Source organism: Osmerus eperlanus, chromosome 1 (genome assembly GCF_963692335.1).
Source record: "Osmerus eperlanus chromosome 1, fOsmEpe2.1, whole genome shotgun sequence".
Taxonomy (NCBI): domain Eukaryota; kingdom Metazoa; phylum Chordata; class Actinopteri; order Osmeriformes; family Osmeridae; genus Osmerus; species Osmerus eperlanus.
Window position 1 is genome coordinate 20,672,018 of NC_085018.1, and position 70,728 is coordinate 20,742,745.

Genomic DNA, 70,728 nt, shown 5'->3' on the forward strand with positions numbered 1-70,728 from the left:
AACGATGCAGTACCAACATTGCTTTGCTTAAGATTGTTTATGTTCCTATAGCCTGTTTTCAGTTGTATGTGTGTCAGTAGCACCTATGTAATGCTCTGGAGGCTTTCCCTTTGTTTTGGAATTGAATCCTCTGGAAAGCACCTCTAAAGATAGCCCACACCTGCCCTTCTGGCACTGCCCGTTGTATTACTTTGATAAAGTGCTGTATGTGCATTTGACCTTTTTGAATTGTTTTGTACAAATCTTTTTTAATGATTGGTGGGGCAGCATAACAGTCTGTCAGTTGTATTGTTTCATTTGGATAGAAAAAGGTTTTAGTAGTAAATGTCTCTCCAGATGTTTCACAGTACAAACATGTTTTGGTCTGAGGACACAGGTTTCCTGGATTATGAGTGTGCTGTCTGCTGTGTCACTCCATCTGGAACACAACATCACTGCAGGAGAGAGAAGTAGTGGAGACACCAGGAAAAACATGTCAGAGGAGCAGAGAACAAACCGATCCAAACCCCCGCCACCCCTCTGGCTCCCCCACCGCCCCAAACAGGAAGCTGATTAGGGAAAAGGGTCAGCAACTTGTTCCCAGACCCCAGACATTTATGGATGTTTCGTAACACCTGCTCTGCCCAAGAGTGGACATAGATATGTTGAATGTTTTTGTCACCAGAAAGCTATGAGATGTTGTAATGCAATCAGTTACTGTAATCCCTTGTTTTGCTTGAAATTCCACTAATGTTCTGCATTAAAGTGCATTGGTTGGACACGTCTTGGTCAGCTTTTCTTTGAAATAGCAGGTGGATTGGTGCGTGTGTGATATCTGAAGAAATCATGTAGAAATTCTAAGTTGGGGGGTTTGACCAGGACACCATTGTAATTATTGGATGGTAAAGTGTTAGACTGCACTCAAGCACTGAACGATTTGACTATTGATCTTTGATTGATCACAAAGCAGAATTCAAAACAAAGCCTTTAGAGACCTGCTTATTTGACATAAGCTTCACAGTCTGACTCTATGTAGAAAACAAATACTACTCATTAAACAAAGAATTGTATAGTTGGTCAGGAAAGGTAGGAGATAGGGTAGGTGTGTGATTTCAGCCAGGTTAAGGTTTGACCCTCGTTGGACCTGTGTGGTGTTTTTTGCATGAGACTCGACTAAAACAATCAGAGACACAAAACAGGCGTGTGAAACTCAGGTACCTTTCTCTCTGTGTCAGAGTAGAAGCCTGGTGTCAGCAGGTTATGCTATCCTTTACCAACAATATGAAGACAGGCATATTCCCTGTGTTTTCCCCAGTACCACAGCCTAGAGCAGAGTACTGCAGTAAAAGTGGACCTGGGAAGTCAGCACTTCATCAAAAAAATAGCAAATAAAGACTCAATTCCCTGCAGGCCCGAGGACCTCTACAGCCAATCAATACAGCCGACCATTATTCCCCCCCCTCCCCCCTCTCCAACAAGACTGTTTTGTGTACTACTAAGGTGTTTACCATCCTCATGTTTCTTTGTAGTCATCCTCTTACTGTGGACTTTCTATTATCATATATAGTTTATTCAAGACTCCCTTTTACTTTTTTGGTTACTAATGCAAAAAGAGGTTGATGTATTAGTGTCTGACTGCATGTTGTATTATTTTGTAATCTACAGTATATAATTCTGTTTACAAGATATGAAACAGTATAAACTAACATAAAGATTAAGTGCCTGCTGGTTTTTCCTTAGCTAGGATACAGATGTAATTTATTTCAGCACAATACATGTTCCATCCTTGGTAATTAGCTGAACGCCCAGAGCCTCCTAGGTCAGTTTCTGATAACACAGACTTTGTTATTCTCTTTTCTCTATTCATAGAAAGACAATCCTCGAAGCTGAACTGTAAAAACAGCGATTTATAGGATCAAAATAAAACATTCAAGGAGCATCGTAAAGGAGGTTGTGCATGGCCTTTAAAATAAAGCACAATGGCGCAGTCAAAACATTAACCGCTGGCCTTTAGCTCAATAGATTTATGGACACTGTAAAGGTCTATCCTTCTGAGAGAGTGTTTGGTTTGTGCAGTCTTTCTCCTTCAGTCTTACAGCATTATTATTATTATTATTATTTATCTTCATTCTTGGCTGCATGTTTTTGTTTGTATTGAGCAATCATGTCCCTTTTCTGTCTCCAATATAAAACCGATTCCGCCGCTGAGGGTAAATGTGTGTTTTTGACATAATGTGTGTATTTGGTATGTGTGTGTGTTGTGTACCCCCACCATATAGAGTGTGTATGGGACCAGGGGCCGGCTCTCATTCTGTACAGTTCCATAACAACAGGATGATGAAAAAACCCAGTATTTACTCTTCCTGTCACTGTTTTCACATCTTTCAGCTTCTAGAGACTGGAAGGATGCAGATATCGCTGCAAGTGAATACATATCATTGACAATACTTTATTTTGGCATTATTCCCAACTACTATGAAATGCTCATGTAACTTCCTTGTTCCTGGTTTGTAAATGCATGCCAAGAAAACACAAACATGAGTATGGCAGTGCTACTCAAAGTTCTTTGTAACAACATGTGCTTCCGGCCTGTGTACTGTAGAGTGGAGCACATCACAATCATATCTTTACTCCCAAACAAAACATGTCTTGCATGTGCGTGTAGAATGAGCCAGTGAAACACTACCGCAGAGCCCTCTCACTGCTCTCATGTCGAACACATGGCGCAAACAATAACTCATGAATCTGAATGAAACAAAAGTCCAATATTTCAACAAACACCAAGACTAATAGAGCACTGGAGAAACAAGAACAGACATCCACATACAGTATGCTGCAAGAAAGAAAACATATTTGGGGGGTTTCCACATTGCATTGACAATGCATCTTTCATCATGCTGCCTGCCTGCTGATATGACTGAGAGCAGTGACGTCTGCTCAGACTCCCAGAGTGGCCTGCATGAGCCAGCCCACCGGTGAGGAAAACACAAAACACAGATGGTTGTTGTTTTTGGTTCTTCCGTCAGACCTGCGTGACCTTTACACAAAGATAACAGGGCGAGCTGTTATCCCCAGCCCCCCTCCCAAAACAAGGCGTCTTGGCAGCTCAGACAGAGCACTTCCTCTGTGCTCAGGGCTGTCTGATAGGACAATATCAATGGCTGACGGCACCTTTATTTTTTTGGCCCAAGGAAAAAAAGCTTTTGTTTTTTAATTAATTACAATTTTATTTTTATCAAAGCAAGGCACTGACTTACAGGAAATTTGAGATCTAGGTCAGAATAACTTTGAAGACTTTTTGTGCACAATATAATACAAGACCCTTTGCTCACAAGCCCCGCACTTTGAGTATGTACAGTAGCATCCAGTCCATGTCATTTTAACTCAACACGTTTGTGTGTCCTACATCAAAGCATGCTTAGTTCTCTGCATGTCTCCATCTCCTCGTGAAGACACAACATCCCACTCCTCACAGTCCCCTAAGGACGCAAGGTGACCCTCGTGCCACAGGGGTCCTCTGAGACTCTTAGGCATTCCTGTCTAAATGACATAGCGTGTTTCATGTCAACATGCTAACACACAGACACTCACACGTACACACACAGAGACACACACACGTTTACTCAGTGGGGAATAGTGAAAGCAGTTGTCCTGCCTCTGGTCAGGGTTTTGCTGAGGTTGTTTGAGCTGAAGCTCTCTGGTCTTCACGTGCTCCAGAGCCCCAGGGAGGAAGGGGGATGCTCGGTGCTCATGCTCTGAGCGTGTTCTCACCAGATCAGCACAAATGGTACACTCAATTTTCCTTTATGGTGATAGCGAAATCATCATGCATCGTATGCTCATATGTGTTATGTGTTTATGTGTGTGTGTGTGTCTAGGTTGTGACATGGACTACTGAACATCAGCAGGGTATGAGGCTGGAGGAAAAACGTTTAAACATCCCTCCTGGTCATTTTATTCACAGATCACACTATTTTAACAAAAGGCTCACACCATTATGGTAGGTAATACAATGCTCCAATGGCACAAACATTGCAAAGGTCTAAGAATGAAGCAGATATATTAAAATGTCCTAAGATTAACAGATGAAATTTGTTCTGTAGGCACAGATTAGCATTTCACATAAATGTGAAGCTTGTCTTTTTAAGTGACAGTACCGTATGTCTGTTTCTCTTTTTCTTCTGCGAGTTGCCACAAAATTGACATGTTATGTTAATACTGTTAAGGTCAGTTTGTCATTGCATTGTAGTTTTATTAAGACTGACTGCCATTTCACGAGACTGAGGCATCTGTGATGATACTTATGTTTCCTGACAGAGTACTTTATTCTTCAGCTCAGACAGAGATGTAATTTAAATACATTTCATATCTAACCAACCATATTTGATTAACTCTGTGTGAACTGGTCTCCCTTTTATCACCACATCTATTACTCAATAACAGTCAGGCTAATCTCAATAGAGCTCAGTGATCTGAGTGAAACAGGCATTGCTGGACGAGTGACGAATGTGAGATGAATGCAGGATGTGAGGCCAGAGGAGCCAGCCTGAAAGCACAGGGATGAAACAGTGGTGTCTGCTGCTGCGGCTCAGAACCCCCCTGGGCCTCACCTTCATGTGCCACTTAACCTCATTACCGAAGGCAATGAAGAGGCACTGAAAATCTTACTCATGCACACACACACATGCACAGACACACACAGACACACATGCACATACACAGTAGCTGCACAAACTGCACTATACAAACACAAGGTATGCACATTTCATCTTTTCTGAGACCCGTTCAATAGATTTCTCCTTTATTGCCTACTTATGGGGATATTCCTTGGTTAGTAGGGGTTTAAATCTCTCCGTTATTGCACTGCCATGGCGCCACAATGGTGGCTACATGAACTGTGAAATGACACAGCGTTGCCCTGGTCCTGCTGAAGAGGCTCTGTGTGGGCTGTAGCCACAGGACCACAGGGTCAAAGAGGGGTGACGGGAGAGTGGACAACCCACGGGTCAAGGGGGAGGAGGGGGTTTCGTTATTTCAAACAATAAAGATTCCAATTACAAAAGCCTCTACCACCTCAAGATTGTGATAATCAGTAGGCCGATTGAATTTTGACCCCTGGGTTTCCATGGCAACAACATCTGTTCCAAGGCTGGTGACCTGTGTGATGGACAGATGCTGGTGGGGATGTTCAGAGGACACACATCACCTTCAGAGACACAGATTATATGCCATTGATGAACTCAGGGTTGCACTTTGCCGAGCCTGTTCCTCCTCTCTTCTGTTTCTTACAGTAAATGAGTATTCAGTTGATAAGTCCTTCTCCAGATGAATAAAAAAATATGTCATTTCTGAAACCAAAAACGGTGGTAAACAGCACATGGAAAACGTCTGGCATTGTTTGAGAGGGAGTGTTCTCAGCAGGAGGGATGCTGTCCATTCATCAGAGGTTTTTATGGAGTTCCATTATCAGTTTGTGCTAAGCAAAGATGCAAACAGGCCATAACATCCAGAACACCACCCTCAGGATAAACCTGCTATTGAATTCCTATTCTCATGTTGCTTATTCTGCTGTATAAACCTCTGGTCTACCTGTTAACATCCCATTCAAAATGTCCTCTTTTTTCTGCCGGAATGGGGAATGGTATTTGCCCATGCATAACTGCACTTTTCATTACTCTGTTCAGGTGAGGAGGTGAGGAACGACTGAGGCAGCTAAACAGGGCTCCTCAGCTCTCATGTACATCTCATGTAAAATAGGAGGTTATGTCTGGAGTGGCTTCTTATCAAACTGTGTCTTCCCAGAAGACTGTCAGCGATGACAGACGGGGAAATGAGGCCTTGGTGGGCACTGAGATGGAACAAAAGATGTCTCAGTCAGATAGTAGCAGGCTAATGAAGTTCTCTGTGTGCTACGCTGCTGTGCGCACAGCAGTGTCTGTCACCACAAAGCTCTGAAATGTCTTTCAGCATAAAAAAACAAAGATCTCTCACGACATCAAGAAGACATGATGAGGCCGATACAAAACATGTTCAATGACAGTGATCAAATATGAATAAGAAAAAGCTGTAAAGTTTTGTCATTGCTCCCCTGGTTCTTTTCGGGTGACGATTTGTCCGATGATGTCCTCCCTCATTGCTGGCTCTGCCTCATCTCTTATGTGCATCCATTAAGCCAGGAATGATGAGAGGAAGCCATCACAAGGGCAGCCACAGCAGGGTCTAAAGCTGATTAGAATACTGCCAGCCAGCACACAGACCATACCCCTTAAGCACACTCATATATTCAATAGAAAATACACCCCAGGCAACTAATCAATATATATGAACAGATATAATATCATACCATTCATCTTGATGGAGAGAATGTCTATTAATTAGCATTTGCATCAAAGATATTCAATCACTCTTCTTGTTCGTTGTATATTTTGCAGATGGGTAATTTGGCAAAGTTTCACACAGACTATAGATCTACACCCTACTTATTCTCTCTCACTGGTTTCCCTGAAATCAAATGAGCTTGTCCAGCATTTAAACATGAGAGCCACTTGTAGAGGATACTTCCCTACATCAGTCTTAATGACTGGCCAAGCAAGTGCCTGGTGGTAGTTTAATTTTATTGTACAGCCATTCAAAGTGGCCCTAGGGAGTATGGAAGACTGCATGGAAAGTAATACTGTGATTAAAATACCTCACTGTGAACACAAATACCAGATAACAAAGGATTATTTCTTATCTCTCAAGTAGGGTGGTTGAATCATGGTTGTTTATGATAAGAGGTTAAAATGCTGAGTTTCTTGTAGGCCCCTATCTACAACCTTCTCTTAAAAGAGGATACTCAGGCAAAATGAAACTCAAAATGTTACATCTTACTAGACAGTGTCTATAACAAAAACTCAAAATGAGTTCAATGATTTCCTGTGCCATGCTGATTGGGTTTCCACTTCCAGTGTGAGCTGTTGATGAGAAGTGATGAGATAAAACAGCCTTGAGTGAGACAAGTAGTTCAACAACAAAAAGGCGGGTTAAAATTGTATTGAGTGCCATTAAATGTGATTGTACCCTCTAATGTTGAGGACAGTGCCAGGCACATCCGGCATGAATACCAATGCCTTCTCTGAGTCATCAGGTTTTCACAGGAACAGCCCGTCTCAGCACGAACGCCTAAGTGATCTAATGTGTGTGTGATCAGCAGAGCATGTGTTCAAATGTGTGTATTCAGTGATAGCACTTCCCTGGGGACTGCGTGTATCCCCTGGTGGAACAGCGCGCAGAATGGGCTTGATTTATGTTCTGCCCCGATTAGACTGTTCCCTCTTTAGTTTATCTCTCTCCCTCTCTTTTACTCTGGGAACCGCTCCCTCTCTCCACCCCCAACACCTCCTACCTCTGTTTCTTTCTTTCAGCCTCTCTTGCTCTGCATGGTGGTGAACCGGGCGAGGGGAGTGACAGAGGAGACTAAAACTGTCTGGTTCTGAAGAAGAAGCCCCAAGCAGGTGAGTCGACTGGAACTGACCTCAGGAGAGCAGGGTTCCATCCACCACCAGAGTCTCTGGAGTGAAGCCCGAGGAGAGCCCGAGTCTGTTCCATAACAGCTACCACATCCCCACTGTTCCTGAGGGACTCGTATGTGCGTTCCACCATGGACTCTCACAACCTGAACATTTCAAAGACGTAATAACAAATGTTGCTTTGTACCACCATTTATGATTTTATTGCTTTCCCATGACAAGTGCCATAGTATTTTACCTTGAGCATCACCAAGGGAGGCACCGAGCTAAGTAAAATATGTTGTTGTTAACAAACAATACCTTATGGGCAGTGGAATTTCAAAACATGAGTCTGCACACACTGTTGTAACCAAATATAAAATGTCCCCTTGGAACTTAAACAAGAATGATAGCATTAATCATCTTTCTACCATGAGTTAGAGTTGAGAGTGTTTAAAAGTGTCAAATTGTGTAAGAGGTTAAACAGTCAACTGCAGACAAACCTGAACACAGTACCAGCCAGTGGAATGACGCCAGAAGGAAGGATCATGAGCAGTATATCCATTGCAGATGTATTTTGTTAACAGTCCCTGTAATCCACACGATGAATGTTGGTTTCCATAACATCTTTATCATCTACTGTTTCACCTTTTACTGAAAAGAATCTTGGAATTTGATTAAGTACATAGACTCTTTTCACTGCTGTTAAACCTCTTGGACTGTAAAACAACATTGGTATTTGAGTTGTATATCATGATCATAAAATACTGACAATGGGTTGTTGCTTGTGTGGATGAGAAGATCAATAAGGAGCTCATGTCACATTGATTAAACTCAGACTAACAGAATCCCATCTATGTGACTTGAATGTTAACTCCTTTTAGATCTCCTGTCACCTGGAGGTCCAGAGCATCTCTGTCTATAACTGGTTTTGGAAAGTCTGAAGTGATCAGAATCACTTTCTGATCTAAGGCATCGGGCCAGGATGAACAGAAATGCTTTGGAAAAGCAATGCCATTTGTGGGATCAAAGTGACCAGTTTTGGAGTTGTTTAACTGTGTTCTGCATTTCTTTCTCCCCTGCCCATCCTCTCAAAGTGTTCATCCCTCATCAGTTTTTACTCATGTAAGATGTACAACAATTATGCTGCTATTAACATAAAAATGAGCATTTCAGTTGGCTTTGTGGCAGTAATTACCAGTTTGAAAACCCGTAATCTACTCCGGGGAATTAGTATACTAAATAATTGAGCATACTGTCATTCAGGTTTCCCCTGTCCAGCATGAATCTATTCATTAACAATTCTCATTGCTAGAGAAAAATCTACTCACAAGTGATGAGTGTGTAATGCTAAACCCTATGACAAGAGAGCTTACAGCTTGTTCATCCCTTTCAATTGGTATGACCCCAATCAACACATTGACACCATGGTCATCAGGATTATGATTATGGTAAATTCCAAACATGAAGGAGAAGATTACCGATGTTCTCTAAAATGGCACCACTGCTCTTAAAAAGGTTTTGAAGTCAATGGTGTTTCATGCATTTTACGAGAGACACTAAGTCTGTACTCTCGATTGTACAGTAAGTAAAAACTCCCATACCCTCTGCTTCCCGGAATATGATGGTCCAGAAGTCCATCTGCTGCTATGTTTTGGAAGAGTGTGTCCTGGAACCTGTAAACACCATGCAGACATGTAACACTCCAAGCAGGTGCATCAATTATTCAGTGCTGGAATGGATTCCTTTCTGCTTCCAGTAGAGTTCTGATAATACCTTGAACACTCCGGGCCCTTTCACCCCCTCACCCATGACTCGGTACAACAGATTGGAAGTACGGAACAGGGAGGAGCAAAGGTATTGCAGACCAAAGAGGTAGAGTTTCCTTTCTGTTAGTGTTAGTGGCTTTTGCCAACTGAATAAACAATCCTCTAATGCATCTTGAGAAAGAATGGGACACATCCTCTGTGTTACGCGATGTGTTGGATTCCAAAATGGCTGCCTGGCTGGCACTGGTGAAAAGAGTCAATACTGTCCCAGTCTCCATGGTGATTTGTGGCAGTATGAATGGGCAAATCGTACGTTTTCTAAAAACATCCACAGCTTTGGCAGCCCACAAACACAAACCAGGAATAGGAAGAGATCAAAGCCTGTTTTAGAGCAACTAGAAGAAGCCCACATGTCGTTTTCACGTGCCTAACATTTTTACAATAGCTATAGCCTATTATTATTGAAGTAGTAGCCAAACAAATCTTTATTGATCAATAAAAGTACAGCATGACCTCTACAGCTGTGCAGCTGTACCTTTCCAGGTCAATCCCCTGTGGAAGCTGGTCACCTCTAATGACCACAGACTGGGCTCTGATCCCCTTTGTAATGTGGTGATGTCTGCCACTGCTGTAGACACAGGTCCAGGATTTACTCTCTTTATTACCTCAGTAGAGAGTTTAATTTCCTGCCCATTTGGGTGTGTTAGTGCTACAAGCAGGCATGTGTCAAGACTGGCAATCACTCAGAGTCATACTGTGAGACAATGACACACAGCAGGATCATTACCCCAGGCAGGGAGACCGCACCTCCAAGGAGAAGCAGACTGGACTGGCTAGGAGAGAGAAAGGTAGAGAGATAGATGGTGGAGAGTTCCAAAAATGTGGAGAGGAAGAAAGGGAGAAGGAGAAAGAGAGTGTGATAGAGGAAGAGAGGGACAGGGAGGGACAGATACAGAAAGAGAGAGAGAGAGAGAGAGAGAGAGAGAGAGAGAGAGAGAGGGAGGGGGAGATGGAGAGAGTCTGTGTATTTTAATGAGTTTACAGTACACTAAGGACGTAATGTGACACTCATTACTCCATTGATTGGTCCAAGGAAGCTCATAAACATCATTTGGGTTCTGTCTTGATGAATAAGTTACCACAAACATTTTTAATCAACATGCTATCTTGGTAGGGTTATACTGAATTCATTATGATGGGCTAGGGAATATACTGAGAATGTTCTGTTTTATTTTACAGTACAGTTTGCATTCTTTAGTGAATTTCTAATAGATACCCAGTGAGGGTATGTGGTGGTACTGTTAATGTAAATGGTTATCTTGTCAGTAGCTTTTTAGAGAATACTATCTAAAAAACACAAGTGAATAATCAAATTAATCACTTATGAGCAATACTTACTGGCTTCCTGTACGCACAGTGAACTACAACAGTTGTAACAGTTATTACAATGAAACACTGATGTGTATCAACTTGAGTTATTTGGTCATAAAATACTTCCAAACTACTTTTATTATTGTGCATGTTGAGGTTTTACCATGATATGCACAAAATAAGTTCATCTATCTCTGCAACCTCACTGCCAACAGGGCATTATAAGGATATTAACACTTTTAAATGTCCACAACCACATACATTACTATTGCATTAAGAGAGCACTAGAGTACTTTATGGTTAGATAGGGCTTTAGATAGGGTTCTAAGACCTTTATCAAGTCTGTTGTAATGACAAAACAACCTAAACGGTGCCCCTTGGTCTGATGGAAGAGGGGTAGAGTTGACAGTGTATTAATATTAACACAACGGATGCAGGAATTGTGAATATTTGACTCTATTTGATGCAAGAAATGTAAAACTAAAGTTAAATACATGTATTTAATAACAGTGCTAATCAATTAAATCAATTAAAAGGCAAACGTGTTACAAAATTAAGGTTCTAAATCTTACCTACTCTAGCATGACACAAAATTGTACATCGGAGAGGGAAAGAGACAGAAGTCAGACCTGATGGCCAGATGAGGGACAGAGAAAGAACCAAGTAAGAGAAGAAGCGAGAGAACAATTGTCCACATTCCTTTTCATACCCAACCATCACCTGTCACAAACATCCAATCAGACCACATCTTGAACCTTCCTTCTCAGCATATAACTGTCACACAAAGAGGTGTGAGAAACATCAAGAAAAACTTATTCAAGTAACTCAAGTCTTAAGTATGTGTGAGCAGGTGTCTACCAGCCTACACTACCACAGGTATTGTATTCTAGACTGTGTGTAGTCGGTGAGTTTCATCTTCACCAGCAACAGTGGGCCCCAAACTCTCCTCTCCCAGTCGGAGTCCCCTCCCCTCTCCTCAGCCACGTCCTGAGCAGTGAGGAAGGATATTCCTCACTTCCTAGAGCTCCACCCTGCCCTACGTACCAGAGAGGAAAGAGGAGAGAATAAAAAAGCAGAAATATTCCTAAGGGGATAAACCTGAGAGTGGGAACAGACAAAACATTGTAGATCCACCAGGCCAAAGTAACTCCACAGCAAACACGCTTTCACATTTTTGGAGAAAAATAATTTGATTATATGGGCGAGAGGCTTCTGCATGAATTGATAATTTATCCTGAAGTCGTCTGACATTGTGTTGACATATCTGACACACAGTCAGAACTGTCTATCGGCATCTTCCATCTTCGAAAGGGCTTTGTTGATCATTAGCAGACATTCTTTAGTTGCTGCAAAATGGATGGTGTCTTATCATTGTAATCTCATTCAACATGGGGAACCTAACTCTATTGGTAGAACAGAATGAATGGTAAGACAGGAAACACACTGAGGAGGACAGGAAACGGAACGCACATGCAGGAATAAACAGGGTTGAAATAGCCAGAAAGGAAATTTCCGTTTCTCTGTACTCTCTTGTAGCCAGGAATATTCATTTAGTGTCCTTGAAGAACCTAACACAAGCCTATCCCACAGATCAAGGAGGTAAAATGACAATAATATTACTATAAAGATAGAGATTGGAGGGGTTGAAAGAGAATGATGAGAATAAGGTACACCTCTCCTTGTTTTATGTTGGGATTTCTTGAAGTCCCACTGACATAAACATTGTTCACCTCAAAGACATGTCTGGACATTGGATGTGATTGTTTTGAGAAACATGCTTCATGTGAAATTATCTTTATGTTTGTTTGAAAGGGGATTTAATGTATGAAGAAGATTATGTTCAGACTTTTCTTTGTGGTACAATGACATTCCTTCGTGGATGCCCCCTGACTTTCTTCTGATCCTGCCAAACACTGAAGTGGATGATGGGACCTCCTTTCAATCTTAGAAAAGCTCTTGGGGACTAAACAGCGGGAAAAAACATGTGAGGCAAGGTCAGTGTGAGCCCTCCGCCCCTCCAGCCAGGAAGTGCCTAGCACAAACTGCATGTAGGGCCCTGCCCATCAGAAACAGGAAGTACAAAGTGCAAACCAGCAATGACGCCCCACCCCTCACACCAGGATTATGTATTATATTGTCCACTCTCCGGTTCTGGTCTTAAAGACTGATTTAGAATAAGCTCTCCCTTTATCTCTTCCTGGAGACTCCACCATAAACTTTGTGAACTGAGGGTTATCACTTAAACAATGAGATGCCTTTCAGGGATAGAAGCAACAAGTTTCAAGTGGAACACATGAGTGTTCATGGCCATCAAATGACCACTTTTAAGACTGAATTTATGTTTATACTTGCAACTTATTCATGTCTGACCCCTTTTGGGTTTGGCTACTTTACACTACGTCAAACTGTTGGCATGGAGACAAACAGGAGCTAACGGACTTGAACCATCAAAAACAAAATGTCTTTTCACAGCACATGAGAAATATTTGCTGGACTTTAGAGTTACAATGAACACACCAGGCAATTTTATCTTATGAAGTAAACACATCAATCATATTCAATAATTTAATAAGTGTCTAATGTGCAACAGGGGACGTTTCCTGCTTTAATAAAATAAATTGGGGTAGTATGTTCCCTTGTTAATTTATTCAGACATACTTCACGAGAGTCAGGTTTTAAATCTTTCACAATACAATGCACATTTTTTATGTACACCATACATTCAGTCAAACACACACACACACACTCACACACACACACACACACACACACACATTAGCGACAGGACAACACAGTTTTATGGGGATAGTGTAATGATGTTGTGAGCAGTATAGATAAATCACATGGGCCTTAATCAGCCCACTGAGGCAGAGGAGTGATCCATCACTCTGGTGACTGTGAAGCACTCTGGGTGTGCTGAGCCCTTCTCCTTCCACTGACAGCATCGCTCAGTAACCTCCATAGGAGACAAGAATGACACCTCATCATTATCACTATCAACACTACTGGAGAGTACACGTAGGCACTTCTCAATTAACTGTAGTCTATGACACAATGGTTCAAGTAGAGAGAGTCTCCTGGATGACATTCCATACGTTTCTTGGACTAGTTTGGTTGTTCAATATGGATCCATAAATTGCAGGTGTATCAGGCGTAGTCCTGCTACTCTTCAGAGTCACTTACACCTGAGCTTTACCCACACTGGGCTTCGAACTCTGAACCTCCAGCTTGCAAGCATGACCACTAACCAGCTACATGCCCGAAAAACTAGCTTTTCCCTGACACGGGTGGACTGTACTTATACTGAGGAGAAGAGAGTTTACCAATTCATCTCAGCTACACAGGCCCTATCATAATATTTTTCCAAGAAAGATATCAGAGAAGCAGTAAAACTAACACAAGGTCACCTGCCTCTCCACCAAGGTTCTTCATCTAAGACCGTTTCATCCAACTGACTAGCCCTTGGTGATGGAGTGGTGATCTAGATTCACTGTGCACACAGTCCTCCATGCATACAACTACGCTCACAGTGATGGACGAGAGACGATGCGGCCACCTCAAAGGCATTGTGACATTCAGAAGCTGCCTTTTTAAAGGCAGGAGAACTGATAAATGATGTGGAGGAATCTGTTTATAAGGCCATAGGTGGAAACTGGAATGGGTTTTGCTTGACAGTTTGAAAAGTATGTTACAGATTTGAAGCGCTGAACTATTACTTCTGTTTTATACATATATCAATGTGTTCTCTGCCATTTTGTTCTTAACTTGGAAACCAGGTTCCCAGTAACAGGTTTTGCTATGTTTTACAAGTAGAACTTTTAATGCATTTTAGAAAGATTTGTTGTCATATTGCTGAAATATCTGCCATATTTGGATAGGTCTGTATAATCGAAAATAGAAGAGAGACCAAATCACAAGAGAGGCTGAAATGGTATCCAGTCAGCTATGAAGGTCAACTCTGAGTTACCATGCTTATTAGTCATCAGTTTCCAGAGGCTGTCACTTGGAACAAAAATCTCATTAATATAAAAAAAATCACAATCTTTGTCCGAATTGCATGAAGATTCATTCTTGTAAAATTATACACAGATGCATGTGCTTCTGTACACACAGACACACGCACGCACACACACACACACACACACACACACACACACACACACACACACACACACACACACACACACACACACACACACACACACACACACACACACACACACACACATACAGTGTACATATATGTAAGTTTCAACACAGTGGAGTCTGACTTTGGTCTCAGCAGGAGGTAACAAGAGATACATTATCATAATGTAGTTGTGGGTGGACAATTAATGAGTTAATTAATTAATTATATGAATGGGCTAGTATGTGTCTAAACATGCAGTGAGGCACATCCAAGTTTTATTAATCATTCTGGCATCAGATGAACACCCAACATTCATGAGAACAATCTATCTAGTTAATCAGATGATACTAGTAGGCAGTTGGGTAGACTGGTAAATAAATTATAATTAGGAACCTTGAAAGCTATTATCATTTTGAACTCCTACAATCTCTCACCAGCTATGTATTTGCACATTATACACTAATACTTGCTTGACTTTGCTATGAGAGCAATCTTCATTTTTAGAGAAAGGTGTTTCTAAAAATAACCACAAAAAGACGAGTAATATATACTAGTCACCCCTGAATAATTGATCATGCTGAAGATTGCATTTAGGCCAATAAAGTCAACTAAGATTAATTGTCCCCTCTAAAGAGTCATCTGAGATTTACTCCGGATTTTCTCCTCCCCTGTAAAATTGTAAACTGGTTTTATAGGTTATTGCTAATCTTATTGGCCTAAACTCTACAGAACAGTGTAATAATCATCAGTGTCATTATAAAAAAAAAACAATAACGAATAGACTACTTAAGTTTAAAGTATCTAACACGCTATACATTAGCTTGCACAGGTTGATGAAACTATTCAAAACGGGATCTTTCGAGGATTGTTTTTATGAAAACAAATCAATGACATAATGTTTTGAATTTTAAAAGGCATTGAATACGTAATATTGAAATTAAAACAGCACCGAATTTGTTGGTTTTGAATTCACCTCTTTAAATTGAAATATGAATTTATTTCAATAAAAATAAAAAAATAAAAAATTCATCCGGGATGGGATACCTACTTGGACCGGACCTCTCTCCTCAGACCACAGTCGGTGCTTGTATGACTGATCTGACTGCATGTATGACTAGCCTACACCTGGATGAGAAGGGCCTGAGGAGAGAGGTTTGAAGTTGGGCCCCAATTTTTCCGGACCCAAACTTTTCGGCTGACATTTTGTTTGTTCGAAAATAATTTATCTAAATTTCACCATTCGATTTTGAGCAGGCTGCATTTTGTTCTATTTGCATTTTTGAGCCTTGAATGTATTTTTTATTTTGGGGGGATCTGAATTTTAGTGTTTGAATTTGAGGAACCAGAATTTCCGAACCTTGAGTTTTTGGATCTGAATTTTTTTCGTTGGTGTTTAAATTTCAATATTAAGTATTCAATGCATTTTATAATTCAAAACATTATGTTACTGATTTGCTTCCATAGTTTTTATTGTGTAGAAGAAACCACGAATTACAAATACTGTATATTACACGGGACGTACAGTAAGAAGCTTGCGTGTATCTGGAAGCAAATACTGCCTTCCACTGGCGTTCCAGTGTGTGACGCTTTCTAATTTCCCCAGTGACTGATTTTTCGATGTCCTCAGATTGGTCTACCACAGATCCTGCAGTGCATTGTGGTTGGATTTGAGTAACAAAAATATGGCGGATTCGGACGAGCCGTAAGTAGCTAGTTGCCGAAGAAACAAGCAAGAAATAGCAAATAACTGCCCGAACGATGCTTTCAAATCTCATTAACCGATGAAAGCAACGCATGAATCAACCTTCTTTTATTCTCTCTTTTTAGGGAGAAGAAAAGAAGGAGAGTAGTGGAGCTGACTGAGAAGTTAGTAATGATTTGCTAGAACTGGCAGTAGGTTTGAGGTTAGCATACTAGCTAGCGTGCAGTGCACACTGCTGCACAGTCAAGGGCTAGACTGTCAGCTAGTTATAAACGTGATTCCATCTAAGGATTTGTTTATGGGGTTAAGGAGTCACGTAGGGTTGTAGTCTGCTTGACTACACAGCTGAGCTAAACTAGTTTGGATACGTCAATTACTAGCTAGTTAGCTACTGTACCTAACTAACTTGGCAGATGAGCTGTATGGTCACAGCCAACTGTCTAGTTTAACAAGCCTACAGTGATTTTTTTTATAATGAAACAATTATACATTGTCCTGTCCTCACCAAAAAATGGCAGTGACGTTTTTTTTGTCTACGATCATTTGGACACCATCCATTCCTGTAGGCAGGTTAGCTAGCGAAGTTAATTGAGCTTATTTTGCTGACACCACTACTCGAGCTTCTCAAGCTTACGCAGTCGCCTTTACTTTAGCATCACGACTATTCTGTTCACCATCATTTTGTCTGAAAACCATGGGTTAGCTAGCTAGTCCCTGCCCCCCCCCCCCTATATTGAAACAACACAATGTCAAGTTCACACTTAAGTTCAAATCAGCTCAAAAGCAAGTATTTGCATATATGTATTGTGCTGCACATTAACCTTCAGATATGCCTTACGTCATTTGCATGCTTTGTTGTGCAATTAACTTTATGACTTTATGACAATTTTTAAGGAGATTGACTCAACCTTAATCTCTACGTATCCAATTGAGCTGAACTTTTGTGGTATTTAAAGGATGGTGGTGGATGGTGGCAGTGGAGACCGGGGCGAATGGGAGGGCCGATGGAATCACATCAAGAAGTTTCTGGAGAGATCGGGACCTTTCACCCATCCAGATTTTGAAGCTAGCACAGAGGTAAAGTGGTCATCCTAGGTATAGTACAGGTTCTACACCTCTACTACAGGTGTTCGAATTGAACATGGTTGCATGCTGATACTGGCAATTGTTTATTTCCCATGTGTTCTTTCGCTGATTATTGCACATCCCTCACAGACTCTTCAGTTTATATTGGATACCTGCAAAATTCTTGTGATCGGTGCAGGTGGCCTTGGATGTGAGCTCCTTAAGGATCTGGTATGACTCTAATGTCCATTTCATTAGACTAGATTTTACCTCTAAAATGATATGGCCTATGTAGTTTGTAGTCTTATTTGAGGTGTAATTCAACAAACGTTCTTTCAAATACTCTTGTCTTTGTCTTTTCCTTTGGACCAGGCCCTGTCTGCATTTCGTAACATACACGTTATAGACATGGATACCATTGACGTGTCAAACCTCAACAGACAGTTTCTCTTCAGGTCCAAACGTCCTTAAGACTGAGTTTTTCAGTTTATATATATATGTTATATAAGTCAATGTGGCTGTTTGTTGACTTTTTATTTTTGTTTATTCCCGTAGACCTAAAGACGTTGGACAGCCTAAAGCTGATGTTGCAGCTGATTTCATCAACAATCGTATTCCAGGATGCAATGTAGTCCCGTATCCTATATACAAGAATTATATGCTGTGGGATTTATTGTTAAATCATTTTTGGGGCATTTTTTATTATTATTATCCAGCAACCACTCAATGTAAGAATCCTTGATCCTTGTTTAGACATTTCAAGAAAATTCAAGACTTTGATGAGACATTTTACAGACGTAAGCCTCAAGGTTCTTTTTGTTTTTGATCTTCACCAAATACTGAACATTTTAAAATTAATTTGGTCCCTTCCCTATCCTTTCCTCAGAATTCCACATTATTGTTTGTGGACTGGACTCCATCATTGCCAGAAGGTGGATGAATGGCATGCTGGTACATATCCCTCAATCCATTCTGTATTTAAACAGTTAAGAAGAACTTGACTGCTTGAATTTTAATGATTGTATGTCTGGTTGACTTAAGCTTTTCATCATTTCCTAGCTTTCTATGCTGGTCTATGACGATGGAGTTCTAGACCCCAGCTCCATCATCCCTCTGATTGATGGAGGAACTGAAGGATTCAAGGGCAATGCTCGGGTGATCCTGCCTGGCATGACCGCCTGCATCGACTGCACCCTGGAGCTCTACCCTCCACAGGTCTGCAGGCACTGTCTTCCCAACAAAGTATCATGAAGCAGGAAAGCAGATGATCTATTCAACCAGCTGAAGTATGCCCCGCTTATGCTGAAGCCTTTTGATTTCTCTTGTCAGATCAACTTCCCCATGTGTACGATAGCCTCCATGCCTCGGTTACCAGAACATTGTGTTGAGTATGTCCGCATGCTGCTCTGGCCTAAAGAGAAGCCTTTTGGAGGTGAGCATAATACTGTGTGGCCATAAAATGTTCACACTTCTAGAAACATCCCAGTGAGTGTGGTGATTGTGTGTATGGTGTGTGTTTGTACACACAGACGGTGTGGGGCTGGATGGAGATGACCCAGAGCACATCCAGTGGGTGTACCAGAGGTCTCTGGAAAGGGCAGCAGAGTTCAGCATCACAGGAGTGACCTACAGACTCACCCAGGGTGAGGACACCCTCCGTCTCTGTCGTAAACCACACTATCCCTGTTCTTAAGTCTCCAAAAGGATCTGACCTAGAACAAGAGATGGAATGAGCAAAGTTTTAATAATAATGGTATCCTTTGTTTCCAATTGAATCAGTTTATACTTTGGACAGATAGTTGCAAATTCATAAATTGTCTATGTATCTATGTAGGGTTCTTACAATTTACATGCTCTGTTAGACCCTTGTGTTATATGTTAACCATTGACGTATGCATGTTAATATTAAACTTTATATCTCATAATGCAGGTGTTGTAAAGAGGATAATTCCGGCTGTGGCATCCACAAACGCGGTCATTGCTGGTAAATCATAAAATTTTCAACCCTGCGCCTGTCTGAAATTTAACAGGCTGTTGTATGTGGTTAACTATGGTACAGCACTGTAAGTGTGTCAATAATCTTTACTGTTGGTACATTTATACTGTGTTCCTTTAACTTTTCGTTTTTCCTTTAATTTTAGCGGCCTGCGCCACAGAGGTTTTTAAAATAGCATCAAGGTGAGCTCCTGGTCCCTGGCTGACGGTCATCCAAAGCAGTCATACATGAATATGTCTAAAGTAAAAGTTATGTTGATTGAGGAACTCCGGTTTTTCTACATTATTTGCAGTGCCTACATTCCTTTGAACAACTATATGGTTTTCAATGATGTTGACGGTCTATACACCTATACATTTGAGGCAGAGAGAAAGGTGGGTTCTTGTGCTGCATTCAGATTGTGAATGTGATGTAGCTACAGTACCAGCTACTCAGTTATAGACCAGCTGTTCTGTGTTTGTGATTTCCACCTCAGGATAACTGTTCAGCCTGCAGCCAGGTGCCCCAAAAGCTGCACTTCTCCCCCACAGCGAAGCTTCAGGAGCTGCTGGACTACCTGACAGAGAACGCCTCGCTGTAGGTTCAGCTGTCACAATACCACAGGGCTTTAGAGGCCACATATTTTGAGCTCTTTACACCAGCTCTGTAATTAAATTAAGGTGTATCTTGTATTTTGTTGTAATGTGTAAAATCATGACCTTTTTCAGACAAATGAAATCGCCTGCTATCACAGCAACAGTGGAAGGAAAAAACAAAACGTTGTACTTACAGGTGATTACTTCCAAATGGATGTTTCCACCTTGAAATGTTTTCGGAAGCGCTCTAGCCCAAGACATCAGTCCTAGTTGGCAGTCCTTTTTATCTGATAGCCTTATGAAAATTTATTTTTCTTTTACAGAGCATTGCTTCAATTGAACAGAGGACACGTCCAAATCTGTCTAAAACGCTGAAAGGTGAGATTATTGAACTATATTTATTCAAACTAAACATGCATGCTGTATCGTACTGTGGGATACTTTTGGCATTGAAGTATTGTTCAACACTACATCAAGGTTACATAAACTACAAACGTAAGTACATAGCAATACCTATAGTACCAACATTGTCATTACATAGTACTTCATTATAGTTTAGCTGTAGTAAGTTATTACACAAGTGAGACTTGGTATGGGGAAAGTTGGGCTTTCCAGGGGTAAGTGGATATTATTATTGATCTTGTTTAATGCACAATGTTCAACTCCACCTTTACCAACGCCTTCCATATTGTGGCTTCTTACACTTTTGTAATAACCTATACCACTAACACTATTAAATAGCAATGACTATTTTCCTACAATATTTTACCTACAGGCCTTGCTATGTATTACTGTACTGTAAAGTACTATTGCCTTCGCTTTCATTCTGGGAATAAGTGGCCATCCTTCTAAACTGGTTTCGCCCTTGTTTATTTTAGCTAGTTAATGTAAAGAGTTGTGAACCCTTCTGCTCTCTCATTTATCCAATGATTTTATTAATGTATACTTTTGTTTTTTAGAACTTGGTCTTACAGATGGACAGGAGCTGGCTGTTGCTGATGTCACCACTCCCCAGACCTTAATTTTCAAAATCAGTTTCACTTCATAGGACATATTCTTTATAACGGTTATAAAGGTGTATTTAAGTACAATTATGTAAATAGGAATGTGTCCATTTCTCTTATTGATTTGTGCACCCATATCTGATTGCAATGTTTCCAATTACATGTTTTGGTGATGCTCTTTTACTGTTAAGGATATTTACAGTATGTGTTTCATGCACTGTAACCTCACAACCTCCTTTACTTGGTGAAAAATAGGTTGGTCATTTGAAATGGTGATACTCTACTTTTAAAAAAACCTGCTTTTATTTATTTTGTTAGTGTTTTTATTTTACCTGCAATTACTCTGGTACTCCAGAAGCTAAAGAGGTGCAATGTAATCAGGAAATAAATGTTTTCCTATACACCAGCACTGCCTTGGGGGGGTGTCTTTGTGGAGTGTTTATCAGATATTTTATTGCTCTGTTCTGTGGCTAATACACAGTATTCGGGGTTAAGAACATACACTGCGAGGATCCGTGGCATATTCATGATGACACTATCAAAGTAGGTCATGAGACTTGACGGGCTCACTGCTGGCTAGTTCATCAGCTCGGATAATGACGTCATGGTGCTACGTGGAAAGGAAGTGCTAGGCTAGCTAGATGGTAAGCTTACAGTAACCAAAACATTGAAACTTGGCAAGCTTCAACACCAAGGAACAAAACAGTCATGCCTCGACTAAGGCAGGGAATTGAACCGCGATGTATGGATTTTCTATATTTATGTGGCACTGACGTGTGAATTTAGCAAGCTAGCCAGCTAAGTTTTTATCACGATTGTTATGGTGATTGCTGCTTCGCAATCCAAGCCAAGCAAGGACTGCGAAGAAGCTAGCGCGTTAGCTAGCTATCTAGCTACCAAGCAAACCAGACTCGATTTTATAACCAGCTAGCTTTTTGACCTGCTTGGTGACTACATTGGCTTTTCTGAATGCAATTTTGTGTATCTCTTTACATAGCCAGATTTTCATTAACATGTATCATATGTCTGGTCGAAAAGGTGGTCTGCTTTACTAGCTAGCTAGCTACAAGCCAGCAGCATTATTAGCAAAGTGTGCTAAGTTAGCTCGGACCAAAACAGAAGAACAGCAAGAATGAGTTGGTTCAACGCTTCCCACCTATCAAGTTTTGCCAAACAAGCATTAACAACAGCTCAGAAGTCCATTGACAGAGTCCTGGATATCAAAGAAGAGGAACAATGGGCTGACACTGTAGTAATGCCTTATGACGGTAAGTCGGTGATTTTGTCCGTTGGGGTACAGCATGCAATATAATATTAGCCTAAGGGAAATGTGATCAAATGGTGCTCTGTCTTGTCCTTGTTTTGTTGTTAGATTTACCTGTAAAGACTCCATTAAGTGGAGGATGGGGGATGACTCAGTGGGACCCCCCTGCAGAGGAGAACACAACCACCCCTCCCTTGTCATCTGAGGCCATCACCACCCCTGTCACTCGTACAGTTGTGGATGAGACTGAGAACTTCTTCAGTGCCTTTCTGCCCCCAGGGGAGCTACAGGGTGGCAAGAGCCCTCATGTGGTGTCTGTGCCACCTGCCAAGTCCCACAGACGGCCACAGGAAGATGAAGAGAAGGGCACAGATGAAGGAGTCAAAGCTGAAGGGGACCCTCACCAGCCAGGGCTGACAGAGCCTGACAGTCAAGAGAACTACGAGCCTGCTGAGTGCAAGGAAGTCCAATCTGAGCCTATAAAGTCAGGGCCTGTTGCAGTTACTGCCCCTATTCATCCAGACCCTCCAATGCCAGCTCAAGAAGATTGTCCTGATGACTCGGACGGTCAGACAGTCATGGTAGAAGAGAGCTTGTTAGATGCGGATGTCACAGCTACCATCTCTGAGGATTCACAAGCAGAGCAGTCACTGAACCCTTCAGACCCTCCCCCTGCCGATGATGTCATTGACTACCCTGAATCGTCTGGTGTTTCTTCTGAACCCAATAACCCCTCCCCAACCCCCTCTCCACTTACACCCCCTAAGGAGATTCTTTTAAATCCCAAAGATCCCAAAGCAGAGGACAGGCAAAGTGACACCCCTTCCCCCCCAGTCAGTGCCTTTTCATCTGGCACCTCCACCACCAGTGACATTGAGGTTTTGGACCACGAGAGTGTGCTGAGTGAGAGCTCGGCCAGCTCTAGGCAGGAGACTGCAGAGGCCAAGGCAGGCCTCCACCTGATGCAGGGCTCCTTCCAGCTGCTCTCGGCCTCTGCCTGTGGAGAGTTCCCTCGTCTGGAGGACTACACCAAGCTGACTGAGAGCTCTGGCTCATCCTCTGACGCCTTTGAGCGCATCGACTCGTTCAGCATGCAGTCTCTTGACAGCCGGAGTGTCAGCGAGGTCAACTCCGATGACGAGATCCCTGGAAGCAGGACCCTGGCATCTGTCACTTCTGGGTCCACTCCCACACCTGTTCTGCCAGCAGCAGCACTGCAAAACCAGGAAGACGAAGAGGAGAAGAAGGAAGAGGAGAAAGAAGAAGAAGAGGAGGAGATAACAGAGATGATGAAGCAGCAGTCAGTGGATGAGATGGAGGAGAGCGGACGCAGTGCCACACCTGTGAACAGTGAGCAGCCCGAGGAACTAAATGAACAGGAACAAGACTCAGAGGCGGATGTCACTTTGTCTGCTCCCCCAGAGGATTTTATTCCACCAATCACAGAGCAGAAGCGAAGTGTTTCAACCTGTCAGATTCTGGAGCTTCAAAAGGTAAACGCTGTTTTCAAACTGAGACTTTTTCTGCTTATCTTGTAACACCAGCCTTCATTAATTTGGCACAGCAAACCTTTATTTACTTAACAAACATAATCTGTCTTCGAGAAGCACAAGTCTTTGCTGATGGTTGCTGTTCCCTCTGTAGACAAGGTTGCCTACCACATTTCTTATGCATGTGATTTAAAGTCATGTCCTCTGCAGGTGATTGATGAGCTGTCAAGCCGTCTGGAAAAAAGAGAGTCTCAGCTCTTGGCAGCCAGTAAAGACAAAGCAAGACTGGAGGAGGAGTGTGACAACCTTAAAGAGTGAGTTTGAGTGTCACGATACCTCATATATGACATTGACAGGCAGAAAGAACCATTCCATAAAGGTTTCTATGATAAACGGCTTTAAACCTGTCATGCCAGTGCAAATATTTGCCTCACACTCCGTCAAACAAAAACGCAGGTGTTGCACATCGTACAATCGTGGACAACTTGTCTGTTTACTCCCTGGCATTGACTGAACGCATTCCAGCGTTTCAGAAGTTTCCAAATTCTATATTCATTGTTTTATTGAAACTGTACAACAATTCTATTGGAAGGATTCTGAAGCCATTAAGTTATAACTTTGTTTATTGTGTGTGACGTTTGTGACTGATGGCTGCGGCAGTGAGGTGGTCAGCTTGAAGGACGAGAGCTCCTCAGTCCAGTCTCTAAAGGATGAGTTTACCCAGCGCATTGCAGACGCAGAGAGGAAGGCCCAGCTAGCCTGCAAGGAGAGGGACATTGCTAAGAAGGTAACACACAAGCCTACAACAACACACCTGTCATTTCCGGTTCAATCTGTTCAGCTTTTTCTTGACATTTATCTCGGAATTCCTCTGTAGGAGATAAAGAGCATGAGAGAGGAGCTGTCCACCAGACTGAACTCCAATGAAACCATGGAGATCATTCGGGAGAAGGAGGACCAGATCAGAGGACTTCTCGAGGAGGGTGAGTTATACAGTAGGATGAAATCTGTCATAGGTGTTATCCATACACCAGGTTACTGACATCTCCTTACCCTTCTCTTAGGTGAGAAGCTGTCCAAGCAGCAGCTGCAGCACTCCAACATCATAAAGAAGCTGCGTGTGAAGGAGAAGGAGATTGAAGCTAAAATCACCAATCAGAACAAGAAGCTCAAGGAGCAAGAGGAGGAACTGAAACACCTGCAGCAGGTCTCTGTCTTTTTCCACTGTAGCCTGCTACCTTCACTTTCTGATAGGTGAAAATGTTGGATTGGATTGGGGAGTGGTTTATTGGGTGTCCTCTACAGGTCATGTCATTGTGTGTTGTTGATTTAATAAGCAAAAACACTAGGAAGACTGGAGAAAAACCTGCAGCTCCATCCAGCTTTCTCTAGCTTCATTGTTTCCTCTCTTCTGACAGTGTCTAGTGCCCCCTAGCTGCCAGATTCCACAGTCACACCTATACTAACCCCACAGCTGAACCTCACAGGCTGCAGTTTGGTATTCCTTTGTGCGGATAAGAGGGCTTGAACAATGTTTCTTGGCTGTAGGTTCTGGATGGAAAGGAGGAGGTGGAGAAGCAGCACCGTGAGAGCATCAAGAAGCTGAATGCTGTTGTGGAGCGCCAGGAAAGGGAGATGACGTCCCAGCGGACTGACTCTGAGGAACTGCAGGAGAAGAGCAGGAGCCTGCAGGCTGCCCTCGACAACTCCTACAAGTAAATCAAATGCACCCCTCCTCAGCATGCTAGCGTCTGTGGAAGAAATGAAAACAGAATCGTTACCGTAACACTGATCTTTTCCACCTGTAACTGTAGCTATTCTGCAGATTGATCTTAGTGATGGGGTATTTCTCCAACTGCAGGGAGCTAGCTGAGCTGCACAAGGCCAAAGCCACCAAGGCCAGTGAGGTGCAGGAAGCGGCTTTGAGCAGGGAGACCCAAGCCAAAGAGGCGTTGAGTCTGGCCCTGGAGCAGGCCCAGGAAGAGGCACGCATGCAGCAGGAGGCCCTCATCAACCAGGTGAGACCATGTGTTTGTGATCAGATTCATCTGACTATATAATAATGCTAGTTCTGTGGGCATAATACTTGGTGTACCTATATATTGAGGTCCAGTCCTGAGAGCAGCCCTCTCGTTAACCCTGTGTGGCCCTGCAGGTAGCTGACCTGAGGCTGGCTCTGCAGAGAGCAGAGCAACAGCAAGCTAGGAAGGAGGACTACCTGAGGGAGGAGATCAGTGAGCTGCAGCAGGTAACTTCATATCCATACATACTTGGTTCCCCAACACACTGATGACCAAATCAGTTTTTAAAGCCATTCAGTGTATGCTTTCGCTATTAAAACTATGTGCTACCTTGTATTGATGTGATTTCTGACTGACACCATAGAGACTACAAGAAGCTGAAACCAGGAACCAGGAGTTGAGCCAGAGTGTGACCTCAGCGACACGACCCTTGCTCCGGCAGATTGAGAACCTGCAGGCTTCCCTGGGGGGCCAGACTGCATCATGGGAGAAACTGGAGAAGACCATCTCAGATCGCCTAGGTGAGAACTCTGCCTTTAACTGACATGAAGTTTCACAGGCCTTAAGTTGTACAACTGTGTCAATGTGTGTTCTGTTCTTTGTCTCTCCTCTTGAACTCTGACCAGTGGATGCCCAAGCCCAGTTGGCGGTTGCCGTGGAGAAGGAGCGCGCAGCCACGGAGGAGCTACAGACAATCAAGGCCCAGCTGGTCTCATTGGAATCCCAGAATTCCTTGCTCCGTCAAGAGAAGAGCCGTGTCCTCTGCCAGCTGGACGCAGAGAAGGGCAGAAGAGAGAAACTGGAGGATGACAGCAGCAGGTACGTGGATTTACTGAAAGATTATACCATTATTGATTGTAGCCTTTTGTTTATGATTTCTTGAGGTTAACCGACTGTAACTATCCATGACAAAAGGTCAGTCTGTGGGATATCCTGTGACCTCAACAATTGTAGATCTCTTTTTATAGTTTGAATCTGTCTGTTTTTTGTAGAGAGCATGTTGAGCTGGAGAACCTGAGGGGAGAGCACAATAGAGCCCTGGAAGAGGCCAAGAAGGAGAAGGTACAGTATATTCCAGACTGACCTGCCAACATCGCCAGGTCTGTAGGAATACTTCCTTATACACTGCTGTGTTATCCCACAAGCTGCTAATGACCAATCAGCTAGAGATGGAGAAAATGAAGGTGGAGCAAGAGAAGAAAAAATGCTACCTAGCACAAGAGGCCCTCAAAGAAAAGGTAGATTTTTTTTTGGCGTTCTTTTTAAAGCAATTGACCTGCTACTGAACACAATTCCTAAACCAATCTAGCGTGTGAATGAAACAGTGAAGTGATATCAGATGGTGTTTCCCTCCAGGAGAGGAAGGTGATGGTCCACTCTGCAGAGGAGGCCCCAGCCTCCTCCACACCCTCCCTGTCCCGCTCCAGCTCTGTCAGTGGGACGGAGCACGCTGGCCTTCACACCTCCTTCCTCTCCCTGGTACTCTACCCTGACAGAACTCAGCACCGTAGTCCTAGCCCACCTACCATTTGACCAAGCGATGTTGTTTGTTTCAGTGATAATAACATTTCAGTGGCTCCTGTTTGCTAGGATGACCCTCTGGATCACTCGATGGGGAGCATGTCCATGTCTATAAGCGGGACCAACCTGTACGAGGCAGCTCGGCTAAGTGGAGGCTCGAGCGTCGTCGAGAACCTCCAGTCACAGCTCAAACTTCGAGAGGGAGAAATCGCGCATCTGCAGGTAGCTGGATCCAGATGAACACAACATATTTGTAGCATTAATATTTGACGTTTACTGTAGGTGTATTACATGTATCTTTTTTTTTCTTCTTTTTTTTTTTTACAATTCTGAACTAAACTTTATTTCTCTTTCCTTTTTTCTTTTCTTCCCAGCTGGAGATCTCCAGTCTGGAGAGGAGTCGTTCTGTCATGGCGGAGGAGCTAGTGCGACTAACCAATCAGAACGATGAATTAGAGGACTCTGTGAAGGAGATCCCCAAGCTGAAAGTTCAACTAAAGGTGAGCAGGGGATCCAATTAAATTAAACCATGACTTCATAAAATAGGCGGTGGGATAATTTGAGTTGTTATGGGTAGAGGCGGGTGGGGGATTCAGTTGTTTTTACAATGTTTTTCTAAAAGAATCCAGTTATTTTGAACAGACACAGAGAAGTAGTCACTGTTTGTTGTGTGTGTGTGTCAGGACCTGGAGCAGAGGCACAACACTATCCTTCAAATGTACGGGGAGAAAGCAGAGGAGGCTGACGAATTGAAGCTAGACCTGGAAGACGTGAAGAACATGTACAAAACCCAGATCGACGAACTGCTGAAGAACCAGAAATAGACTGACCGCTCCTCACTGCCAGGACAAAAACTCAAAGACAAATACAAAATGCAGATACATGACTGTAAAATACGAAATTACATTTTCCTGATAGTATGATTGTGATTTCTCAATAGTGTAGTTTTAAGAAACATCAAAACATATACAGGTACATTCAATAAAATGGATATGGAAATACCAACTAATTGCTTTTTAGGATTGAATGGCTGAAAGCAAATTGGACTATCAAGTTATATTGACAGTTTACCAGTTCTGATGGCTCTAGATCTTTCATAAGGACAATGACATGACCATGGAGAGTATTTATCGGTCTAGGAAACAACAAAAGTTTGTATGGATGAAAAGGAAGTAGATAATGCATTTTACACTGTGGAGGAAAGTGGGATCCCTGCTACTGGATTTTTTTTTATTAAGAGAAGCATTTTCCTGTCAGTTACATTTTCTGTTCCTCTGAAATATAAGATAATTTGGGGAATAGGCGGATGATTGCATTAAAGTGTAATCTCTTAATTTGTGGCTAGGCCTAAATGTAACCGGAGACAGTTAAATCCGTCAAAAACACTTGCACAAACGTATGTATGTTGATCAGAAATCCTCAGGTCGTGTATCATGTGGAGACATGGTCTGATGCTTCTGCTGAACGTTCTGAAGATTTTGCTCTGTACAGATATGTAAATAAACATTTATTGGGATGGTGACGTGGACATGGGTAAACAATTTTCTCGGGACCAAGTTTTCTTAGGCACTAATTATTCATTTGTATTTAGAAAAATATGTTCATTTAGAAACATTTAAAAATTAAGGACTACAGAATACAACTTTTTTGAATTAGACACTGAAATGCGAAGTGCACTCTGGCCATAGGGTTCGCCATATTTTCCCAGTTATACTACAGTAGCCTAGCTATAGGTTGAATTCAGTTCGCAAGCGGGGTGCTATCCTGTGCCTATAACATCAGGGCACGTTCCATTCCTAAGAAACATTTTAGCATTACAATTGTACTCAAGGCAGGAAAGTAAGTTACATAGGCTAGTATTTGGGGTCGAGTCATAGGTGTCATAGCCACAGGGGTCTGTCTTTAGTTGCCACACAACCCCACCTTGTGGCTTACAATGTATTGCATGCCGGTGTTAGGTTTCCGGTGTTATGGCGCCTTTCCTCATCAACATATTTGAGAAAAGAAGAAGGTAGGTTAAGTGTGTATTCGTTTTTCAGTTGTACGCATTTGTTTTTCAGTTGTGTTAATTCCCGAAGCGATTTTTCTGATTTAGGGTTGCCTACCTCTTGTCAGTTGGGATACTTAAGGTCCGTTCCCCACAACATATGCTACAAAGAATGTTGCCTTACAGCGATGCAACATAGTTCTTGTTACTGTAGGTTTTAGACAGTTGCATTTAAATGTTAACAATTCGTTGAGTGTTCACTACAATAAAATGAGTTGTTTGTTGTATCTGAGGATATAGCTAGGCTATGAACAATTCCTGTCGTGGCCGTTATTTTTGCAATATTTTACAAATTGTTGCTTACAGGAAAGCATCTTAACGAATGTAATAGTAATGGTGCGTTATTGTGAAAAGATTGTTTGGAATTTGAAACACGAATGTATTGTACTAGTTTGATGGCACGATAGCAGTGTCATTGAATTCGAATATTCTAGTTTCATGGAAATGAATTACTTCATTTTTTTTTCACCATGAACATTTTTCCAAGGCAAGCAATCCATTCAATTGTGGAATGTTTGAATGTACCCAAGCAGTCAAACGTATTAAGTAGGCCTCATGGCAATAAGTCCAAAAGTTTCGTTGAGTCAGTATTTTCTATTTTATTTTTATTGACAAACACATTTCCTGTTCTCACGCAGAACAGCATGGGAATGAGCCCCATGCATTTCACTTCTAGCTGTAATGGTTCACATGCACCCAATCTTGTTTTTGATGTCAACTTCCCCTATCCCTGCCATGATTGCCCAAAACAATGGTAGGAAAAAGGTCACTAATATTTCCTGCAACAGGGCCTTTTCTATAGGCTAGGTATTGAGATCTCCTTTGGGGCTGGTTCCCACACAAATCCAATACCCACATGTTTGTAAACTGTGGCTTTACTCCCTAACCAAGATTACAGTCTCTCTCTCTTTCTCTCTTTCAGACTCTGGAGTAAACTGTAAGCAAGGAAGCCTCTCTCCTATGGTTGCGTGTGTATGACTATGCTGCTGCTGGTAGCACTGGGCATGGTCTGTACTTACACTGTGGTCAGTGCAGAAGAGGCTGAGAACACTAGCCGCAAACCACCATTAAACTACAGCAGCTTCTCCTTGCCACCGGAGCATGTACCCTACTTCCTGTACAACAACAAGAGAGTGGCCAAGATCTGTCGTCAGGATCCACTTTGCCCCTTTAAGGTAAGATATACATTAATACACCCTGCCATTTCTTTAATCACAGACACAATGCTTTGTTATGGTGTTATTTATAATGTGTTACATTGTGTTCCACATGGTTACCAGGTTCTTACAGGCTTTTCCACATGGGCTGTTCATGATCTTTTTTTGACAATTCAACTCAGTTGAACCAAACGCAAGATAAACCCCTCCGTCTGAGAGTGTGAAAAGCTCAGGGCTTAGGCTTAAGAGTCAAGACAGCTTGCAGTGTTTGTTTTCTGTGTCAAGGAGGAATCGAATGGTCTAATCTGCAGTGGTATATGCAAGATGTATCACCTCTAGGTTTCCTCATTTGCTTTTTTATGTATTTTGTTCACAATAGGATGCTCTGCTGGATGTGTCAGCTTGTTGGGGCTATGAGAAGAAATGTGCCCCAGAAAACCGCTTTAGCTATCCTGTATGCACCAAGGTCGACCCTGCATGGTACTGTGTTCACCATTGCATTTGCAAACAAAGAAACCGTTATTCGTTTGAACCTTTAACCCATACTATGGCACTAGCACATCCTCTAAATCCTGATTCATAGTCTGAAAAATCACTGTGGCATCCAATATTTTGATATTTTCCTTGAAACAATATGATGTCCCTTCTTATTTGACCCAACCAAGATGTCCTGGATCTCTCTGTACCAGGGTCAGCTCAGTTGAGGCAGCCCAGGATGTGTTCTGGACGCAGGCTGACTTTGGTTACGTCAAGGAGCGCCTCAGTGAGATGAAGACTATCTGCAAGGCTTCCAGTCCTGTAAGACCCTCCTCTAGTCCCCACAGTCCAGCTGGACACAGGGCTCTGGAATCAACAGCAATAAACAATATGAATAAGCTAAAGAAAAAAGCATACCTCCTAAATATCTGTCAAATTCAACCTACCACTGCCCCATTTGAGGGGTGTGGTTGAGTAACTATAGCTCTAAACCCGCCATTCATTTTGGTTGACTCAGTGCTTTGAAAATGCTGAATTCGAAGTGTTGAAGTGGTAATGATGTACTTTTAGGAGGACTCATCTCTGAAATGCTCCAGCCACACACGCTTCTGCCGGGCAACCAACCTCTACCTGGACCTACGGAACCCCCCAAGAGGTCATGAGAGGTCAGTGCCTCTGACAGGGTTAGACGTTGTGTGGGCCTGGGAGCTGAGAAACTGACCTGTGTCCAGTGGCTCACCAGTGTTCACTGTGCAGGTATAAGGAGGACTTCCTTCAACAGGGAGAGATTGGAGGACACTGCAGACTGAACAAGAGAGCGCTGTCTGCAGAGGGAGACCACAAGAGCCCTCTACAGTCCTGGTGAGAGTGAAGGACTAAGAACCACTCGTTTTGACACACGTGAAGAACGTGCATTTGTACAATTTGACACGTCAACTTCTCTCTCACTATCGCAAACATGCTGGCCGATTGAGAGAAACCTCTGCTATAGATAAATGTGTAATATTGGATACTTGTCGATAGTAGAAATGATGCTGAACACCGTTCATCCTGGTCAAGGTATGCTGAACTGCAGACGTACACAGAATTAGACTTCTACCCCACTGAGCATGAGCACTGTGATGTCATCATAGAGAAACCCACCATATTCATGAAGCTAGATGCAGGTGAGAGATCCTATCTCCAGCATGAGGACACTTGCACACGGATACTACTGAGAGGGATTGGTATGACAACTACCTGAATGTGTTCTTATTTCAGGTGTGAACATGTACCATCACTTTTGTGACTTTGTCAACCTGTACATCTCTCAGCACATCAACAACTCGTTCAGCCGAGACGTCAACATCGTCATGTGGGACACGGTGGGTCCGCTTCATTGCCCACCTTCCATATCACTCCACTTTTCTTATGAAGTTGTTTCCCAGTGATTGTCAGAGAGCACACTAGATCTGCTGTAGCTCATATCCCACCTTGGTGTTAACGGACCTTGTTTGGTGTGTTTCAAGTGGCAGGAAACTAATGTAAGTCTAGTGAGTCAGAGCTGGTGTTTCTCACTTTCCAAGGAGGTCACATGCTTGAGGAGTGGATCAAAGGGAAGCGTAGGCGGGAAACCAGAATGATTCATGGGAAACCTTATCCTGTCTATTGTCAACCTAACACCCCCACCTCCTCACCATCACAATTGTGGAGGTGAGAGAGAGAGAGCAGAGAGAGCAGAGAGAGCAGAGAGGGAATGTAAGAACCTTTCATCTGACAAACGACATATGTGGGCATGCCCATTAAACATGTGGTGGCCCTGAGAACAACAAGATAAGACAGACTTCCTAAAGACACTACTGAACCACAGCTCCAATTCAAGGGAAAGCATGACAAAACTATTTTAATATATTTTGCTGACCTATGATGGAAATTGGTATAGTGGCCCAAGGATGAAGGTTGAATTATGTGTTTGTTGTTTTTACTGTGCGCTGACTCATATGATAGCTCTTCATTAATTTACATACTGTCACTATTGCCCTTCATGTATGCTTGTCCTTTTCAGAGCTTTTATGGATATGGTGATTTATTTAGTGAAACATGGAACGTCTTTTCTGACTATGATATCATCCATTTGAAAACCTTTGACTCTAAAAGGGTAAGTTCCTTGGTACATTTGTTTGTGCAAGAGTGCTTGCTTGCAATGGTGGGGTTATGCACACCTGAGCATACAGTGTGTGTGTGTGTGTGTGTGTGTGTATCTGCCTGTCTGTGTGGGAGTTCTGTGTGTTGTATAATAACCTGAGCTAAGCTTTGTTGAATAATAATCTCTTATCTTTTATCAGGTGTGTTTCAAAGACTCCTTCTTCTCGCTCCTCCCAAGAATGAGATACGGCCTGTTTTACAACACACCTCTGGTAGGCTTCCCCTGTCTCGGTATATATTGAAAATATTCTGATAGCATTTCTTGATTTTCAGGAGATTTGAATGTCTTTGAAGAGCTCACACTGCCCCCGCCTCTCTGAGACTCTCTTATTTTTTATAAAGTCGGCTTTTTGTCTGTCTTTTTTCTTCCCAGAGCCTTCCTCTTTCAGGGAAACCCTGCTTGGTCGTGTCATGCAATTTGGGTCAAATATTTATGTTATTTCTTGAGCGTGTCCAGCTCCTATGTTATTTAAATGATAATTTCAAGGAGATTTGTGTAAAGATCTTATCATGTAAATATGTTAGCCTTGCAGAGGGCAGCCTTGAGGTGTGAAATATTGATATGTTAGCCTCATATCCGATGCTTTCGATTGCCCCAGCTGCGTACATCATGTTTATATTCATGTGCTCATATTTACGACTGCTGTGCTCGGGCCTATAGGAATGAATAGTCATGCAATGCTATGCATGGGTTTGTTTGATGTAGTTTTCAGTGTGTGGGTATGAAATTTGAAAACTTCTATCTTATTAGGAATATGCATGAGGTAGAGGGCTGATGGATTTCTTTGGTGTGTTGATGGCAGATATCTGAGTGCCACAGTGAAGGGATGTTCAAGGCTTTCTCCCAGCATGTCTTACATCGACTCAACATTTCACAGGAACGATCCCAGGTAGGAAGTACAGCATAGTTTATAAGGTCACTCTACCACTCCTTCCCTCACTCACTCACTCACTCACTCAAACTCTACCACTCACAGATGTACACAACACACAACCCCTCTTGAATATATCCCTCACCAAATACCATTAACTGGTTTTCTAACCACAACCTGAAAACATTCGACTGTCTTTACACCCACCTGCTACAGTTGTGGTGCAGCAGCTTATTCAGTATTCGCAAATGATTCAGAAAATATGCTAATAGCTCTGTGGTGAGATAGCAGCTGTAGCTCCTGGGAGCGTTTTGCCTGGCCCTGACCCTGCTTCCTGCAGCTGATGAACGACACAGGGAGACACAGAGCTGTTCTCTCCACTGTTCTCTCCTCTGTTCTCTCCTTGTCATATCTGGCCTCCTTATCCTCACTAGTTTACCTATTTATTCACTAATTTAAAAACATTGAAAGCAAATTATGCAGATTTTTATGATAAGGTTTTACAGAGTTGTTGGCGGATTTTCCTTATTTCTGTTTTAATGCTAGCTGTGGTGTTATTCTCTCTTGGCTGAGAGCACTGTCCCAGAGGGAGGTACTTATGCTGCAGGTGTGGAGATGCTTTGAGCCACTAGATGGCAATGGTGTATAAGATGGGCTACCATTCTGTTTGTAGTCTTATAATACTTGGCTGAAGCCCCGTTAATGACATTTAAGAATCACCCGATATTGATTTAAGAAGCACATTAAAACAAGTGCCTTCCGGTTGAAAATAATCTTTCCTGAGTACGTTCCATTCACCATCACATTTATGACTTTACATTAGAACATACAATTATAGAAAATGTGAATGTACTGTATTTAATACACTGTTTTATCCCCTGCTGCATAGTGAATATGGCTGTTCACCCATCACTGGAGTGGATGTGTCTGTGTTAGCCTGGCCCGGACTGATTGATCAGTGTTTGTGTTTCTGCTTCCAGCAGGGGCGTGTTCGTGTCACCCTGTTAGCACGAAGCACAGAGTACCGTAGGATATTAAACCTGCAGGAGGTGAGTCCAGCACTGCCCACTCTCTCTCGCCCATCCTCCCTTTCCTTCATCCCTCCTCTCTGCTTCCTCTCATTGATTTACTGCCTTACGTTCTAAACTGGCCATTTAAAATCGTATTTGCTATAAACTGCAAGAGTAAAAGACCTGTGATTTATACTGCCACTAGCCCTGTTTGTTTGGTCTTTCATTGATCAGAGAATACATCTCACTGTGTCCCCGCAGCTTGCTAACGGCCTGAAGACTGTGGCTTTATTGGAGGTCAAAGTGTTGGATTACAAATACAAGTGAGTGAGGCTGAGTTTGTATTCCTCTGACAGGCCCAGTGGATTAATAGTGGATTAAAGGTAAGGTCCTGCCAGGAGGAAGGGCAAGGCAGAGGGACTGAGTGACAAGTCCATATTACCATGCAGTGCATGGCGAGTACCAAGGACTACATGTTGACACAGAGTAAAGAGTGTTGATGGTACATTGTAGATGTACTGTATGAGATGAGCTGTATGTTGTTGGTGAGAACACAGTGTTGGTAATGCTGGTGTGTGTTATTGTCTGTCTCAAGGGACCTTCCATTCCTGGAGCAGCTCAGGACCACCCACAACTCTGACATCTTCATTGGGATGCATGGGGCAGGCCTTACACACCTCCTCTTCCTCCCCGATTGGGCTGTCATTTTCGAGCTGTCAGTACACTTTTTTGGGGGCCTGTTTTTAACTGCTGTCTGTGTGTCTGTTTGTTGATCTGTCCGTGTCATGTAAATGTGTCTGGTCCTTTCTGTATTTAAGTGTAAATGTCTCCATCCATCTTTTTGCTTGACTGCCTGTCTGTCAAACCTCCCAGCCTACTGTGGATGGTTGTACATGGGGAAACTGGGACAGGTGTGTGTGTGTGTGTGTGTGTGTGTGTGTGTGTGTGTGTGTGTGTGTGTGCAGCACGAGACCTGGCGGCATGCTGTGCTCCGTTAGCCCTTAGTCATGCAGCATAACGGTGAAGTACAGCCCAATTAACCAGACATCCATCATGCCATCCAGGGCAGGGCTGGGAGGTTTAGGCAGGGGACCTCTGGGGGTGTGGAGGTGAGAGAGGTAGAGAAAGCAGAAGATCAAGTGTCTGCATCTGTTCTCCACAGATTTAATTGTGAGGATGAGAGCTGCTATCGAGATTTGGCTCGGCTGCGGGGGATCCGATACGTGACTTGGCAGAAAAGGGACAAAGTGCTCCCGCAGGACAAGGTGGGGAAACTCCAACCGGCTGTCTGCTGTAACGTCTGCTATAACCTCCAACACCTTCTAGGTCTCCACCCCAGCTCCCTGGAGAGGGTTTACTAATGCTCACCTGTAGCTACAGCATTCATCACTACTGTACTGTCTGACTAACACACACACTTATACACTGAGCAACCACAATAACTTGTCAGTCTCTGTAAATATATTTGCCTGTCAATCAATCATGATGTCTGTGTGTGACAAACACAGGGCCATCATCCCACTCTGGGGGACCATCCGAAGTTCACCAACTACTCCTTCGACGTGGAGGAGTTCATGCGCCTGGTTCTGGAGGCAGCTGACTATGTCACGCAGCACCACAGGTGGCGATTGCGGCCTCGACGTGAAGAACTGTAGGTCTGCAGCACAGTGGGACTCCTTACACTAAACCTCTGCCAACATCATTACTGAAAACAGTATCTGTAAACACTTTGGCTTGTTTCCAAAGTTGAGGTACACTTAAGGAAACACAGCATTTTCCAAAACCTTCATCAAAAGTATTTGTGTGTGTGTTGACTTATCAGCCAGAGCCTTACCTGCACCACTGTCATACAGTTAGTATGTTAATCATGCTAATACTGAGCCTGATAGGCATCGAAGGGAAGACAATGACACCACCCATTGCTGACTAACCTTTGCTCCTTGAATTTGTTTTTTTTTTATAGCATTTTAGTGTGCCTGCATGTGTCTTCATGTGTGCACTCCACACGCTAAGCAGGTGTGTCACATACCAAGTGTTTTAAACTGGTCAGTATTTTCCTTGAGACACTGATCGGTCTGTAAATGAATATAAAATGGCATTTGTTACACAGAATGTTCCTTTTGCCCACTGTTCAGCTACAGTAGCCCCTCATTAGTTTAAATGGTCTAATGTCAGTGATATAACCAGACAACTTAACTTTCTTGCAGAGAAATTATGTGAAAAATAATTAATATTATACTTCAACAGTATTCCAAAAGAAGTGTGTTTTTCTACTTTTAAAGAGTATCGATGTTTTATTTATTAGTGTGATACAGTTCAACTGAGTCAGACGTTTCTGTCAAGGATGTACAAGGTTTGTAATTTCATATTCAAAAAACGTAATATTTTTTAATAAATATTTTCTAAAAAGCTTATATTACTTCTGCTGTTATTTTCGAAACCTTCGAATTACAGATATTAGTTGATTTTCAATGTATTTAATACTTTTTTGACGCTTGACCTTGAACGTTAGAAATGGGGCATATCTAAAAAATATTTGGCAATTTCCGAGACAGGTTTGCTGTTCGTTTCATTATTTTAGCGCGGTTGGGCCTGAGGTAGAGAAGCTTTCCACAAAAGGGCACTAGTTCAATTTTCCCTGTCACCGCCATAAATCTGAATGACCTCAAAACCACCACACCCTGCGCTTTCAACGTATACAAGGGACCACTGGATGGCAGTACAACACCGCACATGATTCAAATGTCACACAATGAGACCATTATCGTTCCTTTGAAAAGTTGCTTGTGGCAGCCGGTTAAAGACTAAAAAAAGGATCTTCCATGTTTAGTCTACTGTTGATGTCGTGTTGATGCTTGGTATGATCAAAAGACTATCTTTAATTCAAGTGTAGTAAGAGTTATCGCATCTGAGATTAAGACAATCTCAATGAATAGCTGTGTATTTCAGGACTATCAAAAACAGTCAAACTTTTGTATTACTGCATGCTAATCAGCCATGACAAGGCTACATATCCGACTTGCTCTCCGCGGATGTTGTGGCTGAATTTACTCATATTGACAGACACAGGGGCTGTCTGGGATGGACACTATTTATGGCCCTGCTCAGGTTTCTGCCTTTGACCTCTTAAAGAAATGAACAATATCCACACGGGGGGATCAAAACCAAGATTTCTTCTCTTATTAACCTTCATGGCGGGTCTAAATCGATGCCCATAGCTGCATTACCCACGTTTCATCCTTGCAGTAAAACTATGGTAACCCCAGGTGAGTAAATAGGCTATATTAGGCTATTTGGTGCCGAACGTCAGTGTGAGTGCACCCACATGCCTGCCCTAGTGTGTGTGTGTGTGTGTGTGTGCGCGCACGAGAGAGATGCAATACTCCATTGGAACAGCCAGCGGTAGTTATTGGCCGTCAGCGCCCAGCATGAATGTCCGCTTGCTGTGTAATTAGTCCATGTGCTGGGTGAGTTATGGTCTTACTGCGCATAGAAGTCTCTCTCTCACCACTCGTTAACGATGCGTCGTACACATTACTGCTTATGACAGCGGTTTTGGGATATTTTCTCTAGGTGTCCCACGCAGTGCTCTCTAAGAGGGCTGCTTGGGTGGCCTTATTTTGTCGTGTTAGAAGTAATAGTCTGTGCATTCCATTGCAGTGTTGTAATACCTCGCCCCGTGTCGGCCTGGCGGGCCTTATGGGGCAAAGAAATGAGGTAGAAATGCAGGGCACTGGGAGTGCTCCTTCAAAGTAAGCCTGAAGCTTAATCAGGCGGATGTGTGCTGTGCGTATAAAGTCATTAGCCACATCTGAGGCAGTGATTCAGACATCAACATCAGGGAGATATACCCCCAAGTTGAGTTTTTAAAAGGCCTGCTCTAACTGAAGTGCAGGCTGAAGGCTAGAGCTGCTATAGATTGTGTTGCATTAGGGTTATATGAGGCTCTAATAGGACTTAAACTAGTCCTGTTGCCCAATATTCGATTTAGCTTCCCCCACACCTAATCCCTCGTCAATTTCCCATTGTCTTAATGCATCATACCCATTATATTGTGTATCAACCAGGCTTAATCTAATTTATCTTATAAAGCAAATATTTCTCACCACTGAACACAGAGAAATCAATTACAACACGCTCATCTTACGCCGCCACATACAGGCGTCCCACCCAGCAGGAAAACATTCTCTTTCAGGGGGATAAATGTGGAAATATTGATTGAGTGAGAAGACATATTCCTCAAGTTATGACCAGATATTTCCATAATGTTTTTCTCCCCGGGGCAACGATTATGGGGGGAAACAGTCCCAGAGGGGATCCTATAACCTAGGTCTCTGATACAGGAGAAGCCAAACTCTTTATACGCAAATCTGACCCTTTCAGCAGTATTAGGACTCTCCTTTAAAATTCTAACATGCCATTTAGGTTTAAAGATTTGGGGAGTCAAAAGTGGAACATGCCCAGTTAAAGTGTATCATGAAATTACCAATTGTCCGGGTTTATAGGGAATTGCTGGTGAGACTGGAAATAATTTGGCGACGCTTAATGCTCCAAGGAGAGTCAAATGGAGTAAATTGAATTTCACACCATTTAACCTCATGCCGTTATGCCTAGTAAAGTGTTTTCTAGTATGGTTTGGTTCAATTTAAGCAGTGAATAGTTTAAGTGGAGCACAGATGAGATTAGTGCTGTTGCTAAAGTAGTACAAAATGGCAGCATCTTTCATATGTTAACTTATGGAGCTTTTCCATACTCTAAGCTAGGAATTTGATCTGATAATCGCATTGCTGTCAGGGACATGTCCCTTTAATAACATAAGCTTTCGAGAGACATGTATAAGTATTTCACAACAGAACAACATTTGACTTATCATTTTTCTGTGCCCACCACCATTACAGACATAAGCATGCTGTAGATCTGCTGATTGCACGGTAGCTGTCTGTGATGCAGAAGCAAGTTTCTCAAAGCAAGTTTCCAGCAAAGTTCTACTGTTGCTCTTCGGTTGTAAAGACTGAAACACAACCATATTATTTGCACAAAGTCTGTGGAGTTCACCAACTACTTGTGCATGTAGTGAATAGAGTTGTGATGAGTTACTGTGCATGTGTTTGACTGTGTACTGCAGGTTGGTTGGTAATCTAATGCTTATTGAAGGTCATCAACAAATAATTCATCCATTCTCAATCTCACATATTTCCTTGTGGGGCTTGAGAATGTCAACCTGGCCTATCCACTAAGCCTGAGGATATAAACATTGTGTGTGTTTAAAACTGAGGCCTCCAACTGCAACCCATTAGCCTTTTGGCCGCTGGCTGCCTAAAAATCATGGAGTCCAGCAGGATTGTTTGTGGTAGCCTATTCTAAATATTTTATTAGATAAATGTCTAGGGCACTATGGGAAATGTGCATGATGTTGGAAAGTTACTAGTTGATATACGATGGAATAATAGGCTAGCCTGAGCACCACCATTGCAAACTAAATCAGGACTATGGCATATTCCATTCTGACCGTACTTGAGTGGAATATGCAGGCCTAGGACTACAGGCCTGAATGTGAGCAGGAAGGAGAAGTTTGACGCCTGAATCTCTGGCATATGAACGTATTGGATCCTGCTTACCTTAGGTCGTTAGCGAGGATCGACTTCTCTAAAGCTTAATGACTACAACAGCGCAAAGCAATCAATCCCAAACCTCTCACTGGAATATTCCATGCATCAGATCATTCATAGGCGATCCCTTGAAGCGTATCGGTGAAGCGGAGGTGATTAAATTCTGTTTAACATCACTGTGGGGGTTTAGATTTACATCTACACGCTTACAGCTGAGTTCAAAATCAAGAATCGATATCTATAGGTAACAAATTTGTAATCTGATCGAAGATGAGGTGGGAAAGCCTATTAGGCTACGTAGAGTTGAGTCGGACCATGGTTGAGGCCATGCCAAGCTGTCAGGAAACATTCAAAGGAACTTTCGAATATAATATTGCCTGCATGGAGATGAATGGATGTTACATAGGCTATTTGCGTCATCCTCTAGTTTATTACTAGACTTGGCTGTCGTAATTAGTCTAACTAAAGAAAACCCTCACAAGTTGTAAACTATGACATCACTGAGCCTGTACTTGAGATATGGCAAATGGGGCGGGCGCAGCGCACGTGTTCAGAATGGAGAAGCATTTCTCATGTCAAATCGATCCCTGCTCGGGAGGAGCGCGGGGAGCGCAACTATCATTCTACCATCAACATCACTCTCATCTCTCCAGCGACCAAAACAGCTGTCTGACGGCCGTCGGCTGGGTATATTGTCAATAGTACAATGAACTTGTGCGGAACACTGAGAAAACATTAATGTATGATCGCTTATATGGATTTATTCACTTTTGATCACTTTTTTCCTGTCAGGCGCGAATGACATCTTCTCCATACCAATGTCTTCGTTTGGTATACTCTCTAATGGGACGCCGTAAGATAACGAGAAGAAGGATCTTGTTGATACCCAAACGTGTTTCTCTTATTTGGCTTTAAAGCGCCGGCTCTGCATCAGCCCTCCCGCACCCCGCAAGAGAGAGTGCGCTCCGCGGAAGATGGGCATGCAGCTTGAAGGATTGACCTCCACTCGAAAACTGGAATCAGCGGCGTGAAGAAAAAGTAAGGCATATCAAAACGTTCTTTTTGGATCACTAAATTATCCCTGGGCTATTGATTATGCCTCTGCTGTCATAGACTTGGGTAAGATTGTGTTTTAATTCCTGTCCGTTGCATTTTGTATAGATCTCCCTTATATCCATGTTTTCCCTGACTAAAGTGAATGATGGATACACGAATCACACTCAGGTCAAAAGGTTTGTTTTTTAGAAGATTGTGTGTTTGCCTTACAGTTATAATAACACTAAGGGTAGACTTACAAGGTAATAAACTTTGATGCTCACGCTTGGTTTAGGAAAATTTAAGACTTAGTAGCTTATATATATTCAAAGACCACCCTTGTGAAAGCACGCTTATGTGAAAAGAATCTGGAATTTATCCAGGTCTTTTGACATTAAAGTGACGCTAGATTATTCTCTTTATACCGAAATTTAACCATAAAGAACGCAATTTAACTATAATCCAACCCACTGTCCGTAGAATGCTTTCGCAGTATTGGAGGAGGATGAGAGGCAGAGTTGAGATTGATGCAGTTTTCTGTGCGAGGTTAAATAAGCGATCGGTGGCTCTTTGTGCTGCTTAGCACCTATTGAGTGGTCTGGAAGGCTGATCCGCTGATCCGGCGCTTTTTCACGAGCTTCTAATCGCTCGGAGAGGATCCTGGTCGGGCAGGAAGAAGGCAGCGCTACGCGACTGTACCGGAGAAACACATAGCTTCTACGGACCCTTCTACGGAGTTACAGGAAATGCGCGCACACGCGCACGTACCTACACAGACACGCACCCACTCTCTCCATCTATCTGTCTCCCTTTACCTCACTGTGTGACTGTTTTACACACACACACACACACACACACACACACACACACACACACACACACACACACACACACACACACACACACACACACACACACACACACACACACACACACTCAAGGTGGAAAATGACTTGGTGCATGTTAATGGGGGCAGTAATGAGACCAGCCCCTATCATGTTAGAATTGTAGTCATCCTTGTCTCCAGCCCTCCTTTCTCATTCCTCCTCCTGTCCCCTCTTCAGCTATGCAATTTGTACAGCACTGAATGAGTGTAATTATCTGGCCATTGTTTTGCTCTGCGGCCATGGTCCAGAGAAACCTGTGTCATCAGTATGACAGGGGAGAGTGAGCACGCTGGTGTGAGAAGCGGTTTGGGGACTTAATTCTCATTGACAGTCACATTAACAGAGGAGCAGCTCCTTTAATCCTGCGGAGATTACTCTCTTAAACCTGGTCGCTTATTTTACCGAGCCATTCTCCGCACGCACACACACACACACATGCACACAAACACATAGCACACACACGCAACGCACACACACACACACACAGCACACGGAGGCATGCATCACTGTCATTATTATCTTTTAATCTCATACTGAGTACTGCCTCCCCGCGATGGATGTCTTGTCCTCAATCCCATCGCACCTCTGTGGTCCCATCTCATCACCCCGACGTCCCACCACAACGCCTACCTCCTCTTAGACCCTCGGCTTGCCCTCCCTGAGAACAGGGTCTATCCTCCAGGGGCCTGACACCCTCTGTCTCATCCTGGAGACGGCTGTTCTGGCTGACTGGCTGTGAATGAGGGAGGAGTTTGCTGTCTGCGTTTGTGATCGTGCACAAATACATATCTGAGCAAGGAGGCAGACCTGAGAAGGGTAGAGGGCAAAGAGAGGGATGGAGAGAGAGGGAGTGAAAGAGGGAGTGAGAATGTTGGAGAGAGAGCGGAAAAAAAATGGCTAGGCCACTCCTTGGTAATGGGCTAGATGACTAACAGGGGTCTGGGCTGTGTTCAGAGCAGTGAGACAGACCTGAGATCTGCTCTGTCCGGCCCCAGTGGACTGACTAGAGCCTTGTCTGTGATGGAAGCTTCTCCACTAAGGAAGGAGGGAAGCAGAAGCGTTCTCTCAGCAGGGATGGAGAGGAGTGAAACGATGGAGGGATGAGGGCCTTTCATCAGCAAGGTAGATTGGTCCTGATGGCCATTCAGCCGCTCAGAATTTTTCCATGCTCCGGGCAAATCATGCTGATGTAGCAGAGTCGCTGAACTGAAGCACCAGAATACCACTCTATCTGTGCTTCCACAGGCCAGCCTTGGTGGAACTGGGGCTAGACAACAATGTTCCTTCTTGGGGTCGAGGACAAATGGATTATCTATGGGCCTCCTCAAGGAAGATTACTGAAAGGACCTGCCTCTACTATGAACTGCAAGAGCCTCCTGTAAAAAAAGGGGGGTTATATAAAGGTTATTGGTGGGGTCAAATGGTACTGGATTTAACAATGCCTTGTTATCGCTGTACCAAAAAATTCTGAGGGGACTGAACTTTGATCCTCTGAGCTCCTTGTTTTGTGAATCGAAGACAGTGTGTCTCTAGAGAATGATCAGCCAAGGACTAGCACCCTCTCTGTCTGTTTCTCTCTCTCTCTCTCACACACACACACACACACACACACACACACACACACACACACACACACACACATTGTACGGCCCTCTGGATCCTTCTCCGGGTGTGTGTATGCCCCAGGAGGCTACAGTAATACAAGGAGACATAAGAATGTGTGGTGTATAACCGAATGGAAAAGGAATGTGTGAATCAGCAAGAGAAACTCCGTAGGACAGACGGAGAGAGAGACAGAGAGAGAGAGAGAGAGAGAGAGAGAGAGAGAGAGAGAGAGAGAGAGAGAGAGAGAGAGAGAGAGAGAGAGAGAGAGAGAGAGAAAAGCATGGGAATAGAAACACTTTGGACAGCTCAGAAGTTTTGCTCCGGTTCCACCACCTCCAAGGACTGTGTGTGTGTGTGTGTGTGTCTGTGTGTGTGTGAGAGACAGGTGGCCTCACACCAGCTGATTGAGTCTGAGGTGCCTTTGTGTGCGATGCGGCTGTATGGCCATTCCAACCAAGGTCTAATTCCATTTAACAGCCTCCATTTTGACAGACAGTTCAAGCTGGTTCCTTTCGGCTCAGGGAACAGGGAGAAAGCAGTGACATCGCTACACAAATGTGTTTTGGCAGTGGGTGATTGGTCAAATGAAAGGGTGTGTGTGTATGTGATCTACAAACTGTATACACATTGAGTTGAGAATAATTTGACAGTATTTTTCAAAATAACCGATTAGAGTCAATATGGTGTAAAAACTCTTTATTTTCCTCTTCTTTTAGTACGATCAATGCATTATATGACATGTCACGCAGAAGCAATGGTGGCGACTAAACAGACACTGCTCCTACTCAGGATGCTGTCTCCTGGTGTGTGTTTGTGAGGATGTGTGTGTGTGTCCCTACCTGATTTGGCAGCTGGCAGATGTGCAGGTAACACTGAGCAAGTGTGTGTGTGTGTCTGTGTGAAGGATGATGAAACCCTCCCTGTGTGTGGCGTAGCGTGGGGCCACTTAGTGGAAGGTGTGCGGTCGTATAGAGCAGCAGTGCCTGTTGTATGAGCTGTCACCACAGGAACGCAGACCAGCAGCAGAGACCAGGAGGGGGAGCAGCTTCAGGCATGCAGAGCTCATGGGTGAAGGGGGAAAGACGGAAGGATGGAGGAGCTCTTGCATGTGTGTGTTGGTGCGTCGATGAGAGAGAGGGAGGAAGAGAGACAGTGTACAAGAGCAAGCCAGATGTTCTGCGTGAGTGACACGTTCTCTGAGAGTGAGAGACTGATTTAACTGTCAGAGTACGTAAGCACTAAGCGATGACGTCAAAGTAGGCGACTTGGTGAGTGTGCGCTGGGAGTTCTAAGGACAGTCTGTATGAGCATAGGGTCAGTGAGTTTGAGTTGATGGGTTTGTAATGAAAGCTTCAGGCAGCAAGTGGTCAAGGGACTGTTTCTGAGGACCAACGATGTCACTCACAGAATCAGTGAACAACGCTCCCCAAGGAGGAGGATGAGAGAGAATTCAATTTGTGCGTGGGTGTTTATTTGTGTGTGCGTGCGTGTGCTTCTACTTATGTGTGTATGCATAAGTATATGTGCATGTGAGTATTTTTTAAATGAGTGTGTGAGACTGTGTGTGTGTGTCTACATATTGTGTGTGTGTGTTGCCTTGATATTGGGTTTGAGGGTCTGAGGCTTGTTTCGTCTCCGGGGGGAACAGAGCGATACGGTGTCATGCACTGGAGACCCACAGACAAATTAATTCACTTATTGACATCGCTGACACGTTTCACTGACTTTGTAAAATGAACAATTGATCAGCCTCCCTCTGTCTCTCCATCTCTATTTCTTTCTTTTTTGGACCTCTCTCTCGCTTCCATTCCTGTTCACTGGACTCTCTCTTCCTACTGCTCCTCGCTTTCTTTCTTTCCTCCCCTTCCTTCCTCCCTTCCTCCCTCCCTTCCTCCCACTCTCTTTCCTCTATCTCTCTCCCCCTCTCTGTTTTCTCTCTTTCCTGTCTCTCTCTCGCTCTGTCCTTGTTTCTCTCTTTCCCTCCCTCCCTCTCTCTCTTTGGTTAGCAGCTGAGGGGTCTGAAATAATCAGGATGTGGGCCCTGAATATGTGCATGTCTGCGAGGGCCGTTCGGGGCGAGGGCCGTTCGGGGCGAGGGCCGTTCGGGGCGAGGGCCGTTCGGGGCGAGGGCCGTTCGGGGCGAGGGCCGACGCCTCTGCGCTCCTCTCCTTCCCTGACACCCGTCCCATTGATTGGCCTGTTCCATGAGTATGCAGCACGTAGCGCAGTGGGCTGAGGAGTCAATGAGAACAGTGCATTCCTTATCGCTAAAGACCCTGTATTAGTAGCCAATGTAGGAGGGAGGCCGCCGAGGCAGGCACCCCGCTCCACATCAAGGTTGTTTATTTTTCATTAATCATAATTTGGACTCAAAGCCTGATGAATGGCTGCGTCTCTCAGGCGCTTTGCTGTCAGAGCGCCTCCTGGCTCTGCATGTCTGTGAAGTTCGACTCGATAGACCAAGGAGGGCTGGACCACAGTCTCTCTGTCTCTCTCTCCTTTTCTCTCTCTCTGTCTCTCTCTATCTCTCTTTTTCTCTCTCACTCTCTCTCCTTTCCCTCTGTCTCTCTCTCTCTCTCCCTTGGTGACTCATTGTTGGACACACACGGTATCTTTCATCAGACGGTGGGTAATTACTGCTCCGCTCTTCCTCTGCCAGGTTTAGGACCTTCCTCACAACTTTCCCAGCCTCTGATCCCTCAACAGCCTGGGATGAATGTGAGAGAAAGACAGAGACAAATACAGAGACGAATGCAGAGAGAAACATGTAGCATTAGAGGGAAGGAGGGAGAGAAGGAAGTAGAGAATGAAGTATTTCAATCACGCTAGGTAGACAGGCGATCCATCGCTATAGTCAGAGGATGGTGAGCAGAGTAGTCCATACAATTTTACATTATTGTTATACCACCGGCGGAAACATCCATAAACAACTCACTCTCACTCTTCCAGCATTCCACCAAGTGTTTTAGTAGAGCCTGAGAAACAGGTGTTTAGATGTACACCTGTTAAACTCCCTGTCTGCCTCCTATTCATACCCCTCCCCTGAGGGATGCTGACTTTTAATGGTCTTTTATTGCTTTATTAGAGAGAGCTGGATTTATGACTCAGGCCGTGACTCTGTCTGTCGGAGCTGGAGGAACGCTGCTCTGATCTATGTCAGCCCACGACGGCTGTCTGGCTTTACAACCCCGCCCTCGTAAAGAACCCAGCGCCGGGGCTGTGTTTGTCGGCGCTGGGCCTGGGTCCCGGCCGTGGGCATGCCCGGAGAGTGCGCTAATGTTTATTAGCTTGTTAGCGTCTGTGTCTGTTGTTCCATAAAGCATGGAGCAGGCTGCCTCAGCAGGAGAGGCTCACCTCAGCTGGCTGCTCCGCCCCACAGGGTCGTCTCATACAACACCTGGCTGAGAAAACACTGTAGAAGCGTCTTTGCTGTGCGTCTGTGTGTAATGTGGTTTAATTTGTGTGTATTTATGTGTGACTGTATGTGTCAGCAGGGTGGGTCCAGACTCCCTGGAGCTGTTGGTAACCTGCTTAGACATATGACACACGCTAAGGGACCCTGGTCACGTCTGCTTTTCTTCCGTGGTGCAGAAAAAGGAGGAGGGCAGAAAAAAGACCCCTGAAAACCCTAAGAATAAAAACACACACACACACATCTGGCCGAGTCACCGGATCCTGGAGGGGCTGAGACTATGGTCTGTGCAACAAGCTGAGGATTGGGACTTAAGTGCAGGCCGATCAATTGTGCTGTAATGGTACCTTACCACCAGCGCCATCTCTGAACCCTGCAGTCAATACCACAGAGAGGGCCACAGCAGGTAATGGCCCCAGATCCTGCAGCCGTTCCTCCAAACTAGGGCTGATCCTAGATTAATTGCTTGTGGGTGTCCAGGAGTGTTTGCTACAGAAAGACTATGTCTGGTTAGCCGGCCTCTGACCTCTCTGGTTGCCCACATGCCTACAGTACAGCCAGTGTGTTGCTGAGGGGTGGAATAGACCGTGTTTAGATGACCATAGGTCAACGTTTGCAATGTAGAGACTGAGCAAGACTGCCACCACACACGTGTACAAACACACTCACGTACACACTCTCGTACGCGCACAAGCACATAAAGAGGAGTGCATTAGACAACAGAGCAAATAAATTGGTCCGTCATGATTAGAAATAGCAGTGGGGAGATAGTGAGTGTGGAGCTTACAGTGGAGAGAGAGAGAAAGAGAGAGAGAGAGGTGGATATTGTGCTTCCTAAATGATGTGTGTCCTTGTATGTCTGGGCCCTATCTGTCTGCAGCCAGAGGAGCAGGAGGGGAGAGGAACATGCAGTAATGGGCTCCTCGCAAAGCCAGATAAATGCACACCAACACGATGCTACGCCCCAACAGCATTTTAATATTATCCACATCTGCGGAAATCTCAGAAGTCTCTATCAGGCTTGTGTGTCTGTGCGGTTCATTTTCAATATCTTTCCGCTGTGGGAAGGCACAGTTTGTTTCACACAGATATGGGGTTTTGTCTGCTCTGTTTGTGTCCAGACTCAGAGAATCCCTATTTAGAGATAGGGATGTCATGTGTCTCTGTTGAACTACACACACATACACACACACACATGCACGGACACATAAACACATGCATACATCCTTTAACAGGGATTACCTAGATGAGACTGTGCCAGGAATATGTATGTTCAGGTTTGATAAACAGATTGCTTTTAACGAAAAACTGATCCTCATTCCCTACAGCCCCTTTGGGTATTTTATGTAGACTGGGTAGGTTAGCATTTAATGATGCCCTGATCTGCTCCTCTTACTATAGTGTTTTATAATGGTACAAAACAACACAAAAGGCTGTTTTGCCAAGTATGACATGTTAATTGCATGTGTTTGTGAATGTGAACATGTTAAACGAGAATATTCTTCAAATGTGTGCATTGTGAAGAGTTTATATGAGTTTTGGTATTAAAATATTGTATTTGTGTGTGAATGGGGATGGAAATGTTTGTGTGTGATGACCTTTTAATGCAGGACACAAGGTGACATCTGTGTCTGAGGTAGGTTTGGTGTCACTGCATGTCAATGAGGCCATCAATCACCTGAAAACCCCATCTCTCCTCACCTCAAAGGAGTGGGAGAGATTCAGAGAGGGAAATAGAGAGACGAGAGAAAGAGGGGAGAAAATTAGAATTATTGGAGGACTTAGGTTATAGCATGATAGTCTCTCGTCTATTTTGCTTATACCTTCAGTGTTTATGCGTGCGTTTGTGTGTGTGTGTGTGTGTATACATTATATGTATGCAGCATGTGGCCATTCCCCCCCCCCCCCCATCTTGACTCTCCATGAAGACAGTATCACAACCTGACCAGGTGTTCTGCCCAGCCGAGCTACACCCCTTAACCCCCCCCCCCCTCCCACACACACACACACCTGGAAACATGGCATGATTCAAGCATGCGTGTGTTTGAACTGTGCAAATGTGTGTTAACTCATAAATATTCCGAACCTGTTAAGTCTATCGTTTTGTGTATTTGTGTGTAGTTGAGCATGTGAATGTGTTTTCTTGTGTGTGTGTGTGTGTGTTTTCCCCCAAAGGATGAATGGGAGGTGTTATGGAGGACAGCAGAGTGACAACAATGTGACTGACAGAACACTTTGTCCCTTGAGTCATAGGTGCACCTGGAGAAAGAACACAATGCATCAACACACACACATGCACACACACACACACACACACGAACACGCACACATGCACACACACACACATGAGCACGCACACATGCACACACACACACACGAGCACGCACACATGCACACACACACGAGCACGCACACATGCACACACACACACACAAGCACGCACACATGCACACACACGAGCACGCACACATGCACACACACAAGCACGCACACATGCACACATGCACACACACGAGCACGCACACATGCACACACACACACGAGCATGCACACACACACGAGCACGCACACACACCATTGTGCTCTTTTAATGAACGTGTCAGGGAACAAAGCTGCTAAAAATGCACACCATGGACCTGTCTTTAGAAAGAGAATAGAAAATGTGCTACTGTGCTGTGGTGCAGCATGCCAAATCATTTCTACCAGACGCGCACATGCACTGCTACACACTCACATTCTCACACAGACACACATAGGCACACCTACTCTGCCATCCCAACCCCCCCCCCCCCCCCCCAACACACACTAAAGTACTTGAGGATATCGCTTGTAGTAAAGGCTAACAAGCAGACACACACACATTCACATTGTATGCTCAGATGTATATGCAGAATCAAGCCCTCGGTCACAGTATGTATGGTGTGTGTACGGTGTGTGTTTATGTGTGTGTACACACAGTATGGTGTCCCAGAGTCACAGGAAAACACCCGCAGCCTCAGATGTGCTGTCCTGTCATTCCTGGGTGACTGATCTTCCCACCTCTTCTTTCCTCTCTCTCTCCCCCCCTCCTACTTCTTTGGCCCTTATTTCCTCCTTTCTCGAGCTGTAATCCCTTCATCTCTTGCATTCCTGCCACTCATTTAATCTTTTTCTCCCTCGCAGCTATGCAATATGGTTGGACATCTGTAGTTCGTCTTAGTTGATTATGTTCCATCTCTCTCTCTCTCTCTCTCTCTCTCTCTCTCTTTCTCTCTCTCTCTCTCTCTCTCTCTCTCTCTCTCTCTCTCTCTCTCTCTCTCTCTCTCTCTCTCTCTCTCTCTCTTTCTCTCTCACTCACTCACTCTCTCTCTCTCTCTCTCCCTCTCTCTCTCTCTCTCTCTCTCTCTCTATCTATCTCTCTCCACACCACAGTAACCTTGCAATCTGGCATTGGAAGCCAGTCCTCACCTCTACACGCCATTGTCTGTATGCATAAATTGTACTGCATGAATATATATTATGACAATTTAACAAATACTTAAATTATTCATAGGGGTGTTTTCAGATTCTATTTGCAATTGCGGTTTGGGAACTTTATTTAACACTGTGGATGATCCCGTCATCAGAGTGTTTCGGAGTAGGGATTTCTCCTGCTTTATCTCTTATTTGACCACCAGGGGGCAGTGGACTCCCACGTTGTTCACTGGAGATGGCACACTCGTTTGTAAATCATGTATCCTCACTAATAGGATCAATGTTTTGATGTTTTAAGCAAATATTACATTTTAATACAGAGGGAAACAAACTTTGATTCAAGACTGTGTGGACTTTCAACCCTGGGTCTGTTAACTGGGTAAAGAGACTGCTGTATCACAGGTATTGACACACTTATAATGAGGTCTGATTCTTTGTGATGAGTGTGTGTGTGTGTGTGTGTACAGACACTTTAGATCCTGTCACTCAGCAGTTATAAGAGAGAGCTTGTATTTACTTTGCAAACATTCTGTGTGTGTTTGTGTAAGACTTGAAAGTGTGTGTGTGTGTGTGTGTAAGATTTGAAAGTGTGTGTGTAGATGTGTAAGATTTGGAAGTGTGTGTGTGTATTTGTGAAATATTTGAAAGTGTGTGTGTGGGAAGGTGGGGATTGTTTGATCGAAGAGTGCAGTTTTATATGTTTGTTTTTGATGAATACATCAAAATGTATGTTTTTCATGTGGTTAGTGTACATCCATCCATCCATCCATCCATCATCTTCCGCTTGTCCGGGGGTCGGGTCGCGGGGGCAGCAACCTAAGCAGGGAGGCCCAGACTTTCCTCTCCCCGGCCACTTCCACCAGCTCTTCCTGGGGGACCCCGAGGCGTTCCCAGGCCAGCCGAGAGACATAGTCCCTCCAGCGTGTCCTGGGTCTTCCCCGGGGCCTCTTCCCAGTGGGACGTGCCCAGAACACCTCACCAGGGAGGCGTCCAGGAGGCATCCTTATCAGATGCCAGAGCCACCTCAACTGGCCCCTCTCGACGCGGAGGAGCAGCGGTTCTACTCTGAGCCCCTCCCGGATGACCGAGCTTCTCACCCTATCTCTAAGGGAGAGCCCGGACACCCTGCGGAGAAAACTCATTTCGGCCGCTTGTATTCGCGATCTCGTTCTTTCGGTCACTACCCACAGTTCGTGACCATAGGTGAGGGTAGGAACGTAGATCGACTGGTAAATAGAGAGCTTCGCCTTTCGACTCAGCTCCTTCACCACAACGGACCGATGCAGAGCCCGCATCACTGCGGACGCCGCACCGATCCGCCTGTCGATCTCGCGCTCCATCCTTCCCTCACTCGTGAACAAGACCCCGAGATACTTGAACTCCTCCGCTTGGGACAAGATCTCCTCCCCGACCCGGAGATTGCACTCCACCTTTTTCCGGTCGATAACCATGGCCTCAGATTTGGAGGTGCTGATTCCCATCCCAGCCGCTTCGCATTCGGCACTGTACAATGTACAATTCGCATTGTACATTTATTTGAGTGAATCATTTTGCTAGTTTCTGTGTACGATGTTGTCAACCCATACCACTGTGTGGGGTTTGTATCTATCTGTGTGTGTGTGTGTGTCAATGTGTGAGGCGTTTGAGCTGCCTGCCTCTCTGCTGGACTCCTCAGAGTTGTGATGTAGAGCCGTGGATCCCGTTCAGCCCGTGGGTTAGGGTTAGGGTTAGCCCACTGTAAACAATGGAGGCGGGGAGGGAGGGAGGCGGGGAGGGAGGGAGGCGGGGAGGGAGGGAGGCGGGGAGGGAGGGAGGCGGGGAGGGAGGGAGGCGGGGAGGGAGGCGGGGAGGGAGGGAGGCGGGGAGGGAGGGAGGCGGGGAGGGAGGCGGGGAGGGAGGGAGGCGGGGAGGGAGGGAGGCGGGGAGGGAGGCAGGGAGGGAGGGAGGGAGGCGGGGAGGGAGGCAGGGAGGGAGGGAGGCAGGGAGGGAGGGAGGCGGAGAGGGAGGCAGGGAGGGAGGGAGGCGGGGGAGGGAGGGAGGCGGGGAGGGAGGCAGGGAGGGAGGGAGGCAGGGAGGGAGGGAGGGAGGCGGAGAGGGAGGCAGGGAGGGAGGGAGGCAGGGAGGGAGGGAGGCGGAGAGGGAGGCAGGGAGGGAGAGAGGCGGGGAGGAAGAGAGGCGGGGAGGGAGGGAGGCGGAGAGGGAGGCAGGGAGGGAGGGAGGCGGGGAGGGAGAGAGGCGGGGAGGGAGGGAGGCGGGGAGGGAGGGAGGCGGGGACACACAGGGGCCCTGGGGGCCATTGAGCACCTCAAGATGGACCGCCGTGCCTCTGCTCTGACCCTGTTGTGCTGTGCCTCTCCTAGGACCCGGAGGAGAGTGAGAGGAGGAGGAGGAAGAAGAGGAAGAGCAGGAGTGTGTGTGTAGTTATGGCTCATCCTCCAGGCCTATAGAAGACCAGCTCAGAAAAAGATCAGAGAGGAGTAGGACTGAGGACCAAAGGTAAAAGGGTACACCTGACCTCAACCGTTGCTCTTTCATTCCTACTTTTCTCTCTATTCTTTGAAGAACCTCTGTCTGTATCTACTCCCCCTCCTCTATCCCCCCCCCCCTCCCTCTCTTGCAGGATGAAGCCGTGGGGGAGGTCAGCATGGCCGTTGCAGGTGGCCTTTCTTGTCGCCGCGGTGATGCTCTGTGGTGGCCCCGTGTCTGCTGGAAACCGTAACCATCGGGGACAGACAGGTACAGCAGGTCCTGCTTTTGACCCGAACCCCACATGAGGTTAATTACTCTGTCATGATGCCAACACACCAGTCCCCTTAGCCTGTCACCAGGCGCGGCTCCCAGAGTGCAGGGTCTCACAGGTGACAGCTCCTTTGTCCCTCACAGTCACACAGCGGGGCATCGAGAGCTGCCTGTTCTAAAGCCTGCATGCAAAACACACCACTATTGAATGACGCAGGCTGGAGCCCTTTAGCTGTCAAACACACAGACAACAGTGTGATGGTGATCTAATCTATAGAGCAGAGCAGCAGGACGGAGGTGACCACTAGCTAATACTCTCTCTGGTTCAGATTCAGACTTAGATTCAGGTTAAGGCCCAGGTTCAGGTATAGCTAAGGACAGCTTCCTGTCCTTAGCTATACCTGAACCCCTCTCCTACTTAATTATGACTATTTCCTTAATGATCCTCTGGTTTCCTAGCAGCATCCTGGTGCTCTGCCTCCCCACGCAAGGTGACCTTTGTGTGGCCCAGAAATGCCATCAGTGTCCACTCACCAGTGACTGATGGTATTAGTTTCCTTTTGATGGAGCGGAGGCTGCCTGTGCTAGGCCAGTCTTTCAGCAGGAACACTAATTGCCGTCCCAATCTGTTTTGAAGGTCAGCCGGGGTCTCTTCTCCCCTCTGATTTCACACAGTTGCGGAGGAAACGGCAGAGGACTTGTTCTCGCTCCAACCACAGACGTCCGTTAGAGGATTGCCACTAATTGGTAGACGCTTAAGACTTGTTCGCTGTAAAGCTGTGCAATACACAGACGGCACTGTGAGGGGGGAAAACAATAATTGGATGGGCATTACAATACCTACATTTGTTTCCCTCTGTTCTCTATCTTAGGCTTTTCTGTAAGGATATTTGTAGACTAGGCTATAGTAACATTAGGCCCGATCAGTGTGCTGTTGTACCAATTGTTGCCACATGGTGGCTCTGGAGGTCATAAAATACCTAATTGAAGGACTTTACTCCATATTTAGGTTTGTTTACTCAAGATTATTCTGCATGACACTTTACAACTCCTTAGAGTAAGTAACACATAATAACACTAATAGAAATGTATAAACTAAGTGTCATCTCAGCACCCTGGCAGGGTCGGTCTGGATCAGCCAGTAGTGATCGGTGAGGAAACTATTACACGTAATGTTCTTTCTTTTTCTGCCAATGTTCTTTCGGGCCTGAAAGACAATAAGCTATTAGTCATCGACAGACACTCAAACACAGGCACACACACACCCACAGAAACATACATACTCACACACAGGCACCTTTTTGTGTGTAAATCAAATCAAATCAAATCAAATTTATTTGTATAGCCCTTTTTACACGCAAGCATGTCACAGAGGGCTTCACATATGCCCATAGAACTTCCCCTCAACCAACCTAAACCCTCAAGGAAGACAAGGAAAAACTCCCAAAAAACTCTCAACAGGAGAAAAAAAATGGAAGAAACCTTGGGAGGAGCAATTCAGAGAGGGATCCCCTCCTCCAGAGACGGTTGGTGGGAGAGAGGAGCAGAACACAGGCTAAACATAGTCATACAGTGTCGATGGGTTTTTAAAACACCAAAATCCATTATTCAACTTTATAGATGTAGGACAGGACCGGGAGACTCGCGACCAGGTCCAGCGTTGGCTGACCGACGACCAGGCAGGTGCTGACAGCTCAAACCCCCCACACCACAAGGGATGTGTGTGGGGGGGGACAGAGAGAGGAGAGCAGGGATTAGAGAATGCCAGGAGCAGCTAACAGTTACAGTCATAATAGAATGAGATCCCCACTGGTCAAGTGTGGACTGGTGCAGCAATTTAACAGAGCAAAAAAGGGGAATTTGATGCAACCCCACACACCAAGACAGCGACAGCCCCCCTCATTTGGAACATGAAATCTGTTCCAGGGGAAGAGAACTCTAAAATAAGTTATACTTAAAGAATAAGGATGGAAACAACCCGTCCCCCGTTGCCTCCAACTAGTAACATACTTACCTTTAACAGTCGTAGAATTGACTAAACAATAACGCTTTTAACCTCATTTTAAACATCGAAACAGTATCAGACTCCCTAATTGAGACAGGTAGTTTATTCCAGAGAAGAGGCGCTCTATATGAGAACGCCCTACCTCCAGCTGTTTTTTTCTTAATTTTGGGAACCACCAGATAGCCGGCATCTTGAGATCTAAGTGTCCTTGCGGGGCAATAGGGTGCAAGGAGACAGTGGTGCCAATCCATGCAGAGATTTGTAGGTTAGTAGTAGAACTTTGAAGTCAGCTCTGGCTTGGATAGGGAGCCAGTGTAGAGAGACAAGAGTAGATGTTATGTGATCAAACTTCCTTGTTCTGGTCAATAGTCTAGCAGCAGCATTTTGCACCCGCTGTAAATTTTTTAGGTGGGTAATTGGGAGTCCAGAGAACAACACATTGCAATAGTCCAATCGGGACGTAACAAATGCATGTATTAGTTTTTCCTCCTTTGAGAGATATTTTCGTATTTTGGCAATTTTTACGTAGATGGAAAAATGCAGTTCTAGTAATTTGCTTAATATGGTACTCAAACGAAAGGTCTGGGTCCATTGTGACTCCTAAATATTTTACTAGCTGGCTTTGAGAGACTTTGACGCCGTCTAGGTCTAAGGTCAGATTGGAAAAATTATTTCTATATTTTTTAGGACCGAAAATTTGAACCTCGGTTTTATCCGAATTTAGAAGAAGGAAATTTGCAGTCATCCAAGCTCTCAACCTAGAAACACATTTTTCCATAGCATGTGGAAATTCTCCAGACTTTATAGACATATATAGCTGAGTATCATCTGCATAACAGTGAAAATTTACCCCAGAGCTTCTAATTAGGTTTCCTAAAGGCAGCATATAGAGAGAAAATAACAGAGGGCCTAGAACTGAACCCTGTGGTACTCCGTATTTTACAGTGGAGCTCCTGGATGAGCAGCCATCATAGTGGACATATTGTGATCTATCGGATAGATACGATCTAAACCACTGAAGTGATGTACCAGAAATCCCAACATAGTTCTCCATACGTTCCAAGAGAATCTCATGATCCACCGTGTCAAAAGCTGCACTTAGGTCTAGAAGAACCAGGACAGAGAAAGAACCCGCGTCAGAGGCTAACAGTAGATCATTGACTACCTTGGCTAATGCAGTTTCAGTGCTGTGGTGGAGACGAAATCCAGACTGGAGAGGTTCATAAAGCTGATTTGAGGAGAGGTGCTCAGTGAGCTGTTGTGCCACAGCCTTCTCTAAAATTTTGGAGATAAATGGCAAATTTGAAATTGGCCTGTAGTTGCTAAGACAACCTGGATCCAGGCTTGTTTTTTTAAGAAGGGGCTTAATAATAGCTTGTTTGAAATCGTTGTGTATGGCTTATCAAACTCTTCACAACCACACAGCCTGATCCCAGTTAGATGGCGGGTAGTACGGGTTTCTCAGGGTGAAAACCAATTTGTGTTAGCTTCCTTTCCTTTCCTTTTTTTCTGCTCCTTCCTTGTTTTTTCTGCTTCAGCCACAATGGCTTTTGATCATGGCCCAAGCAGACTGGAGGGTTAGGAGCGCTGTGTGGAAGAAGGCCGCTCAACATATCCGCCACTTGATGATAACATTTTGATCATTGTTGTTATGATCAGTGACCTATGCACTTTTGTAAAGCTCTCTCTTGGAAGTCGCTTTGGATAAAAGGGTCTGCTAAATTAATACATGTCAATGTAAAATGTTTATTTTTTATTATTCTTTTTTGGAACACCTTGTTAGAAGTAACAAAAAACAACTGAGAAAGTGTTTTCTCACTCTTGTTCACTGCCTAAACTTCGCCTTCATGTCCCCTGCTGTCCTAATGGGCCCCTGCCCTGGCCCAGGGGTGTTCTAGCTGAGAAAGGAACATGGTCTGTGAAAGGAACAGACATTCTGTTTCAGCTCTAGCGGAGCCACATCAAAGTCAATCAGGCCAGAGATGTGCAGCGTACTCATTTACAAGGACACCTTGACAACACAGTATGGACCATCTGAGTGAAGGTACACACACTAACCTCAGTCTCAGACAACTATTTTGGCATTCTGTTATAACAGCTGTCTAGACACAACACAAAAGTCAGTACTGTACATTGTTTGTATGAATGACTAACCTTACATGTCTGTATTCCATAGTCTGGTATTGAGAGTCCCATTATTGCCCAACAGCATCCCATATCATTTACATGTAGTCATTTAGCAGACGCTCTTATCCAGAGTGACTTACAGTAAGTACAGGGACATTCTCCCCGAGGCAAGTAAGGTGAAGTGCCTTGCCCAAGGATTCCTGGTTCGAATCGAACCGGTTGATTAATAGCCCGACTCCCTAACCGCTCAGCCATCTGACCCCTACCGTCAAACAACTCCCCTAAGAACCCCTAGAGTGGGGGGATAACAGCTACAGGGCACAGACACAGAAACAAGAGAGGATTTGTGGACCTTAAGACTGGTTTGAATGAGCAGCGTGTCGGTCTGCGCTCGGCTTGCAGACGTGCGTGTGTGTGTGAATGTGCGTTTTCCTTCTTGACAAACAGTGCTCCGCAGTCACAGTGAGTGGGTTTTATTGGGGATAGATTTGCGTATAAATGAGGTGCCTGCGTAGGAGCACTCAGCCGTGCAAACAACCTGTTAGATTAGCATAAATCTGTTGATGGGGCCTGATTTGGACCTGTTAAACACAGATAATGTCAATGTGATTGATGGTGCATGCGGGGCAGCGCTGCACAGAGGCAAGGGGGCCGGAAAGGGGAAAGGAAGGAGAGATGGACGGAAGAGGTTTGGTTAGAGCTGAGAGAGAGAGAGAGAGAGAAAGAGAGAGGAGGAGGAGGGGGGGTGACAGTAGGTGAGAGTAAAGCAGAGCTGGAGGTCAGGGGTCATGTGCGGTAGGAGTGGGAAGATGAGTAGAATACACTAGGTGCTTGCGAGGTGTGTTGCTCTGGAAGTCAAGCAGGGTCCACGTAGGGAAGATATTGTTCTACCGCAAATCCACCCGCACAAACTCAATCCACTGTTTACTCATGGAGTCTGGATTGATCGTATTATCATCCTCCAATAGAGGGGTCCATGTCTGCTGTCCTCCTGCATGCCCCTGCATCAACCCTTGCGTCTCAGCCAGAGATGGTAAATGCCTGGCCTTTAGCTGCAGACGACTTGTCACATATCGACAGAGGAAAGACACGCTTTTTGATAAATTGCATAATGGTTTGTCTGCCGCTGTCTGTCAGAATACATTAGTCGCCTGGCTGCCCCATCATTTCAAGGTAGCGCTGCTTTGTTTAGAGCACAGTAAACCTTCACCTGTCACAGGAATAGAAGCATTTACCCATGCTTGAGAATCCAGCCCATTTCAGCCTGAGTTGAGATTTATTATGTTAAGACTGCCTTAACACCCATGTGGGAAAATGGGTGTTAGAGCACTGAAACACTGATTACTGTGTAACCATGGCCTTTTTACATTTACATTTAGTCATTTAGCAGACGCTCTTATCCAGAGCGACTTACAGTAAGTACAGGGACATTCTCCCCGAGGCAAATAGGGTGAAGTGCCTTGCCCAAGGACACAACGTCAGTTGGCATGACCGGGAATCGAACTGGCAACCTTCGGATTACTAGCCCGCTTCCCTCACCGCTCGGCCACCTGACTCCCTTTTTAAACCTGTGTTTACACATTTAAAACAACGTAAACACATCAGGGACAGGTGAGAGTTTCACAGATGGATACGGGAGAGACAGAAAGAAGAGTGAGAACAAGAGAAAGATCAAAACAGAGGAAGGTAGAGACAAAAAAAGGAGAGGAGAGAGTCATAGAGAAAGAAAGACAGAAAATGGGACTAAAGATTTCTGCCCATGTGACCTCATTATGCCACCAGTAGGAAGCCTTATCCCTGTTCTCCCCTCTGTCAGTGATACATATGTAATATGTATATGTGTGTGTGTTTGTACAAATGACTTTTTGCTTAGACTCTCATGTACTGCTTTGTCATGACATGGTGGTAGGGTTACAGTGCTGGGATCCACAGCTGTGTTTCAGTAACCGACATTTGAACCACTGTGATGGAATGTATGGAATACATGCAATGAGGCAGAACAATTTCACAGTACAAGTCCATCTCTTCTTGGAAAATCAGAATACTATTTGGTATAGTGATGGAATTATTCTGTTTTAGCCATCACTTTGTATTCTGGTTCAGTGGGAGTTTGCACAAGCGTTTTAGCTCTCTCTCTCTATTATGCAGGATTCTCTCTATTTTTTTTATATTTTTAAATATTGTTATGCTCCATGGTGTCTAGGAGTGTAAATGTGCCTCAGCTTGGACTTTGGAGTGCACATACAGTGAGTTTCACTCTGCATGTATCAGATGGCTGATGCGTGTGCATGTTCGTGTGTGTTTTTTGGTGTGTGTGTGTGAGTATGTGCGTGCTCATGCTAGTGTAGGGTACATGTGTGTGCGTGTGTGTGTCTGTCTCCCAGGGGAGACAGGGACAAGAGGGGAAATGAAAACCGAGGGATGATGGCGGAGGAGTGCCCTGTGAGAGGGTGGGATCATTGAGAGGGCTCTCTGGAGAAAGACAACAAACAAACTATAAATCAGGAAGGATGAGAGGGGCCATGGCCTTCTGAAATAGAACTCAATATTGTGTGTGTGTGTGTGTGTGTGTGTGTGTGTGTGGTTTGAGAGGAAATTAGTATCTCAAAGCTTATTCAACAAAAGTTAAGAATTAATGGATCACTTTTTTACCTATCCATGCATGGGGAGGATGTTTTATTTTTATTTTTCCAGGACACTCTTAGGTCACTCTTACAGAATTCACATAAATGGTAAATGGACTGCATTTATATAGCGCTTTTCTACCTTAGCGGCACTCAAAGCGCTTTACAATGTTTGCCTCTCATTCACCCATTCATACTCTCACATACCGACTGCAGCGAGCTACCATGCAAGGCGCCGGCCTGCCCATCGGGAGCAACTTGGGGTTCAGAGTCTTGCTCAAGGATACTTCAGCACATGACCTAGGAGTCAGGGATCAAACCACCAACCTTGCGATTAACAGACAACCCTCTCTACCCCCTGAGCCACAGCCGCCCATTAATTCATTCATCCAACAATAGATACTATTTTATAGACTCCCTATCCAAGACCATGATGTAACATCTCTGACCAGAAAAGCAGGGAAATGTGTTTGACATCACAATAACTATCATTCCAATAATTATTCATTTCATTAGTTAGAAACACCATTAAAAATATTCAGTAAAACACAATTTTTCTGTCCTGACAAGTCAAAATCCACTAGTTGGATTTCCTCAGGGCGAAAGGTGGATTTGCATATCCAGTTGTTTGTCACACCTCCTAATGTTCTCCATACATTATAAATGCACCAACCCTGCCACTATCTTGTTGTTTTTATTTACAGGAAGACCCAGACTAATTACACTAGGACTGCTAATGAACCAGTCTGGCTGAGGATGGAACCAAAGCCCTGGCATAACAACAGTGGCTTGTGTTGAAAGACTAGTCGCGAGAGGTTGAAGAACCTTCTCTACTGTTTATACGGCTGTGAATAATTCAACAGATTTTTATTGTATAAACCCTGAATACTCAATGCAATATATGTACTTTTTGGGGGGGTTTAATTTGAATGTGGTTTGTCACTAATGCATGTTATATGCATTTGAATACCACGGTAGACCACATTAACTCAACTGGATGGCTTTGAATAATATCTCTACCCCCTCTCCTCCTCTCATCCCTCCCTCTCCCCCTCTTCTCCCTCCCTCCCTCCCTCCCTCCCTCCCTCCCTCCCTCCCTCCCTCCCTCCCTCCCTCCCTCCCTCCCTCCCTCCCTCCCTCCCTCTCCTTCTGTTCTCTCTCCCTCCCAGCTTCTTACCAGGTGAAGCAGGGTACCTGTGATGTAGTGGCCATTCACCGCTGCTGTAACAAGAACAAGATCGAAGAACGCTCTCAGACTGTCAAGTGCTCCTGTTTCCCTGGCCAGGTCGCTGGTACAACCAGGGCTAGGCCCTCCTGTGTGGAAGGTATAAGCACAGTGTGTGTGTGTGTGTGTGTGTGTGTGTGTATGTAAGTGTGTGTGTTTCCTGTTTTCACCGCAATGTATATTCTCTAGAACAGCACCAATCACGTATTCTATTGTTAATGCACCTCATGAAATATTCACCAAGCATCAAAACACATCCACTTCCTGCAGGGACAGGAAGCTGGCATTCATTTCTACGCTCTCACTTTTGTCCCGTGACAAAGACAGGCTGCACATCTCTGTACTCTCGGCCCTTATCTCCGCCAGATCAGGTAACATTAAAGGTTACGGCCACAGCCAGCTAATGCAGGTGATAAAAGATCTCCTGTCCCTTATCCCCAGTGCTAGGAGGACCGAGAGGGAAATATACCACAGCTGTCACAGGCTGCCTGCTTTTGCCCAAGGCTTGAAATCAAAACCACAATTTGAAAGGCATAATTTCATTTGGGAAAGCTTTCTATTTCATATCTGTTGAGGCTATTTGTCCATATATCAGGAAATAATAGAGAGAAATGATTTTATGGTCTGTTGCACTCAATCATATACCTACACTCAACACTATAAGATCATGTTTACACAAATAAAACGCTGAGCATGGAAAATGGATTACACTGAAAAAGCTGAAGATATAGATATACGCTGTGCAAACGTTTGTGTGTGGGTGGGAGACGGCGAGGGTGTGGTCGTCATGGAGAGAGAAAGATGGGGGGGAAAGAAATGCAGAGCTTGCGCTGAGAATGGTTGAGGTGTTGTTTCTGTAATGATGAACAGGAGATGGACCTGGTGTCTGCCTGTCTTCAGGGGTGGTTCCCTAGTGAGGGACAGACTGAGTGTCATTGACCTCCATCAGGAGTACCCCTCCTTCTGCCTATCCCTTGAGAACACACACACACTCACACACAAACACACAAACATACACACACCCACACACACACCATCGCCAGATGTATTAACCCCTCCTCCCGAGGGAAATAGAAATGTGTCCCGTACGTGAGCGGAGTGTGCGAATCAGACAGAGAGGTGGAGATGGAGCCGGAGGTAGAGTCACCTATGGCTCTGGCTTCAATGTCTCTGTTTATCTTCAGTAAAACCTCTTTCCCTTTTCTTCTTACCACAAGAAAGCTGCTTGTGCCAAGGTCAGCTGAGTTAGACCCAGAGCTGGACATCTTTCATTCTCTCTGTCTCCAGTCTTGCTCTGATGCACTGTGGTGTTTCTTCAGCTCGTACAGCTGAAATGACACAGTAAAGATTATACTGAATATCGATAATGTATATGCCCAGTGTTTGCAATAAAATAGGATTTGAAAATAATTAACTACAGATATTGCGGGACAGGGACTATTCATGTGAATGTGTGCATGTGTGCACTTTGGGTTCTTGGTTATTTGCTGTTCTTACTATATGCAGTATTTGTATGTTGCTTTGGATAAAAGTATTAATGAAATGCTCAAAAAAAGTAGCTTGGTTAGATTTCTGGGCTGCTGTTCCTATGTCTGACCAGTAGATGGTATTGTTTCTTTCCCTTTCAAATGATTTGACATGCTAAAATGCTCCCCTGTATTTATTTTGTCTTCTAAATAAGCAGAAATTTTGCATTTATCTAATTTATTGAGATTTTCAGACTGGAACGATAGTTTGATAATGCACCCAGTCAACCAGAGCTAAAGTAAATTACTCTGAATTAGAAAGTTAGGTAGAGAAATTGTGCTCCAAAATTGCATCACATACTTCAGGTTCCTAGCCGGTGTATGACTCTTACACATTTGATATTGCTCTGCATCACAGCCCACCATGAGACCCAAAGCTCTCAACTATGCTCTGTTCTAAGTTAATGCCCTGTAGGGAGTACTGGAAGACATGGCCTATAGCACAGTGAATGACATGTTCAGGGAAGGGAATCATCCCTGACTGAGGTGCTCAGTCTCTTCCGCCAGTGTTTGGACTCTGTGTTCAGAGCTGGTGATGAGGGACAGCTCCACATGAGAAGACAGAGTGAGGCTGTGTCTCTTAATGATGCCATGAACGTCTGGCTCTGTGCCAGGTCCCTGGCAGCTTTGACACCTTAGAGAACTGGCTGCCGCTCCTGGTGGTAGTGGTGGGGGGTGGGGTGGGGTGGGGGGAGGTAGGTCTAACCTGATGGAGAGAAAAGGAGGAGGGGATTGATGGGTTTAGATGGGGGAGGTCAGGTGGAGCTCACAGGGAAGAACTAGGAGAGATGCTGTGGGTTTGTTTCACATGACGCAGCTCTGCAGTTCTCCTGGCTGTCTCTCTGCAGTTCTCCTGGCTGTCTCTCTGCAGTTCTCCTGGCTGTCTCTCTGCAGTTCTCCTGGCTGTCTCTCTGCAGTTCTCCTGGCTGTCTCTCTGCAGTTCTCCTGGCTGTCTCTCTGCAGTTCTCCTGGCTGTCTCTCTGCAGTTCTCCTGGCTGTCTCTCTGCAGTTGTTTTTCCTTTCAGTTTGTGAGCGTCTGGGTTGTTGTCTTGTTTTGTCTGTTACTGGCAGTGAGCAGGATGCTCTTTGTGGTCAAAGGGACGGTTTGTAAATATCACAGAGGCAATTTTCTCCTTAATTTCTCCTCTTCTGTGTGTGTGGCTTTGTCAGTTTGTGTGTTTATGTGAATCTTTAAATAATGTAATAATGCTCATCATGTCAGAGCATGACAATCCCCTCTCTCAGTCACACACAAGCGCTCACATACACAGTTCACAGTGAAGTGCCACCCCTGCCTTTGTAAAGTTTTAATTGGTGACGACCCTCTAAAAGCGTTACGCTCGGATGAACATATTGTATCCTGGCTCCCATCAAGCCACCAGCAGCAGAATGATACAGTGTCAGTGATGTGGGCCCCTCAGAGAAATACGTTCTTTAGCAAGACTAATCTATTATTCCCTGTGTGTTCAGTACATGACGATGAAAGGGGGAGGGTTAAGTATCTCTCTGAAGTACGATGGTGGATTATGTATATCTGTTTTCATCTCGTGCTCTGCATTACCCAGGTCAGCCGTCAAAAGGCACTTTCATTGTGCCTGTAATTGATTGAATCATGCTTATTTTGTTGTGCTATGTGTACCACAGAGAAAGCCCTGTTGATATTGAGTGTACCATATGTTATATGTTCTGCTACAGGCCAACAGATTTGCGTTTCAGTCGAGTTCACCTGTCAACATGGTGCTAACTGGGCCATGTTCCTAGATGAGTTTGCATGTTTGTTTTTCCCCCCACTGTGGTTTCAGCAGCGGTGGTATGCCACTGGACCATGTTAGGTGTGGGTGGTGACAGGTCTGTTTCTATGTGAGTCTATGTAGTCATAGCTGCAGTTTTAACTTTGTCCACATGATGTCACACACATTCAACAACGCTGGAGTCACATATAAAAACACACGCACCCACACACACAACCACACACATGCCGACACACACACACACACCAAGTGTTTTGACAGAATGTGCATTCAGGGATACACTGATTGAATATGTTGCGTTGTGTGACATTTGTCAGTGCTATTGTAGATTGACATATCATCATCAGTGATGTGAGACAGTCCTCTAGGCAGCCTTGAGGGTTGACACCTCCGTAGACCTTATTTAGACAGACAGCCCCAAGACAAGCCAGAGCCTTAGCAGTTCGACAGAACAGGCATCACCTCACCGAACCCATACCTGCAGCTGTCATCCTCAGCTGCTGAAGACAAGATTAAACCTCATGGAGATGTTTTAAGACATTTTTCGATAAAGATTCATATATTACACATATATATGAAAATAATCAAGTTATTTGTAATTACTAGTTTTGCTTGTGTTGCAGTGTCTATTTTCGAGGTAACAGAGCTAAATCTAACGTTGGTTTGTCTCCTCATTAGCTGCAGATGAGAGCTGGATGACATCTTTCTTTAGTCTTTGTCAGTAAATACGGAGGATAAACCAAATAAAAACTTTGATTATGCAGTGCGTTGGAAAATTAATTGTGTCTAATTTATCTATGGAGGAAATTTTCTGCATCACCAACAGCCTTTTAACCTTACAATGACAACACAATCGTTTTGCCATTCCTGTTTATTTTCTGAAATGACAGACAGGTGCGTAGATTTCTTGCACGCCCCGATACCCCCCCCCCCCCCATCCCCTCCAGTAGGAGAGGGGGAGGAGAGTGTCACACTAACTCTATAATGGCTCTTACAGGCCATGCTCATTAGCTCTAAATAACATCCTTGGAGCGATAAGCACCATCGGCCGACACCGTAATGGCAACATTAACGAGCATTATACAGCCATTGGTTTTTAGAACCACTTACTGCCACTGAGCTCGTGCATCATAACAGCATGTTCCTCGGTGCTGTGTGACAGTTTGGGTAATTGATTGTGGATTGTGCTGCATCTTTTTGAACGGTGATTGTCCCTCTCTTATTTCTGCTGTAACTTTTCCTCTTTCTCTCTCTTTCTTTCTCAAAATCTATTTTTTTCGTTCTCACTTTTCACACTTCCTCCCCCTTCTCCACCTGTGGCTCTCGTTCCTCAGTCCATTTCCTTCTTTTTCTTCTTCCTTCATTTTGCTCTTTCATTGATCCCAAAAACACTGTTTTGGTGAACTTCCCATTCACTTACACTCGCTATTTATCTCTCGCACTCTCAATCACATTTTTTTTTCTCACACCCTTTCCCTTATTCTGTCCCTACGCTCTCTCTTTTCTCCCTCCCTCTCTCTCTCACTCTCTCTCCCTCTCTCTCCCTCTCTCTCCTCTCTCTCTCTCTCTCTCCTCCTCCCTCTCTCTCTCTCTATCTCTCTCTCTCTCTCTCTCTCTCTCTCTCTCTCTCTCTCCCTCTCTCTCTCTCTCTCTCTCTCTCTCTCTCTCTCTGTCTCTCTCTCCATTTCTCTCTCTCTCCATTTCTCTCTCTCTCCCTCTCTCTCCCTCTCTCTCTCTCTCTCTCTCTCTCCCTCTCTCTCTCTCTTTCTTTCCTTAACCCTCTCTCTCTCTCTTTGTCTGTCTGTCTCTCTGTCAGAGGTTCTCACATGACCATTGAGAGGATTTGCTCATGTGTTTTTGCATAATTCTAAAGAAAACCCATTTTGCAGCAGATTTCACTCCCTCCTCCCTTTGTTGGAAATAATTGTCCGTAACAACCCTGTATGTGAGACAGACTACTCTGACAGGCTGTACGACTGTAGCATTATACATGCCATCTTTCTCAACGTGATTCTTCACAAAACCTTTTCTCTATTACCTTGATTTAAATCACAACCCTTTGTCGCACGGTAATTCATGGCTTTACTGTAATTGCTGCTGAACATATTCCACTAATCTAGATCTGTGCATGGTGCCATCCTTTAGTGACGATCGCTCATGTGCTGATAAAGTTTAACAGCTCTTCATCACAAGGTAACACTGACAGTGTGTCAGTGCCACCCCTCTCACCCTCTCAGGTAGAGCTCAGGCACTGACAGAGAAGTCACCTCTTCACAGCGTCAACATGATATACTTTTTATGTGATGGTGGTAAAAGCCATGTCTAACATATGAGACGTTCAATTCTGTGCATATTGTTACTGTATACGGTGTAAGGCATGCTGTATCACTAAGCCATTGTAAGTTAACACCAATGAACTCATGCAATTTCAATGTATCTGGTGAGACTGATCTAACATTGTTGAAATCAGTGTTACACCATTGGACTGCCACTAAACCACAAGTTCCAGTGTCAAAGGTCATTAAACTTCACATCTTCCTATGGCATCTCTACTCTCTACACCTTTCTGCACTATTCTGTGCTAATCGATTCTGTACTAGTCTCCTCTCCTTGGCTTAGTCCACTGAATGCCCCCTCCCCTCTCCTTTCCCCTCTCGTCTCCAGCCTCCATCGTGCTGCAGAAGTGGTGGTGTCAGATGCACCCCTGCCTGGATGGAGAGGAGTGTAAGGTGCTCCCTGACCTCACTGGCTGGTCCTGCAGTACTGGGAACAAAGTCAAAACCACCAAGGTGAGATGAGGGCGTGTGTGTGTGTGTGTGGTTTGTTTCATGTGCGTGTTTGTGTGTGTGTTTGTGTGTGTGTACAGTATTCACCAGGTGTATTTATACCAGGTGAACTGCAAGTCAGTGTCAAAGGAAAACATATTTGAAAGTGTTTCTTTTGGTCTTCCTATTGTATCCAACAGCAAATGTGTATGTACTGTTGAACTACTCCAAATTAAATCTACTTTGATTATGATTCAAATTTTAATCCCTTTCAATTTCAAATGTTATTTAAAAACAAAAGGACTTGCAGTAATATTATAAATATTTTCAGCAGCTTGCCTCTTGGGGAACATCAGAAGTTAATGAAACGCTTTGGATCAATTCTGTCAACTGCGCCTGTATGAGTAAATGTTGACGTTGATTCAATTGACAGCACCTCTTCTATATAAAAAAAAATCTTTACAAAAAGATTTACAAGTGTGAATCATACTGAGAAATATGAAACATAAAGTGACTGAATTAAGGCTCATCTTCTAAATAAAAATATATTTTGATTTTGAATACAATTAGTGAATGGACTGTAATTTCTGAAATGATGTCAGACATCAAGAAAATTAAAAACATGGAGAAACAGCTAATCAGCAACCCAGTAAGGCTTGTTATTAAATCTATAAAGATCGAGAGAGACGAAGGGAAAATGCTTGGAGAAAACTGGAAATGCAATGGTATGCTAATTGTCGCTTTTCAGACAAGTTAAATAGTTTAAATGAAAGTCCTTCATGGCCCTTTGTAATATGTCGAAGTGTGAAAGTTAATTTGCGGGATTGACGGCCAGGTGTGTGCGTTGTGGGACGAGGCAGGTGAGGTTTACTCACAGGTGAAACAGGAACAGAGAGGCAGTTGTGGAGAGCACCATAGGCTCCATAAGAGTAATTGTTCGGAGAGACGGAATACAGTGGAACATCTGTCGCATTCATTAGAATGCATTATGGCTGGGGGGTTCCGTCGAGAGTTTCAAATTAAGAGCCCTAATTAAAGCGGTGAGAGGGCTCGACGAAGGTGTGAACGCACGCTGGAAAAGACAAGGCTGTTTGAATGAATGACCCCGGGCCAGTGTAGGAATGAACAACCGATTGGTGGAGTCATTGTGAAAGTCTGCCATGTCCCTCCCTCTCTCTGCTCTCTTTATCTGACTGTCTAGCCAATCGGCTGTTTAGGGAGTGAGGGACGGCTGACTGCATCACTAGACATTAATTGCACATTTGCTTGGCATTGTGGGGTAGAAGCCCAGTTACTAGGAGACTTGATGGCAGATGTCACAGGAGATTGTTCGATGAAGCCGATGCCAAGGCAACTGCTCTTCCCCACGACCGCTCTCTCTCCTCTCCTTCTCCCTCGCCATACCCATGACCTTCTTTCTCTATTGTGTCTCCCCTCTGTTATGTGCGTGGAGTGCTCCACCTCTCCTTTGGCCTTTGTCCCTCACACCCACACTGCAGAGGTGTGGATTGTTCCCCCTGGGGCGACAGGCAGAGTTGAACCTGCAGAATACATTGTCCCTCTCCTATCCCCCTACACTGAACTATGCTGTCAGAGACTCTGTATTAGCAACTACATGAGAAGATTCTCTTAGTCAATCAGAGATAATTGTAAGTTTCGGTGTCAGGGGTTCAACTGTGTGATGTCTTATCTCTACTGTTTTTCCCTCTCTGTTCTAGGTCACCCGATAGCAAGATAATTGGTGAGCTATAAAGCCAACCAAGACTAAGAGACTAGCTCCATATGTAAAGACCTGCTGACACATCTAATAATGAAACTGTCAGTGTCAACTACAGGAAGACATTCCATCATATCAAGGTATTACAACATGTACTGGAACGTATACATACAGAAGGCAGTGATGAGTGGAGTCTTTGGGGATCCGCGAGGAAACACACAGCTCCAAAAGGACTACAATAGACCATTTATGGATACCCAGGGCATGTTTGGACCGAGCATTGGAAATCAAAGATACAAAGACTTTATATCGTCTTCGACTGAATCGTGTAATGGACTCACAGGAGTGGCCAACGAGAGGTTATTTGGAAGCAACTGAATGGTCCAAATAGAAGGTTGATTCAACAAAGCTTTCCTGGGGGAGAAGATGTGGTGGATTTAGAAACTGTGTGTTTGGATGGATCTGTGGAAAGATCTGGAATATTAAAACAAAGGGGGTTGTTTACCTCTCTGTTGTGGTGTCTCTTCAGCAGCGAGGAGGAGGAAGAGACAGCTCATAACTAGTGAAACACAGTTATTGTCTATTACTTACTCTTGTGGTTCAATTCACTATCATGAAAACTGTTTTCTGACAGGCATTTTACAGCTCTAATTATGGTTGCTGAGTAGGCTCATAACAGCATATTAATGATTCATGTAACATATTTGCACTAGTTGAAATCGTTTTGGGAATGTTTTGTTTTTCTAGTTATCTGGAGTATTTTGCTGTAAATGTCACATGAAATCAAAGAAAGGAAGATATTTTGTCAAATGTCTACCTTTATTGGTAAAGTTGAGTGTGTCATTCCAATCCGCCCTCCTTGGCATTGTAGCATTACTGGTTTAATACAGTAAAAAACATGTTAATATAAACTATGACCATTACAACGTTTAAAGAGCCTTACAGTAATTAGCGTGGTGCTCGACTGTGGACTAGCAAAGTGGCTAATGCTTTAATTGGATAGTCCCTGTTGATCATTTGTAGATGCTCGAAACTATGAACAGAATGTCCCAAATGTGATTCTCTACTGATAATCAACACATGAGGAGGGTTAGACTGAGGCTTTGTTGATAGTTACGTTTTTCATTT

The 70,728-nt window shown here is 44.2% G+C and overlaps 4 protein-coding genes across 7 annotated transcripts in view; all 4 read left to right on the plus strand.

The window, feature by feature from the left end:
* The first annotated feature begins 16,344 nt into the window (after positions 1 to 16,344).
* On the plus strand, positions 16,345 to 21,483 carry uba3 (ubiquitin-like modifier activating enzyme 3). 4 transcript variants are annotated; one of them, XM_062469642.1, is made up of 18 exons: positions 16,345 to 16,437; positions 16,563 to 16,601; positions 17,394 to 17,514; positions 17,653 to 17,733; positions 17,875 to 17,957; positions 18,058 to 18,138; positions 18,256 to 18,299; positions 18,389 to 18,453; positions 18,562 to 18,717; positions 18,832 to 18,934; positions 19,032 to 19,145; positions 19,433 to 19,486; positions 19,644 to 19,680; positions 19,791 to 19,872; positions 19,974 to 20,074; positions 20,206 to 20,269; positions 20,397 to 20,465; positions 20,727 to 21,015. In XM_062469642.1, exons 1-18 carry the CDS (start codon positions 16,418 to 16,420, stop codon positions 20,799 to 20,801), a joined length of 1,389 nt encoding a protein of 462 aa, XP_062325626.1. In that variant the 5' UTR covers positions 16,345 to 16,417; the 3' UTR covers positions 20,802 to 21,015. The 4 variants fall into 4 exon arrangements, with proteins under 4 accessions (XP_062325626.1, XP_062325617.1, XP_062325635.1 ...); XM_062469633.1 differs by lacking the exon at positions 20,727 to 21,015 and adding an exon at positions 21,033 to 21,483 and having other exon boundaries at positions 16,348 to 16,437; positions 20,397 to 20,451; XM_062469651.1 differs by lacking the exons at positions 16,563 to 16,601; positions 20,727 to 21,015 and adding an exon at positions 21,033 to 21,483 and having other exon boundaries at positions 16,348 to 16,437; positions 20,397 to 20,451.
* A 105-nt stretch (positions 21,484 to 21,588) lies between these two features.
* tmf1 (TATA element modulatory factor 1) lies at positions 21,589 to 28,889 on the plus strand. Its single transcript, XM_062469672.1, has 17 exons — positions 21,589 to 22,345; positions 22,450 to 23,834; positions 24,042 to 24,145; positions 24,492 to 24,618; positions 24,709 to 24,814; positions 24,896 to 25,038; positions 25,380 to 25,546; positions 25,693 to 25,849; positions 25,987 to 26,079; positions 26,217 to 26,373; positions 26,479 to 26,671; positions 26,845 to 26,914; positions 26,998 to 27,090; positions 27,209 to 27,331; positions 27,443 to 27,595; positions 27,748 to 27,873; positions 28,057 to 28,889. Exons 1-17 carry the CDS (start codon positions 22,210 to 22,212, stop codon positions 28,195 to 28,197), a joined length of 3,474 nt encoding a protein of 1,157 aa, XP_062325656.1. The 5' UTR covers positions 21,589 to 22,209; the 3' UTR covers positions 28,198 to 28,889.
* A 1,387-nt stretch (positions 28,890 to 30,276) lies between these two features.
* On the plus strand, positions 30,277 to 37,532 carry eogt (EGF domain-specific O-linked N-acetylglucosamine (GlcNAc) transferase). Its single transcript, XM_062469710.1, has 15 exons — positions 30,277 to 30,595; positions 30,957 to 31,057; positions 31,267 to 31,375; positions 31,625 to 31,719; positions 31,811 to 31,915; positions 32,114 to 32,220; positions 32,315 to 32,418; positions 33,099 to 33,191; positions 33,379 to 33,450; positions 34,042 to 34,128; positions 35,091 to 35,159; positions 35,382 to 35,443; positions 35,716 to 35,835; positions 36,283 to 36,385; positions 36,629 to 37,532. Exons 1-15 carry the CDS (start codon positions 30,395 to 30,397, stop codon positions 36,773 to 36,775), a joined length of 1,575 nt encoding a protein of 524 aa, XP_062325694.1. The 5' UTR covers positions 30,277 to 30,394; the 3' UTR covers positions 36,776 to 37,532.
* Positions 37,533 to 41,347: 3,815 nt separating this feature from the next.
* Positions 41,348 to 70,728, plus strand: part of tafa4b (TAFA chemokine like family member 4b) — a 29,559-nt gene continuing 178 nt past the window's right edge. The window contains exons 1-6 of the mRNA XM_062476566.1: positions 41,348 to 41,767; positions 53,482 to 53,617; positions 53,742 to 53,857; positions 61,786 to 61,941; positions 67,783 to 67,907; positions 69,602 to 70,728. The exon at positions 69,602 to 70,728 is cut by the window's right edge and continues 178 nt beyond it. Of these exons, the coding sequence (XP_062332550.1) occupies positions 53,743 to 53,857; positions 61,786 to 61,941; positions 67,783 to 67,907; positions 69,602 to 69,613 (408 nt within the window). The 5' untranslated portion in view covers positions 41,348 to 41,767; positions 53,482 to 53,617; position 53,742 and the 3' untranslated portion in view covers positions 69,614 to 70,728. The remainder of the gene's footprint in view (positions 41,768 to 53,481; positions 53,618 to 53,741; positions 53,858 to 61,785; positions 61,942 to 67,782; positions 67,908 to 69,601) is intronic.

Coding starts and splice junctions, on each gene's coding strand:
- uba3 (XM_062469642.1), top strand. CDS start 16,418: ATGGCGGATTCGGACGAGCC. Junction 17,958..18,057: donor AACAGACAGTTTCTCTTCAG/GTCCAAACGTCC, acceptor TTATTCCCGTAG/ACCTAAAGACGTTGGACAGC. Junction 20,075..20,205: donor CTGACAGAGAACGCCTCGCT/GTAGGTTCAGCT, acceptor GACCTTTTTCAG/ACAAATGAAATCGCCTGCTA.
- tmf1 (XM_062469672.1), top strand. CDS start 22,210: ATGAGTTGGTTCAACGCTTCCCACCTATCAAGTTTTGCCAAACAAGCA. Junction 24,619..24,708: donor AGAGGGACATTGCTAAGAAG/GTAACACACAAG, acceptor ATTCCTCTGTAG/GAGATAAAGAGCATGAGAGA. Junction 27,596..27,747: donor GAGAAATCGCGCATCTGCAG/GTAGCTGGATCC, acceptor TTTTCTTCCCAG/CTGGAGATCTCCAGTCTGGA.
- eogt (XM_062469710.1), top strand. CDS start 30,395: ATGACTATGCTGCTGCTGGTAGCACTGGGCATGGTCTGTACTTACACT. Junction 32,419..33,098: donor ACATCGTCATGTGGGACACG/GTGGGTCCGCTT, acceptor TGTCCTTTTCAG/AGCTTTTATGGATATGGTGA. Junction 35,160..35,381: donor GGATATTAAACCTGCAGGAG/GTGAGTCCAGCA, acceptor GTGTCCCCGCAG/CTTGCTAACGGCCTGAAGAC.